The sequence below is a fragment of the Prionailurus viverrinus genome, chromosome A3 (assembly GCF_022837055.1).
Source record: "Prionailurus viverrinus isolate Anna chromosome A3, UM_Priviv_1.0, whole genome shotgun sequence".
Lineage (NCBI taxonomy): Eukaryota > Metazoa > Chordata > Mammalia > Carnivora > Felidae > Prionailurus > Prionailurus viverrinus.
The window spans coordinates 26954964-27014270 of record NC_062563.1 but is presented as its reverse complement, the minus strand read 5'-3'; the positions used below and the strand labels follow the sequence as shown (position 1 = coordinate 27014270).

General features: G+C 55.6%; 4 protein-coding genes across 8 annotated transcripts; 1 reads left to right on the top strand and 3 right to left on the bottom strand.

The window, feature by feature from the left end:
- The first annotated feature begins 12466 nt into the window (after positions 1-12466).
- MYLK2 (myosin light chain kinase 2) lies at positions 12467-25643 on the top strand. The gene is made up of 13 exons (XM_047853533.1): positions 12467-12518; positions 12989-13066; positions 13175-13517; positions 14437-14738; positions 16292-16397; positions 16987-17080; positions 19339-19448; positions 19533-19674; positions 22191-22261; positions 22402-22530; positions 23324-23476; positions 23669-23801; positions 24746-25643. Exons 1-13 carry the CDS (start codon positions 12467-12469, stop codon positions 24824-24826), a joined length of 1794 nt encoding a protein of 597 aa, XP_047709489.1. The 3' UTR covers positions 24827-25643.
- An 8812-nt stretch (positions 25644-34455) lies between these two features.
- Positions 34456-36681, bottom strand: FOXS1 (forkhead box S1). Its single transcript, XM_047852970.1, has one exon. The coding sequence runs from the start codon at positions 35711-35713 to the stop codon at positions 34721-34723; it is 993 nt and encodes a 330-aa protein (XP_047708926.1). The 5' UTR covers positions 35714-36681; the 3' UTR covers positions 34456-34720.
- An 863-nt stretch (positions 36682-37544) lies between these two features.
- LOC125162207 (interferon regulatory factor 4-like) lies at positions 37545-49956 on the bottom strand. Of its 5 annotated transcripts, none has more exons than XM_047852969.1 (8): positions 47343-49953; positions 42783-42972; positions 42369-42469; positions 41065-41170; positions 40881-40946; positions 39691-40059; positions 38975-39093; positions 37545-38490 (listed from the first exon to the last, which is right to left on the bottom strand). In XM_047852969.1, the coding sequence occupies exons 1-8, from the start codon at positions 47571-47573 to the stop codon at positions 38356-38358; spliced, it is 1317 nt and encodes a 438-aa protein (XP_047708925.1). In that variant the 5' UTR covers positions 47574-49953; the 3' UTR covers positions 37545-38355. The 5 variants fall into 5 exon arrangements, 4 of the variants coding, with proteins under 4 accessions (XP_047708925.1, XP_047708922.1, XP_047708921.1 ...); XR_007150931.1 differs by having other exon boundaries at positions 38354-38490; positions 38975-39073; positions 47343-49955; XM_047852966.1 differs by lacking the exons at positions 37545-38490; positions 38975-39093; positions 39691-40059; positions 40881-40946; positions 41065-41170 and adding an exon at positions 41199-41515 and having other exon boundaries at positions 41560-42469; positions 42783-46865; positions 47343-49956.
- Positions 49957-49980: 24 nt separating this feature from the next.
- DUSP15 (dual specificity phosphatase 15) lies at positions 49981-58760 on the bottom strand. Its single transcript, XM_047852971.1, has 7 exons — positions 58370-58760; positions 57613-57646; positions 55930-56012; positions 53545-53594; positions 52720-52794; positions 51404-51575; positions 49981-50545 (listed from the first exon to the last, which is right to left on the bottom strand). The coding sequence occupies exons 1-7, from the start codon at positions 58388-58390 to the stop codon at positions 50273-50275; spliced, it is 708 nt and encodes a 235-aa protein (XP_047708927.1). The 5' UTR covers positions 58391-58760; the 3' UTR covers positions 49981-50272.
- Positions 58761-59307: the final 547 nt, after the last annotated feature.

The window sequence follows — 59307 nt, the reverse complement described above, 5'->3', positions numbered from 1 at the left end:
CTCATTGACAACAGTTGCATATTCTTCTAGAATGTTTTTATGTACACACACAGATTTCTAGAGCATTTTTCTTTTTTTGTAACAAGAAGATTGTAGCATTCTGCATTTGTTTTTAGTTTTAATGTGTCCTTTGAAACATTATACGTTCACATGGTGCAAAATTCAAAAGCTACAAAGGTAAAGTTCTCCGTTTTTCTCCCAGCTGCTCGGTTCCCTCAGAGATCGTGCTGCCAGGTGTGCTCCTTTGCAGAGATCGCATCACCATATGCATATTTCTATCTCCTCTCTCCTTTTTATGCAAATAGCGTCCTGCTTTTCTACACTCTGTACCTTGCTCTCTTCATTTATGTTCTGGATTGAATGATGTGGTTCAGGTGCTAACGTGGGCATGTCTGCCTGGCTTCCTCTCAGACTGGAGTATGAAGCCTCTTAGGAGAATCTAATGACATGGAGGTTGACCTGTAGTGGGGTCTAGGTCCTCTGCATGATATCCTAGGCTAGTGACCTGAGGTCCCAAGGACCCAAAGAGAGGTCAGCAACACCTGGTCTTTTACTTCCTTCTGGCTTAGCTGAGCCTGGGGGTGCTTCTTGGCTTGAGTGTCTGGTTAAACCTGTGTATCCCCTTTGATAAATCTTGACATTGCTGCCTTTTCAGTTTCCTTCTGAGTTTTGTCTGCTGAGGAGGTTCCTCATTGCTGAGAGTAGCAGTTAAAAAAGCTGTTAGCCACGTGGCTGGGCTCCTATTTCTGCACAGGCAGAGGCTGAGTTACAGCGCGGTGGTGTGGATCCAGGTAGGAATCAGTCAACATTCTGAGTCCTGAGCTGCCATCTGCCTTGCAGCCTGCTGGGATGCTCAGTTTAGACAACATATAAAGTTTCCTGGATACGGGACAAACCCAGGCCTATGGAAAGAGCAGGAAGGTTAATGCGTGTGGTACTTTCAGTGGTGACGAAGGCGTAACCAGGGAGCTGACATGTTTGCACCAACGCCAAGAATTCCAGGACAATTTGTTATCCAGCTGAAGCCAGTGTGGTTGCTACCAAAAAGAAGCCTGGGGACAAAACATACTTTTCCCCTGTTTCCTTAGTCTTCTTGCATACCCGCTCTATTTTCTAGTGCTGTAGAGAAGGTCACTGACATTGAAAACGTTTCATGGTATTTGTCATTTTCTTTCTTGCAAGAGAGTAAGACATGGGGCTCAGGTCAAAGCAGGGCTCTTATGTGCTGAGGGTATCAGCTTCCTGAAAGGGTTTTGGCAGATGCTGACTTTTCACCCAGAGAAACCATAGTTGGAGGGGTAGGGAAAAAGCCTTAGAAAATACTGGGTTTTATCAGGAATATTTCACCAGCCCAACCTTGACCTGAAGGCATCCATTACCCTCTCCCTTTCCCTTAAAACTTTATTAGCCAGAAAGGAATAAAAACCTGGCCTGTCTGCTGTGCTGAGACCCATGCAGTTACGGGACTGGTATCCCAGAACATCCCCGGCGAGTATGTGAGTGTGCTAAGATTTGTGGCCAAGTGCCGTTGCTTGGTCTGTTTTGGCACCAAAGCTATTACCAGGTTTTCTTTCAGGAGCAGGGGTGGGAGATCTAGTTTTCAAGTGGGTCAAGGTGCAAAATAGAGTCAGTGGTCATAACTTGTAACATGAAAGCAGTTTGGGGCAGCATTGTTCAAGCTTGCTTCGTGGTAAGAAGAGTTGAAAAGTCTCTAGCCTGACACCGACATGCTCCCCCTCGGAGCACACACACACCAGTCAGTGTCCTAGAGATAACCTGCTAAGTGACTCCAAAGTGACTGAATTTGCTCTATGCAGAAAATCTTGAGTGGGTTTTATAATTATTTTTTCAGTTTTTAAGGTGGGGTTTATTATTAATTATATACCATTCAGAAAATACCTGGTAATAGGAGAAAAGAAAAAAAATCTATGACCCACCTTGAGCACTGGTGCTTCTTTGTATAATGTTTTTTTTTTTTTTCTTATATAAAACTTTAGTCTGTTTCTCTACATTGAAGGATATATACATATATATATATATATATATATATATATATATTCATTCTGTTTTTCACTTAGCATAGTAGTAACTCAAATGTATTTCCGTATTACTGCATACTTTGTAAATGCCAATTTTAACAGTCACTTATTGTTACATTGTTTTGAGTTTGCTTCTCCCCGTTGAAAATGCTTGTTTTGCAAAGGATTTTCCTAGAGTCTATTTATAGGACAGATTTGTTTGTGCTTCCAATGTATCATGTCTGGCTCTAAACTTGAAATGGCTGTTTCAAACCATTTTCAAGCTGTGTAATTAAAATATTAAAAGGAAATAACAAACCCCTCTCCAAAGCATACTTAATGGCATTATTCTGGCATACACATTTGCAAAATGGAAAGCTTTTTTTGGCCGAGGTGATGTCAATGTTACTGGCACTCATGCCCAGAGAAAAAGTTTACTGGCCTTTGGCAAAGCCTTTCTGGAGACAACTCTCATTATGTTATTTTAAAGTCTTAAAACTCTACATTTGCAGACAGACTTACAAAGTTAATTGGTATCTCCAAGCCTGTGAGATCAGATTTGAAAGGAGAATACCCTTTGTCTTTCGTGACTCTACCTGGGGCTGTGATGTGTCTTTTGGGAAGAGTAAGAGCGGGGAATATAATCTCACTTCTGTTGTTGACATGCTGGGTGATTTGTAATAAGTCACTCTCCTTTTCTGGACTTCAGTTTCCACATCTGTCAAAGGCGGAGATTGAACTGGAAAGATCAGTTAAGGCTCTTTCAGCTTGAGTATTTTCAGAATTTTTAACAGGCTGTCTGTTTTAACCACACCAGACCTACTTTCATATTCATATTTTTCTATAGCCACCTGCTCAACCACTGCAAAAGGGCACCTCTAGTGAGCTCTCCTGCCCCTGGATTGCCATTTGAACTTCAATGAAGTATGTTGGAGACCTGTGTGCTATCTTGTTGAGGACTTTCCAAGGGTTGTTCTGGAAGCGGAAATCTAGCCCAGATCACTCCAGGGGACTAATCCCTGAATAATGTCCTCTGACACACACACATATTTTCTGATGTTTCTCTTGACCTTGGAACTGGTTAAAGACTGCACAGAATGTTCACTGAATTCTTACAGACTACTGCGAGGAAGTCCCTCCCATCCTAGGCTTTTCCAAGATGTGAGGATAGCCAGTAGTGGTTTTTCTATTGAGGCAGTTTAAGGACATCACAGTGAAACCAATGATCTTGCCTTGCTGCTCTTCTGTTTCTCTCCACCATAATTCAGTTTTTACAGTGTTCGTGGTCAAGGGGATTTGGATTGTTTGGGGATAATTGTCACAGGCTTCAGGAAGAACACAAAATTATTTAGTGGAAAAAGTCCTAGATTAGGAATTGGGAGAGTGGCTTCTGGCTTTCTGACCTTGAGCATGTCATTTGAATTCTCTAGGCTCAATCTCCTCATCATAGAAGTTAGAATGATGTTTCTAGAAAGGACTTTCCTCCAGCTTTTCAGATGACAGTTTGCTCCCAGTTTTAACGTGACCCAAAGGCACTCTGAGCAGCAATGGTGACTGTCACATTGGGCACTTATTCATCCCTGTTGGCCAGTGTGACTCAGTGTGACCATGCAGGAGTCATATGCTCAGTATTAATTATCAGTGGGTATGTGTCACCAGGGGTTGCCAGAAGCCCCTGCTGTTTACCCAAAGCTAACAACCTGACAGGACAGGGCTAGCAGCTGCTGGTTAACAGCCAGCAAAGGGAGCAGGGAGACCTCTCAGGAGAGACTCCATGGGAGTTTGTGCAGGCAAGAAAGGAGAGGGGTTTGAGCTGAGCCTGTAGAAATCACCCTCACTGGCTGGAGGTTGATGTCTGCACTGTAGGCTCACTGATTCTCATTTGCCCATTAGCCTTTTTTCTCGTGGTGATTTGTTACTGCAGCGATAGAAAACCTGGCACAAGCGTCAGAAGGGGCTGCCGGTACCCACTGCCCTTCACTAAACAGCTTTGCCTTTTGTGCAGCTCCCTCCCTTGCAACATTCGCTGTACTGACAACTGGGTCTGAGCGTTTCTGCGTTTTCCTCACACACAGAACACTTCTATTACTCGGAGGCCTCATGAAAATGGGTAAGAATTAGGCCGGAAGCTCAGCAACTTGGGCTGGGGGACTTGTCCCCGGGATAGTGGTCCTCAGGGTGTGGTCTGTGGACCACAGACTGGCCTCATCAGGACTAGACGTGTGAATTCTCTAGCCGTTCTGCAGACGTCCTGAGTCAGACTCTGGATGTGGGGCCCCTCCGGGGGACTGAGGCACTCCCAGGCGGGAGGACAAGTGCCGGGAGAGAGACCTGTAGGTCCTGATAGACAACAGGTTTCCCAACTCAAAGGTCCCTATGGGCCAAGGAGCCAGTAGCAATTCTCTCCCGTGACCCTCAGTGCTGAGGCCAAACAAGAGGGGATCTGGAAGGCAAGAACACTCTTCCCCTCTGGATGCAACTTGGGGCGACACGTTTGTGAAATCCGTTCGTGTGACATAGGAGAGCTGCTGAGTTTGTTGAGTAGGTATTTATCTCCTTAGCCAAGGCTCCATTACCAGAATAAAGGAGAGCAGAAGGCTTGTCCACAGGGCCTTCCAACAAGTCATTTGACAGATGAGGAAACTGAGGCTCCAAGTTTAAGTTGGAGTGTCCCCAAAGTCACACTGCTAGTAGGTGGCAGTGTGGATCCGGGTCTGTCTGCCCCCGGGTGCTCTCTGCACCACCCCGGTTGCATCCCTTGAGTAGAGCCAGCTGCAGAGGATGGACATTCTCAGGAGCTCCTGGCTCTTTTTGGAACCGGGTGACACTTGACCAGACCCCCCTGGGTGAAGAAGAGATTGTGTCTGTCAACCTTCAGGGCCAGCAACTTCACTTAGGACCTGGGAGCAAGTGTCTTATGAAGGCTGCAGCTCGGGCCGGAGCCCTCACTCAGCTCTCGCACTTGACGCAGGAACCTCCAGCTAAGCATCCCAGAGGCCGGAGGCAGGCGCCCCCTCCTCGCTTTCACCCAGCAGGCATCTTCTCAGACCGTGCTGGATGCTTGGGTTCCCGTCAGGGAGGTGGCAGCTGCCAGTCAATTAAGTCACAAGCCTTAGCAGGACAGAATGGTGGCCAGGGTGGTCAAACTGCCAAGTGACCGCTGCCAGGAGGTGCTTTGCCCCGGCCCACTCCCCATCCTTCGTCTGGACCCCCCCTCACCATCCCAGGCAGGGCCCTCTTCTCACAGCGGTCGCTCAGAGCTTGCCAAGCACCCCCTGGATCTTATGGGAACCCAGTTTAGCAAATGGACCTCGAGTTTTATAAATAGCACAATGGTAGGCCGGGAAGCCATCCTGTGCAACGGGACAGAACATGCATTCCCCGCTTTTTGAGCCATTTCCTGGGATCATGTGGTGGGAGTGACTTCCCGTGCAAAATTGAATTACTTTCAACTCCCAGGTCTGTACTCCGTACTTGGGTCTCGCTTCTACTCTTTTATGTGTCTGCAATTGTCCCCCACCCCCACTGGCCCTGCCTTCCTGAAGTGGTGCTTCCAACTCTGCTCCTGGGACGTTTCCTGTTCTTGGAACAGCTGCACCAGCCTGGGGTACCCTCCTGCTACTTGATCCTATAGGGAGGTGTCCAGTGGCCCTGGGTAATTTTCAGATGACCTTGTTCCTCTGACGTCATTACATGGCTATTTTTGGCTTTGCTGTTTATTGCTGCAGAGTTGGGCTGAGATGGGGGAGAGCGAGAAAGTGAAGGTTTCCCATTGTCCCAGGGCCCCACCAAAGTGGGAACATTTACTCTTCAACACTTACCGAGCACCTACCGAATGTCAGGCCCTGGGCTACCAACCTGATGACATAGTCCAAACATTCTTCACTCACTCACTCACAAATTCTTTGTTCTGTGGGCATTTAGTGATACGGGTAGGAATTAAGCATGGGGGCCCTGGAGCCATATGGCTTGGGTTTAAATTTCAGCACCACTGGAACACTGTCTCCGATACCTTGGGCAAATTACTCTTCTGTGCCTCAAGTTTCCTCTTGGAAATGGGAGTGATAGTAGTATCTACTTCATAAAGTTGCTATGAAGATCAAAGGAATTAATACGGCACATGGTAAATATACAATAAATATTCGTGGCTATTACTATTAACAATGGCACCACTTTTTGTACCAGATCCTTGGGATACAAAGTTGACTGACCTGAGCTGGATCTGGATCCAGACCCCCAGAGCCCCAGTTACTGGGACAGGGGGCACCGTGCATACAAGTCAGAAGGGAACGCCTGCCGTGTGCGCCATTGTATCCGAAGCTGTGTGTCTTTTAAGTTTATTTATTTTGAGAGAAAGTGCACAAGAGCAGGGGAGGGGCAGAGACAAAAGGAGAGCGAGAGGGATTCCCAAGCAGGCTCCACACCTGGCACGGAGGAACCCAACACGGGGCTCGATCTCATGACCGTGAGATCATGACCTGAGCTGAAATCAAGAGTCGGATGCTCAACCAACTGAGCCACCCAGGTGCCCCTGTACCCTAACTTGTAACGGCATTTCAAGGAAACGAGGTGAAGTTCTTGTCCTGGGAGAGCCTCAAAGCAATGGTTCTTAACCCTGACTGCACATCAGAATATTCTGGGGAGATTTAAAAAAAATACCAACATTCTGGGCTGCACCTCCCCAATATTATGATTTAATTGACCTGAACTCAGGAGGGGCTCCGGCTTCGGGAGTTGTAAAAGCCCTCCAGATGCTTCCCACTTGCATCAGCGCTGAGAAGCATGGCCCAGCCTCTAGAGGCCTCTGAGAGCTCATCAGCTACACCAGTGGCGTTCTCTCAGGAGCGCCTCAAAGCGGGTCCTCTGACTTAGGGGTTCTCGGACTTGGGTGCGCAAGCTGGTTATAGAGACAGAGCCCCGGGGCTCCCTGCTAAGGTGGCTTCATCTAAAACCAACTCTGGAGCCTGGGTACTGAAAGCCTGTTGGAGCCAGGCCTTCAACTGACCATCAGTCCCAATCTGTGTTGTCTTTTTATCTCATATACAGCTCATACCCCTTTCTGTCTTGAATTGTAGAAACCCGTGTCCATATTGATATGTTTCAAATTATTTATTAAGCTGTTTAGAGTCACCAATGGTCACTTCGAAAAAAACTTGGAAAATCCCAAGAATGAAAACCATCTCTACTCCCATACCTATTAAATATGTATACTTACATCCCTCTAGACATTTTGCCATTTTATTTTTTTTTAATTTTTTTAATGTTTTATTTATTTTTGACAGAGAGAGAGAGAGAAAGAGACAGAGCATGAGCAGGGGAGAGGCAGAGAGAAAGGGAGACACAGAATCCAAAGCAGGCTCCAGGCTCCGAGCTGTCAGCACAGAGCCCGACGCGGGGCTCGAACCCACAGACCACGAGATCATGACCTGAGCCAAAGTCGGACGCTCAACCGACTGAGCCACCCAGGCGCCCCTGCCATTTTCTTAATAAATGTTTTTAACAACAAAAAAGGATCCTACTTCATGAATGACTTTGCAATCAGTTTTCACTAAAAATGTGCTATGTGGTGATTCTATAGCTACTCTTCAACATCTGTGTTCCCAAAGTGGCCACTTTGGTCTTTGCCACAGAGTAGAGCATTCAGTATGTAATCTTAGCAATGAAACTACGGTTTTGAGATGGATCAGTGTGTCATTGGAGCTTCCAGAGGGATCTCTGTTCAGTCTGCCACACAGAGTGGCCATAGATGCTGCTTATCAGCCTCAGAAGGAAGAACAGAGTCTGCTGTAAGGACAGCCTCACCCAGGCCTCTCCCAGAGGCCTGAGAGGTACTCTCAGAGTGCCAGGCTTAGGGGCCCGAGGTGGGAGAGGGCAGGAGAAAACCGCCCTGAGAGGCTCCCATGTCAGGACCACAGGAAAGTTGGAGGGGAATTGGCCGTTCTCTGTGGAGTCAGAAAGGTTACTCAACTCCCTGGATTTTCCATCACAGCCAGGCAGGGAGAGGGTCAGGCTGGGAAACGTCTTCTCTGAGCAGGGCCTTTTAAAGCCTCTTGGCTGGGTCAATTTCCTTCCAGGAGCCAGGGGAGCAGTGCCCGGGTGAAGTTAACCCCTCGACTCCCAAGCAATTCTCCCAGGGATGGGTGAGCCTCGGAGCCCAGGCTTCTGGAATGCAGAGCCATCCAGGGCAAGAGGCCTAAGGAGCCGTGAACTCTGGCTGGAGAAACCTTCCTTCTGGCCTTGTTAAATCCAACAGGCATAATTGCATCCTGCTGACCTTAATTCCCCTGGCGGGTTTAATTGGTCCTGGCATTGCCCCACTTCCTGCCCTGCCCCTGTAGAGGCAGAGAGGGCGGCAGCCCAGCTGGTGCAGGCCAGGAAAGCCCCTTCTTAAGGGTGGGCAGGGTCTCTGGCAGCCCCCCGCTGGGCTGGGAGGCTTCCCCGCACCCCTCCCCTGTGCCTGCAAGAGAGCAAATGAGAAGAAGCCCGGGGACTCCCAGGGCGCAGCTGGCGGAGCTGAGCTTAACCCTGGGCGAGCTGCAGGCAATCCCGCGGACCCGGAACCAGGCCAGCCTCTCATCCCAGCGGGGGAAGGACTGTGGAGGAGCCTGTGGAGGAGCCGCAGGGACAGCTGAGCCATCTACCTGGGGCGTCCACAACATTATCACGCTGCCAGCACTGTGCCAAGTGCTCTACATATACCGTGTGCTCCCTAAAGCTCCCAGCCACCCTGGGAGAGGCAATGGGGCAGAGGGGTGATGCTCTGAGCCTTGGCTTAGATGGTTCAAACCCAACTCTGTGAGTCTGCCCTGTGACTCAGTTTTCCTGTCACATCTGTGAAATGGGGATAGAAGAACTGACATTTATACAGCACTTAGAATGTCTCCTCCCCGTGTTCTCCAGGCTGTATATACCTCCCCCTATGAGGGAGGTGCTCAAACGCGACTGCCTTTGTCCAAGCCTCAGTGGCTGATCTCAGAGCTCCTAACCCTTGCCCTGGAGATGTGTTGTCACAAAGTTGCTTACCCAGGGGCCTCACCCTCTTACCAAGAGTTTAAGAGAGGCCAGTTATTTGGGAAGCGTAACAGTAACAAATGTAGCAAATAAGGCCGCTTATGTTGTCCCAGCTCGGATTTTGGTCTCAACAGGAGGTGGTGCTGGATTCAAATCTGAACAGTTTGCAGCTACTCAATGGCTGTGTGACTTTTGGGAAGAGTCCCTTACCTTCTCTCGGCATCAGCTTCTGCATCTTTTTTTTTTTTTTTTTTTTTTACGTTTATTTCGAGAGAGCCAGCGTGAGTGGGGGAGGGGCAGAGAGAGGGAGAGGGAGACAGAGAATCTTTATTTCGAGAGAGCCAGCGTGAGTGGGGGAGGGGCAGAGAGAGGGAGAGGGAGACAGAGAATCCCAAGCAGGTTCTCCGCGCTGTCAGCACAGAGCCCAGCGTGGGGCTCCAAACCACGAACCGTGAGATCGTGACCTGAGCGGAAACCAAGAGTCAGACGCTTAACCTACGGAGTCACCCAGGCGCCCCCCAGCTTTCGCACCTTTAAAATGGCCTGATCCTTGGCCCTGGAGTCCTTTGTGAGGATCCAGTGAGCTGCATAAAGCCCTTGGCAGAGTCAGGCCTGGCACTTAGTGTGCACCGACTCAGTAACTGATCAGTACCGACAACCAGTTAGTAACACGGGAATGTCAGCAAGGGCCATCATACTAGAGAGATCCCACAGACCCCGTCCAGAGCCCTGCTAGTCAGTCACTTACCAAACACTGACTTGGCAAGTACACTTTGTGCTGGGGACACACGTGAGCACCATAAAGCCCCTGCCCTCGGGGGGCTCCCAGAGACTGTCAATGGTGGGATCAGCCTGGAGCTGGAGGAGGCCAAAGCAGGAGCGTCCAGCGTTTCAAGCTAAACCAGAACATGTGGTGGGAACGACCGAGTAGGGTGCCAGGGGCTCCCAATAACACACATGGAGAGGAAGCATTTCGGGGGCGCCTGGGTGGCTCAGTCGGTGAAGCGTCTGACTTCAGCTCGGGTCACGATCTCACGGTTCGTGAGTTCGGGCCCCGCGTCGGGCTCTGTGCTGACAGCCCAGAGCCTGGAGCCTGCTTCGGATTCTGTGTCTCCCTCTCTCTCTGCCCCTTTTCCTCTCTCTCTCTCTCTCTCAAAAATAAATAAACATTAAAAAATATTAAAAGGAAGCATTTCAACCTTCAGGACGCCATCAGACCACAAAGGGGATACCTGGCAGGGAGAGGAGGGCAAGACACAGGCTGGGGAAGTTTTAGGGAAGAAAGAGGACTTTGGGCTTTAAGGAAGGACATTTCTGGCTCCACTCCTTGCAGAGTGACTTTGGGCAAGTTACTCTTTTGATCCCCGTCTTCTATTCTAAGAAATAGGATGGAAGTGCCCCACAGAGTGATTACGAAGATGAAGTTTTCAGACAACATGGAGACAGCTAACCGCAGGCCCTCAAAAAAAAAAAAAAAAAAAAAAAAAAAAGAGAGAGAGAGCTCCTTTCCTGGGTTCAGATCCTAATGCAGCCCCTGACAAGCCATATGGCTTTGGATAAGCGACTTCACTGCTCCGTGCCTCAGTTTCCCCATCTGAAGAGTACCTAGCTCATTGGGTTGTTCTGAATATCACACGAGTGGATCTTTATAAGAGCACTGGGAACAAGGCCGTGGGACACTGTTGAGTACTAGACAGGCGTTCGTGAGGATTTTTGCTTCCCAGAAGAGGCAGACTTTCACCTGGACCGCGAAGGAGGGAAACGGAGGACAGGTGGGCCAGGAAGGGCAAAAGTCACCAAGACTGGAGAAGGAACTCCAACTTCGGTCTTTATTAGTTTCTGCCAACAACCCCAACATTTGCTCGCTTAAAAAAAAAAAAAATCACTCATTTTGACTGGTATTCCGTTCACATACTTCACGGTCCAAATAGAAAAAGTGAAAGGGTGTGCAGTGATGTCTCCCTCCTACCTCTGATCCCCCGCTTCTTCCTTACGGCCCCAAAGACATTCTTACCTGAATACAGTGAAAGTTTGTGTGTTATCACAGAGATCACCCTCTTTTGCCCCGATGATAGCATATTCTGCACATGGCTTTAATCGCGCCCCCCACCCCCATTTTGGAGATGGCTTCGTATCATTTCGTTCACAGCATCCTCCATCTTTTTCACCGCTCCGTGATCTCCCCCTTGCTTAGACGTGCTGCTTGCTTCGGTCATTTCCGCCCCCTTCCCTCCAAGGGCAGGGGTGGTTTCCTCCACGTGGGAGAGCACGGGTGGAGGGACAGGATGGTCGCCACAGCGAGGACCTGAACCCAGACGCCCACTCCAGGGCTATTTCCGGGACACTCAGCTCAGCCAGTTCTCAAGGTCCCCCTCAGAGACAGGCTCTGGGCAGGCAGCCCCTGGATGATGGAAGGCTCTTTGGATACCTCTCCTCATCCCATCTCAGCTTGATTACCTCGGGCCTGAGTGGCCCCCAGGTCACCACCGCACTGGAGGACCCTTGCAAAAGGCTCTCCAGCAGCCTCCTCCTTCCAACCAGGCTTCGGGGGAGAACGAATCTGCTTGGTGGGGTGGCCCTGAGCACTGACCGTCTCCCACTGCTGCTTGGGGCAGCCTCTGTCTCCCGGAGAGCCCAAGAAAAACATATCTTCAAAAGAAAAGGCTTTTAGGCCCATGGGCATATTGAACAAATGTCCCCGAGACAATTTCTTACCCAAAGATGCCCCAAGTAGGTCTGGATGCCAGGGGCAGGGATCATGGGCGCAGAGCTGGGCAGGGGGGTCAGGGTGAATAGCCCCAGGCCTGCATGGCTCTAACCAGCTTCTGGGAAACCCCAGGAGACGTGGCACGCAGGTGGGCAGAGCCAGGGCCCGACCTGAGCATAGCCTTGTCCTCCAGCCCCGCCCGAGACCCCCTGGTGTGCCAGGCCCCCTTCCTGATCCTGTCCAAGCCGGTGACACCAGGCAAGGCCTGGGAAAAGGCTGCTCCCTCAGGGCCCCAGATGCCCCCCTCCCTTTTCTCTTCCTGCTTCTCCCAACACTACTCTCCCCCCAGTCGGTCTGTGGGAAGAATGCCGTGTCCTCTGAACGGGGGCCAAGAGTGACAGGTGGTGGCAGTCCGAGCTGCATGGCCCCTGGTGTAAGAGATCCTCTCCTCCGTCCCCGCCTCCCCTGCCCGCGCCCCTGCCTCCGCCTCTGCCCACCCAGCCCAATCCCTTACAACTGCCCCAGGACTGCTTCTGGGCAGCCGCTGCAAGTCAGACGGCCCTCAAGTTGCCCCTCTCAGCTCCAGGTACCTTTCTCCCCTCAGTCAGCTGGCCCTGGCTCCTCTCGGCCAGACAAGAGGAGGAATCTGACAGCCTGACACACCTCACTCTTCTTTCTGCAGCTAGAAAGACTTGAGTTAGACAAGCAGAAGCACACGCCTCCCTACCTCATGGCGACAGCAAACGGAGCAGTCGAGCTGGGAATCCAGAGCCCATCGACAGGTGCCAAGCTGGGGCAGGAGACAGAGGGAGGAGCCTGGGAAGGGGCGTTTGAATCCAGGGCTGGGCCCGTTCCTCAGTGGGAGTTCTGTGCCCCAGGCCTTTTTGTATGGCGTATGAAAGACCCAGAAATTACAACTATCTCTGGGTGATGTTGGGCTGGGTTGAGGGCCCGCATGAAGCCCTCCCTGGAAAGAACGGGAAAATGGGAAGCCCCCATGCATGGCATCTAAACATCCTGGGCAAGGGACGGTGGGGGCATCAAGGCGCATTAGAGGACCAGAAGCCTCCCAAAAGGGCCTCCCAGATCCTGGCAGCCCATCTCTAGAGCCCATCAGATGGCCCCAGAGGCTCAGTGGGACCAGTGTTTGCAAATCGCTGCCTAGGTAGGGACCTGGGCCCAGAGCTGGTCTCTGGCCAGCCTGGCTGGGGGTGGTGGGTGGATCCTGACTGGTGTCTCACTTCCTTTGCAGACAAGGCACCTAAAGGTACAGCAGGTGAGGGACCCCCGGCTACGGAGAAAGAGCCTGGTCCACCAGATCCAAAGAAAGGTCCTGGGCCTCCAGATGGGAAGAAAGAACCTGGCCCCTCAAACCCAAAGGAAGAAACCAGTCCCCCGGATGCAAAGAAAAAACCTGGGCCCCCAGACCCAAAGAAAGAACCTGTTCCACCCACCCTGAAGAAAGACGCCAAAGCCGATGCCCTAGAGAAAGGGGACGGGTCCCCGGCCCAACCCTCAACGAGCAGCCAGGGCCCCGAGGGAGAAGGCGACCTGGGTGGGGGCCCCGCGGAAGGCAGCGCTGGGCAGGCAGCAGCCCTGCCCCAGCAGACCGAGACAGCGGAGGCCAGTGTCAAGAAGCCCAAGGCCAAGCAGGAGACCTCAGGCAGCCAGGGCCCCGGAGAGCCCAAGGTACACAAGAAGGCAGCCGAGGGCCAAGCAGGGGCCAGGAGGGGCTCCCCCGCCTTTCTGCACAGCCCGAGCTGTCCTGCCATCATCTCCAGGTGAATGCCCCCTGTCTGGCAGTGGGGACGGGTCTGAGGCTCTGGCCCCAGAGGTCATGCGTAGCTCCTCTGTTTTGGGCTTTGTTGTCACCATGTTCAGCGCTAGATTGGGCGGTTCTGAGACAGTCTAGCATCTGTCCTGGGCATCGGCTCTACTACCTTGTGCCCCTGCAGAAACCAGGACGTGGTGAGCGTTCATAGACACCAGGAATGTCAACACAGAGAGGTCCTCAAAGACCTCTTCTCAAGCATCTGGAGTCCAGAGTTCCCCTTCCTCCATGAACTTGGTTCTAGCCAAGGGCAAGACTGAGATATCGGGGCGGGGGTGGGTGGGTGGGGAAGATAACTTACCTTCTTACTATACTGCGAAAAGATGACTAATAATCGGATTGATAGATCATTACTAATACTTTCATAAGCATGACATAGCACCAGTCTTAGGCAATCTCTGTTAGACTTACCTGAATGCTAACCACATGAATGATATTAGAGATGTATTGTAAACCACAGTAGTAACACCGTATCAGTCAGAATTATATATTAATATCAGTTAATACCTTGATATCATTGATATGTGATCTATTGAATTACCACGGTCTTTGTGAATCAAGAGCCACACACTGTCCCTAATTGTAGCCACATAACAATTAACCAAAACAACAATCCTATTAGTCGATATTAATGATCTGTTAGTGCATTGATAGTCAAGATAGTGACCACAGACATTTATGGTATTATTAATGTCCCTTGACTTCATTCAAAGTGAATTTGGATGCATCACCCCATGCATTTGAGGGAGCGGTGGGGGGTTGTATTAGCTCCAGATTGCAGAAGAGGCTCTGGAAGCATCGAGACCTCCCGGAGGCCAAAGCACAGCTCTGACTGCTAAAGGCATCATCTCTGCATCGTCATGTTCTAGGCCCGAGAAGCTGCCAGCTGAGAAACCCCCAAATGAGGCATCAGAGCTCATCTTTGAAGGGGTGCCTGTGACCCCCGGCCCCGCGGATCCCGGGCCAGCCACGGTGGCAGAAGGAGGGAAGGACATCCCGGCAGGCAGCCAGAAGGAAGCAGGAGAGAAGGCTCCAGGCCAGGATGGCCAGGCTAAGGTGCAAGGGGACACCTCAAGGGGGATCGAGTTCCAGGCTGTTCCCTCGGAGAAATCGGAGGTGGGGCAGGCCCTTGGTCCCACAGCCAAGGAAGAGGACTGCTTCCAGATTTTGGGTAGGCCAGGGGCAGGTTGGGGACTGGGGAGGGAGAGGGGCTCCCCAGATGGCCCCACGTCTCCCAGTTTGGAGCACTGAGTGTCGTATAACTCTAAGAAGTACAAGTTCCTGGTCCCTTCGGATGGAGAAACCGAGGCTTGGGGAAGGGGAAACGTAGCGAGTGCCCCAAATCCACAGCCAGGACAGGATCTGTGCCTGTCCAAACAGCCCCACTCCAGAGCTCACTTCTTGCACTCTCTTCTACTTTGTCTACAATGGGGTTGCGGGGCGGGGGGGGGGGGGGAATTAGGCAGGTTTTGGAGCAGCACCAACTCTCTGGACAGTGGAATTTAAAGTCAGTCTGTAGAAGAGCTCAAAGGCCAAGCTTTGGTAGTTCAACTGCATCCTGGAGGGGGTAGGGAGGGTCATGAGAGCCATAGAGGGTTCATGAACTGAGGAGCACAGGTGTATGTGCATGGGAGCAGTGACCAAGGAAGCTGGGCACGTGAGATGGGGCAGGACCGTGGAGTGGCCTTAACTGATGGTCAGACAAGGAGCTGGGGGGTTAGTGGTCTATTAAGGAGGAGACATAGAGCATGAGTGGGCTTGGGGATCAGCTGAGTAGGGAAAAGGCTTGGGCAGGGGTGCAGCAGGGGTGGGGGTGGGGTGAGATGGGGTCAGGAGAGCCCAGAGTGTCCTGACACCCCCCTCCTCCAGGCTGAGGTGCCATGGAAGCCCAGTCAGCCCGCCTGGTCAGCGGCACGGTGCCACCCAGACAGGGTGGGAGGGCCTGGCGGCTGGGCAGCGGCCAGGAGCACTGCCTCCTCCCCCAAGCAGCAGCAGAGCCTCTGCCCCGCCCCCTTCAGAAATCACATCCTCGGGGTGACGGGACCTGAACAACCTCCAAGGGCCGTCAAATGTATCACCAGCCCGGCTTCCCTGCTGCCTCTTGCTATTTATAAAGAGGTTTCCATTCCCGATGACTCAGCCTGTGGGCCGCCAGGGCCCGCTGTTCCCCGTCGTCACCGCTAGGTGGCAGCCTCTCCCTACCAAACACCGCCTTCCCTGTCTCCTCCCGCCCTCGCCCTGCCCTTGGGCGGTGCCCAGCTCGGGGCAGCTTGTGGTGTTATTAGAGGGGATGGTAGGCAGGTCCAATCACCTACCCCATCATTCAGACATAGTAACGCTGATCTGGCGCTCCGCCATTATCGTCCCCACCCCACCCCGCCTTTTTTTTTCTTTTCTTTAATGGAAATGCAGATAGCTTGGGATGGAGACTTCCTACTTTATAATGTGGGAGGGCCCAAGAAATCCAATCAGCTGTCCCCATTGTTGTGCCAGGAGAAGCTGAGCCCCCTCTGACAGAGTCCCAAGGCCATTTTGTGTGTTGGTGGCAGAGCTGAAACTGGAAACTGGGCCCCCTAGCCCCTATCCTGGAGCCAGCTGTCCCCCAGGTATCATCACTTGGTGAACTTTGCTGGATGGGGCCCAGGCCAGGCAGGAGGGGGTGGTGCGGGGGTACATCCTCAGCAGCTCCTGCCACCGACTGATGGCTCTGTTCTGCCTCCCCAGATGACTGTCCGCCACCCCCAGCCCCCTTTCCCCACCGCATCGTGGAGCTGAGGCCTGGGAACATCCACAGTCAATTCAGCCTGAACTCCAAGGAGGCGCTGGGCGGGTGAGAGCTGGGACCCGGAGCCCCTGGCCCACAGGCAGGAGCACATCGAGCACCCAGGGCCTCACGTCTTTCATGTACAAGGCCCCCACACACCCCGATTGGACATGATCTCTGTGGACACAATTACTTCTACGTGGTTAATAACCCCCATCGTACGCAAGCTGTCACATGCACTCACGCCCCCGTCTCTCACACAGATACACCATCGGCCATTCAGTGTTGCCCATAGGAGATGAATGGTATTTTCCTGGCTGTTTCAGTTTTAGGCACCACCCTGACCCCCGCAAGGTGCTTCATAAAAAACCCCGCAGGTGACTTGCCCAGGGCCCCAGGACCCATGCTTACCACAAGCCTGTGAGCTGTCACGCCAGGGGCCATCCTCTGGATGAGCCAAACTGTCCTGTGCCCGTGGTTTTTGTGGCTCAGCTACTGTCCCTGCAGTGGAGCTCATAGCTTCCGAACGGAGCCAGGCTGGCTGGGACAAGCGTACCGTCACAGAGGGGGATCCAGACGGGAACGGAACACAAGCCCCCTACCTCAGCCCTGTGTCCCCGGGAACCCCTTCACTCCCAACCTCTTCTCTCTTCAGCGGCAAGTTTGGAGCAGTCTGTACCTGCACGGAGAAAGCCACAGGCCTCAAGCTGGCAGCCAAGGTCATCAAGAAACAGACGCCCAAAGACAAGGTAGTCGGGGCTGGCTGCATGGGAGTGTGAGGGGGTCCTTGGAGTGGGGAGTGGGTACCTCTCACCTCCCTCTACCCGTATGTCTGCACCAGGGGTTTGCTGTGTGGACCTTGATGTTGCTGAAGGGGTCACTCAGATAGACAGATGGACAGGCAGACAACCCTGCCACAGGGCCTGAAGCCCCTACCCGTAAACAAGACGCCTCAGTTAGTGAACTTATCCTTGCGACTTCCCCTTCTAGGCACAGGACATTCAGGCCTTCTGTTTGGTTCAATTCAGCAAACACTCATGAGTGTGGGCTCTGGGCCAGGCCCTGTGCTGGGCCCTGGGGGTCCCCAAGGGAAGTGAATGTGGTTTCTGCCTTCAGGGAATGCCGAGGTAATCAGGCCCTGTCTAGAGCTGTGCCTCCACACCCAGCCCGGCCCGGTTCAGAGGAGGCCGAGGGCAGTGTTTATTTAAGGAATGAGTGAATGAGTGGATGAATGAATGAATGAATGAATGAGTGAATGTGGGCAGAGGCTCACGTGAAGTGAGGGAGGGAGTCAGGTGTGTGAGGAGGTGATGACCGTCTAGCAACCTGTTGTGGTGAGGGCTAGAACTCACGTAAGCTAGGGCGGGGGGTCAGGAAGGGGCTGTGGAGAAGGCTCCTGATTCAGCTGGCGGGTCTCTCTAGAACAAAGGCTTGAAGCAGAAGCTGAATCCGGTGGCAGGGCAGGGGAGAGAGTTTCAACCAGAGGGGAACCGTGAGGGGGAAGGCCTGAAGGCCAGAAAAGGCAGAGACCTGCTGGGGACCCTTGGGTTGAGGCAGGGGAGCCAAGAAGTGAGCTGGTGGGCATTCGAGGCAGAGACCCAGCACCTGCAGAGGCCTGGAGCCTGGGAAGAGCATGAGAAGGAGCCCCAGAGGCCTGCAGCCCTGCCCCTCTGTCACGGCTCTAGGCACGCTGGGAAGGCGTGTAGTTTCTCCCTGACTCTGCCTTTCTCCAACTCCCCTACTCGACTGCCGGGTCTCCAGGCCTCTGTCATAGACCCGGCTCGGCCTGGACGCTCAAGACACATGTGCTGTGGACATTAATTGGAGTCAGCTCTTGACTGCTTTCTTCCTGAGTGCTTTTTCTGTGCCATTCGCTGTGCCAGGTGCCAGGGACACAGTGGTGAAGTCCGTGGGTCCCTGTCCTCATGGGCTGACAAGCTAGAGAGGAGGAGCAGACAACTAAAAACAAGCACAAAGCATGGCGTCCGGCACTGAGACGCACTAGCGGGAAAAGTAAAGCGAGACAGGGTACAGGGAGTGGGGGGCCAAGGGGGCCATAAAGACAGGGTGGCGAGGTCAAGGCCTCTCTGGGGAAGTGACGAGCGCGGTGAGATACGAATGAAGGAGTAGAATCGCAAGGAAAATGGGAAAAATGTGGGCAGTGACGTGACGCTGGGGGGCAAGGGGGCGGGCAGGGGGAGAGGCTTGATTTGTGGCATCTGGCAATTTCCCTGGTGTCAATACTCCTACCATGGCTGATATCAGGCTACCGGTGTGACAGGTGGCTTTCAGCCTCTCTGAAAGTGACAGTTTAGCAGCCTCGACTAGGAAGGCAGTGATGGAGCAGGCGAGGAGGCACTGACTGGGTTTGTAATCCAAGAGGGTTTCCTGATGGCGGGTGTGAGGGAGTAAGAACGCGGGGAAATCTGAGATAGCCTCTAACTTTCTGTCCTGCGCACCTGGGCCAGGGGTCATGCCCTGTTGCTAACAGGCAAGCTGAGGGCAGCTCAGTTGTGGGGAGGGGGCCACATCGAGGGTTTCATTTGGACCTGAGAGACTCCGCATGTCACTTGGACATCCAAGGGGAATGGCAGTTAGGCATTTGCAGCTGTTGGTGCCTGGAGTTCAAGGGTGCAGTCAGAGGTGGAAGTACGTATTTGGGGATCAATTACATTTGGATAGAACGGCAGGTACTGGGGCTTGAGGAGGATGCCCAGGGAGAGTGGTGAGCGTAGGACTGGCCCTCAGGCACCCCCGTGTTCAGGCAGGAGGAGAAGGGGAAGATCTGGCAAAGGAATGGTGTCCCAGCAGGAATGACCAGGGTTAAGGACACAGTCTCGGGAGTGGGGAGAGATAGGAGGCAGGGAGGCCAGCAGGGAGGAGGCCGGGCAGTGGTCCGGACCTGACTGGTCCAGCCTGACAGGTCCAGCCAAGGGCAGAGGGGTGGAGGGTGGAGGACAGGGAGTGGTGACACTCAGGTGGGGCCCCTGGCTTCCCTGGTCCCCAGGAAATGGTGATGCTTGAGATCGAGGTTATGAACCAGCTGAATCACCGCAACCTGATCCAGCTCTACGCGGCCATTGAGACCTCGCACGAGATCGTCCTGTTCATGGAGTAGTGAGTGCTGGCAGTGGGGCAGGGGACCGGGTGGGGGTGCCAGCCGGCCCGGAAGCAAGCTTGTAGAGGGGTCTGTGCACACAGCATCGAGGGCGGCGAGCTCTTCGAGAGGATTGTGGATGAGGACTATCAGCTGACTGAGGTGGACACCATGGTGTTTGTCAGGCAGATCTGTGATGGGATCCTCTTCATGCACAAGATGCGGGTTCTGCACCTGGACCTCAAGGTACTGGAGCTGGGGCCTCCTGGGAGGGGTCAGGAGCAGCATCCGACCACCTGAAACCTGGTGGCAACCAGCTATCCCTCCGCCCCTCCCGTGGGTCCTTCTCTTCCTCCCTCCATCCTTGTATCTATACATCCCGAAGGGTTTATTGAGTCTTCACTAAGTACCAGGAGCCAGGGCTACAAGACAGAGTGAAAGAGACTTGGTCCTAGCTCTCAGGGCGTCTAGTCTAGTGCTAAGTACACATCTCTTACAGTCCTGGGAGCCCCAAGCGCACGGTCTCACGCAATGAACTTGCTAAGTGTTGCTAATGCGTCCGCCTCAGTGCTGGCCCCTTGTAGGCGCCGCGAGTGTTTATTGATTCATCCCACAAGTATTTGTGGAGGGCCTACTCTCTGCCAGGCAGTGTTCTAGGTGGTGGAGATCAGGAGTGAACAAAGCAGATAAAAACGCCTGCCCTCCGGGAACTTATGTTCCAGAAGGGGAGTCAGAAAAACAAATCAATTACATATAGCATCAGCGCAGCAACACACACGTGATAGGCACTAACAAAAACGTTCAGTGAGAGGATATTCACATCCCTCGTCTGACCCTGCTCAGTAACTTGCAGGTAGGGGGTCAGGGACAGAGCGAATCGGGTTTATGCATCACTCCAGCTGTGGTCAACTGGAGCTCGGCGATGCCGGCCGTGGTGCAGAGTAAGCAGGGGCAGCGTTAGTGCTGGGTGTCACGTTTGCAGGATAATCGGCAGGGCTGGTGGAGAATACGGAGCATGACCACTGCGGTGGGTTAGCACCCGCTGGCCTCGTGGATAGTCCTTTCGCTCATTCACTCGACCAATATGTATCGAGTACCTGTGCCGTGCTAGGCTGCTTCTGTGCTGCTGTGCACGGTGCTGGGCACGGGCGTTACCATAGGGATGGCAAAGGACACGTCCCTTTCCCCCCGGGAGCCTACAGGTTAGGGGGGAAACGGACCTTCCTCAAATAGATCATCTGAAACCGGAAAAGCGTTGTGAAAAGTACATGAGAGTAACGGGGAGACGTACGAGGTGAACTTGGAGGAGCATGCAAAGGCCAGAGCAGGCCCGGGGCTGGCCAGCACCTGTACCGCGGGCTCACTCGGGGTCAGAGCTGTTTGGGGAGTATGCGCCTTCCGACAGCCTGCGGGGCGGTGTGCTGTGAGCATCCGCCCTGACAAGTGAAGCCAGGAGAGTAAGGAGATGGGTTCCAACGAGCCAACGTGGCGGCAGGGAATCTGAAGGGTGGTTGTAATGACCAAGGGCCCAGAGGGTGGCGGCTGGGACCAGTGGCAGGGATGGAAGGTGGCCAGATGGTGGCTACATTCTGAAGCTAGAGCCAGTCTGATTTGCTGAGGGTTTGGATGTGGGAGGGGGCAGAGGGCAGGGAGAGGAAAGAGCAGGGTGACTCCTGAGTTTCTGGCCAGCACTGGTGCCTGCACGTGGCATTGGAGGCCTCCCGTTCCCCCCCGTGAAAGCCACTGCCTCTGGGGTAGAGCAGGGTCCCCAGTTAAAATGAAGTGCCCTGGGAAGAAGCTCATTCTGAAGCCTCTCTATCCTGAAATGTGTTTTTTCAGGAGAGCAGTAAGTTTCTCCTCGAAGAGGGGTTTCGTGGTCAAGTAAGCTGGGTGACCCATGGCCCGACGGCCCTTCCCAGGGCTCCTCGGGAACTCTCAGACCAGGAGGAGGTCTGAGTCTGTGTCACTTCCCCCAAAAGATCGCACCCTGGGAGCTTTCTTTTCTTTCTCTGTTTTGTTCGAACACCAGGTGAGCGGGTGTCATTAGTGTCCTGCTCTGAGCGGATGCCTCGGTTCAGAAAGCGCCTTCAGAAAGCATGCTGTCGGGGTGCTCTAGTCAAACGCCACAGAGCCCAGATGTGTAACAGGGGCCAGGCCAGGGCCGTGAAGGCCCCCGGGGAACCAGGGGACTGACTAGCACTCTTCGGGGATCACTGACAACTCACCCTGAGCGGTGTGTGGCCATGAGGCGAGGGCTTCTGTTGTTTCGGGAGGTGCAGAAGATCTGGAAAGCAGGGTTTTTGTGTGAAGTCTCCTGCCTTTGAACCATTGTTAACTACCAAAAATGTTTCTGCCTTGCAATCTCAGATTAGCCCCGTGTCCTCGGGTTACAGGAGGAGAAAATGGAGGCCCAGAGCAGGGAGGGACCGGTCTCACAGGAACTTCACTCACACACTCGCCTGTGCCGGGGCCACAGGATTCCCAGGAGCCTTGGCTGAGCACCCACCCGGTGCCTTAGTTAGACATTGGTGGGGGGAACAGGGAGGCAGGGAGGGGACAGTCCCTGCCCTGGGAAAGTCCCTCTCTGGGCTGCGGGATCCTCATCTGTGCCTGGAACAGGCAGGCCCGGGGGGTCACTGATCGGCCGCCCACACTGGCAGCCTGGGGCTCTGCTCCAGAGAGCCCGAGACATGGGTGGACCTGGGTGGGGACGAAGGGTGAGCCAGGTCAGAGGTCAATCCGGGCCACCCCCTTCTCCTCAGCCAGAGAACATCCTGTGTGTCAACACCACGGGCCATTTGGTGAAGATCATTGACTTTGGCCTGGCACGAAGGTACCACCTCAGTGGGGGCGCGGGGGGGAGAGGGGAAGGGCAGGGCAAGCCTCTGAGGTGGGTAGGGGGCAGGGGAGGAGCGGAGGGTGCCGGCACGCGGGCCGGGGTCTGCACTCTGAGCTCTTGCTCTCACCCCCAAGGTATAATCCCAACGAGAAGCTGAAGGTGAATTTTGGGACCCCAGAGTTTCTGTCACCTGAGGTGGTGAATTATGACCAAATCTCCGATAAGACAGACATGTGGAGTATGGGGGTCATCACCTATATGCTGTGAGTCCTGAGAGAATGTGGTGTCTGTGGGACTGGGCATGTGGGTGGGCAGCTGGGGCCAAAATTGGCCCTGGGGTCCTGGTGGGGTAGGTCCCATCTCTCCACTCCCTCAGGAAGGGGGTTGCTGGGGTTGGGAGTGCTAGGGAGAACCAAGAGAAGGGAACTTTGTACCCATTTTATAGATGGAGAAATGAAGGCCCCTAAAGGCATAGTGTCCTAGCCTAAGGCTCTGGACAGCAGACCTTTATGACTCAGGGTGGGGGCAGAGGGGCAGCAGACATTTTTTATGCACTCATCATTCCTCTTCTCCATTGTAACCTGGGAAGCTGGGATGATTGTGCCCATTTTACAGATGAGAAGAGTGAGGCTCAGAGAGGGGAAGTGACTTGCCCAAGGTCACCCAGCCAGTCAAACCCAGGTCTGTCCCACTCAAGAAGCTGGGGGTCGGGGCACCTGGGTGGCTCAGTCGGTTGAGTGTCCGACTTTGGCTCGGGTCATGATCTCACAGTTCGTGAGTTCGAGCCCCGCGTCGGGCTCTGTGCTGACAGCTCAGAGCCTGGAGCCTGTTTTGGATTCTGTGTCTCCCTCTCTCTCTGCTCCTCCCCTGCTCACATGCTGTTTCTCTCTCAAAAATAAATAAAGATTAAAAAAAATTTTTTTTTTTTAAAGAAGCTGGGAGTCTTTTCAGCTCATGGTGCTGCCTTCTAGGATCTGCCTCCATCCCCTGAGCCCCCAAAGGTGACTCAGGGTCCCCAATTTCATCTCCCTGCTCCCTGACATCCCCTCTCTCCAGGCTGAGTGGCCTCTCCCCCTTCCTGGGAGACGATGACACAGAGACCCTAAACAACGTTCTTTCTGCCAACTGGTACTTTGACGAGGAGACCTTTGAGGCCGTGTCTGATGAGGCCAAAGACTTTGTCTCCAACCTCATTGTCAAGGACCAGAGGTGAGGCTCACCCCAGGACACAAACCCCGTGTGTGCAAGCCCAGTGCGTGCGTGCCTGCATATGTGTGTGTGTGTGTGTGTGTGTGTGTGTGTGTGCGTGCACTGCAGGGCAGGAAGAGGGCCGGGCAGCGGCTGGGCTCTGGTGTTTCGCAGGCATTCCGCCCATCCTCACCGCACTGCCCCCTCCCATAGAGCCCGGATGAGCGCTGCCCAGTGCCTCGCCCACCCCTGGCTCAACAACCTGGCAGAGAAAGCCAAGCGCTGTAACCGCCGCCTCAAGTCCCAGATCTTGCTTAAGAAATACCTCATGAAGAGGCGCTGGAAGGTACCACTGGACACGGTGGGGAGGAGGGAGGGGCTGCAGGCGGGAAGAGCTCCTGGCACCAGATCCCAGGCCCCACCAGCCCTGCCTTGGCAGTTTCTATCGACCAGGCCTAGCCCTGTCTGGAAAACAGGGTTGGCTTTTCTCTCTCTGTCCCGGGCTGGTTCCTCTCCTGGAGTAGTGACCCTCCACCCACCCCCTAGATAGCGTCTATCACTTCTGGGCCTGGGGAACACAGCAGTGGACAAAAGAGACAAGGATTTTAATTTGTATGGACTTACTTTGGGTAGGCGGGGGGGGGGGGGGGGGGGGGGTGGGGTGGGGTGGATATTAAATGAGGTTAAGGAAGGGCTCTAGAAAAGAATGAGGATGCTCAGGAGTGCCAGGGGAGAGGTTGCATTTCCTAATAGGGTGGTCAGGAAAGGCCCACTGTGAGAGAGCATGTGAACAAAACACCTGAAAGCAGTGAGGAGTAAGCCATGCTGGTACTGGGGAGAAGAATGTTCCAGGAAGAGGGAATAGCTGGTGCAAAGGCCCTGAGGCAGAAGCGTGGTTGGCAAGTGTGAGGAACAGGTGGGGTGGGCAGTAAGGCTGGAGGGGAGTAGGCAAGGGGTTAGGGAGATGAAATCAGAGATGGATGGGAGGCAGGGGGTGGAGGGACTTGTTGGCCATAGCAAAGGGCTTATGTTTTACTTGGAGCAAAATAGGAGCCACTGAAGCATCTAGAACAGAGAGGTACTCAGGTTTGGCTGCCATACCTGTTGAATAAAGGACGGCGTCCTGGAAGATACGGTATCATGGCACCTCCTGTGGCCACTCTGGGTACTGCACCCTCCCTCCACCTGGCCTTTGGGGAATGAAGGAGACCTACTTAGGGGACGCTCTGCTGGACCACAGCTTCTCCTTTGCCCCGAGGCTGACTGGGACATTTCTCCCTCATCCCTCAGAAAAACTTCATTGCCGTCAGTGCTGCAAACCGCTTCAAGAAGATCAGCAGCTCGGGGGCACTCATGGCTCTGGGGGTCTGAGCCCCGGGAGCGCCTGAGGCCTGGACGCAGCTGCACAGTGGCCGGGGCTGAGGCCACACAGCCCAGAAGGCCAGAGAAGACGGGCCAGATCCCCAGGGTGGGCTGGCTAGGACAAGGCTGCGCCAGGCCGGGAGGCTCGGGGCTCCCCACGACCCCGCGCAGCGACTGCTTCCCCGACGTGAGCCGCCTCAGATGTGGCCTGAATCGATCCTGCTAACGCCTCCCCAGACAGGGCCCTCCCCGGCCCGTCTGTCACAGCCCAGATGCCACAGGCCCTGTTGTCCCCTCCCTGGCTCCCTCTCTTGGAATTGCTAGCCCGGTGACCCCTGCTTGGCCTCACCTGGGGCATCCCTGGCCGGGGCTTGCTCCTAGCTGGCACGGGAAGGCTGGGGGTCCCAGCACGTGGGGCTTCTGCGGTTGTGGATGGGAGGCCCTTGGTGGGGCAGGAAGGCAGCGAGGCCAATTCCTGAGGCCCAGCTGCCAGGGGAACAGAGCAGGCTTTGTGAAAGAGGACCTCCATGCCCCCGCCCGCCTCCCTGCTCCCAACAGATAAGGCCTAGTACACACCATCTGGCCCGGCCCGGCCCGGCCCCCGCCCACCTTCCTTACGACCACCAACACACAGGAACTCCGTGTGAGAGAAGGGCGCCCAGCCCAGGCCTGGCGGAGGGGGAGGGGAGAGGCCTGGGGGGCAGGGAGACCACCCCCAAGCGTGCCTGAGGGCCAGGCTGGCCCAACCCAGCCACTCTGGACCCTCATCCCAAGGGTCATCCACGGCTTCAGATGATGGGGTCAGCAGGCCCAGGAGGAGGGGGAAAGCCACTGGGCAGTCCCCAACCTGCTCTCAGCTTGTGCCTTGTAAATAAATGTACAGGTTGGATGTGGCTCCCTTCCCTGTGTGTGTGTGTCTGTGTGCCCGCACTCGGGTGAGGTCAGAGAGGACTATTGTCCATCGAACACTGCCACGTGCCGGGCGCTCTAGTGGCACTTGAGTGCATGGCGGGGTGGTCACCGGCGCAGCCCCAGGAGCCACACTGCCCAGCCCGCGATCGGGGCCAGTGGCTTCCCTACTTTGTGCCTCGGTTTGCTCATCTGTCACAGCACCATTATTGGATGCTTACTGTGTGCCAGGCTCCAGTCAAGTGCTTGTGTGGATGTTAACTCATTTCTCTCTCACTGTAAGCTTATGAGGTAGATATTCTTATTATTTCTTTAAAAAAAATTTTTTAATGTTTATTTTTGACAGAGAGAGAGAGAGACAGAGCATGAGTGGGGGAGGGGCAGAGAGCGAGGGAGACACAGAATGCGAAGCAGGCTCCAGGCTCTGAGATGTTAGCCCCGAGCCCAACGTGGGGCTCGAACTCACAGACCGCGAGATCACGACCCGAGCCGAAGTGGGGCTCTCAACCGACTGAGCCACCCAGGGGCCCCAATATTCTTATTATTTCTATTTTACAGAGGAGAAAACTGAGGCTTAGAGAGGGGAAGGAACTTGAAGGCTATTCAACAGGTCAGAAGCTGGAGCATGAAATGAACTCTTCTGTCCCCCAGAGCAAGGCTCTGCCCATGCGCACACCCTGCTTCTCGCCAGAACAAGGTGTGAGCAGAAAACAGAGGCTCCGGGTGGCATCAGAAGTTCGGGCAGGACTGTGGTGCCTTCGCTGGAGCTGCACGGACGGGGGTCTCCCCAGAGGCCTGCGGGGGGGGGGGGGGGGGGGGGGAGGATGAGGGGGAGGAGAGAGCTCTGTTCTCTACTCTTCCCCATGGGCCACAGCCTGCTCCTCCCCAGGCCTGCATACAATGCAGGGGAGGGGGCTCCATCTGCTGGAGAGGGCAGCCCAGGGGGCAAGAGAGCTTAACACTAATAGGGCATAGCCTTTCCGACTGTGAGGACAGCTGAGTCAGAGGTGGGACTGGCCTACGTGGGACAGTGGGTCTGCCTGCTTGGGGTGAACTGGTTCCAGCAGGAATGGTAGGGACAGCAGTTCGCACGCATTGAGCCCTGCTGGGTACCAGCCCTGGTCCAGCTCTATGTGTTCATGATCGCACTGATTACTCATGGTGAGCCCGCATGGCAAGCACTGTGTTGTGTCCATTTCTCAGATGGGGAAACCAAACCTCAGGGAGGTTAAGCCACTTTCTCAGGGTCACACAGCTCGTCGATGGCAGAGCCAGGATTTGTACCCGGACCATGGGGCCCAGAGCCCCTGCTCTTAACCGTTACACTGCCTACCTTTTGAGAAATCTTGGACTTGCCCACCTACCGAGACCTTGACAGTTCACCCCTACCTCCCCTGCCTCCGTGAATATTGGCCTGGAGGGCAAGGCCAGGGTTCTCACCCCCTACCCTGGCCCTGTACCAGCAGGTGAGTGCAGCTTCCACGGCAGCAGGTGCCACACGGGCGGGGTGTGGCAGACTTTGGGGACTAAGCCTGGGGGTCTTGCACTCAGGGTTTGAGAAGCCTGGGGAGCCTGGCTTGAGCTCTTGATGGGACTCGTGCTTATGGGCAAGGCCCCCAGGGCTGTAGATCCCTGCCGGCCTGCCTGCCTGCCTGCTCACCACCTGCCAGCTGGGCCAGGCCTGTGGTTTCCTCTGAGTTCTCTCAGTCGCTGGCCCCCACCCAGGCTGAGCCTCGGCCACACAGCGTGATGATGAGGGATGAGTCACAGCCGTGGGGCGGGGGGTGAGGAAATGAGGTCCGGCCACAGCAGAGATCCAGGGCCTGGATCCAGCTGGGGAAACCGAGGCCAAAACAAGGAAGGCCCCTCAGCAGAGAACCCAGGCCCCTGGACTCTGGGTGCAAGTCTCAGTTTCCTCCTCTACGGTATGCAAACGACAGCCTCAGCTCTGCTCCCCACTGCTACTCCTAGGGGTATTGTGACAGTCGCAAGATGGGATAGGGTGCCCATTTACCATATTTCACAGATGAGGAAACAGGTTCAGAGAGGGCAGGTGACTTGCCCAAGACCACACAGTAAATGAACATGTCCTAGGAAGGAAGCCCACCCAGAACCGTGGAACAGGGCTGATCACTGCTTCTGTCCCTATCACCTCCTAGGAGCGCATCTTGGAAAGCTCTTTCTGATTTATCAGGGGCCCTCCTTTGTGCCTCCCCTGGTCTCTGGAGGTAAAGGATATAGACTCAACAATATGGATGGGGAAATGAGGGTTCAGAGAGATTTTGTCCCCTCCAAGGGCCACAGGGCACACTCAGAAAAAAAGCTACGGTGGCAGCCTTCAGTGTGGGGCTGAGTTTCTGCCTCTGGGCAGGCCTGGGCCCCAGCCCCATTACCACCACTAGAACCCCCATCCCCAGCAGCCTCGCAGGAAAAAGCTTCTCACCCTAGGGGCCATCCTGGTGGAGAGAGTGAATCCATGGCTCTTTGGGGCCTGCCAGCTGGAGCCAGGGCCAGGGCCAAGGCTCTGGTCTGTGATTCTTCAAGTCCCGGGTGCCAGCTGTGAGTATCCCCTAGCTGGTTGTGCCCTACCGTAGTGCCTGGTTGTGGGTCGGTTTCTCAGGCACGGGGCCCGTTACAATGCTGACGCTGTGATCTTCCCTGCAAGGTGCTTCCTGGGGCCACAGGGCCATGAGCTTCCCCTCCCTGCTCGGGGTCCTGGGCACCCCCTTGTGGGCTAAGAAGGGTTAACACCCTCAATGGAACGGCTCCTCCTGGCTGATTCCAGCCCAGAAAGCGTTCCTCCAAGACTATTTCCTGCCTCTGGGCCTTGGCCAGGCCCACAGTGACCACCCCCATGGGTCTGAGGCCGCATCTGGTTTGGATTACACCAGGCCTGGTGACGCTGCCTCTTCCTGTCTGCGTCCAGTGGCCTTGAATTCCACTGGCCACCTTGGACCCAACGGGGCAGTGGTGGGAAAAGATTCAGCCAGTGACAGGGTTGCCCGAGGGTGTGAAGCGGCCAGCGTTGGCCTGAAGGAGGTGCCTACCTGCGCCGAGCTCCCATTCGTGCAGCTGCCCACACACCTGTTCCTTTCGGCACGTTAACGCTGCGATGTACTGAGCGCCAGGCACAGTACTGAGTGATTTCCATTTATGAACTCATTTCATTCTCACCCTGTGAGTGGGTATTTTCCTTAGGTATTTCATTCAGATGAGGCAGCTGAGGTTCAGGGAGTTTGTGGACAGGTCTCTGGGTTCCCAGCCAGTAAACAGTGGGGTCACGATGCAAAGCAGACAGTCCTACATCTGACACATCCAATCATGTCACAGCTGTTTGTTGAGTCCCTTCTCTGGGCCTGGCCCCAAGCTAGAACCCAGAGGTGAACTGTGGGCACGGTCCCCACCCTCAGGGGACCCACCCTCAGCTCACAATGTCTGGAACCCTACCAGGATGGTAGGTTGGGGGTCAGGGCGAAGCTGGAGGGCCTCAGAAGAAGACACTAACCCCCATTCTCTTCTTTTCAATGGCGGCGAGTGACATCCAAGCTGAGGGCAAATAAGGGGCAGGCCTTTTCCAGATGGCATGAGGTGGGTGTTCCAGGCAGAGGAGATCACATGTCCAAAGACCTGTAGCTAAGGGCAAGCTTGTCTTGGAGCATTCCAGTATGGCAATAGGGAGACATGGAGGGGTTTTGAGCAAAGGAGGCACAGGGCCAGATCTGTGGTTTACAAGGATCTCTGAAGCCAGGGAGGTTGGTGAGTGAGAGAGGGAGACTGGAGGCAGGGAAGCCAGAAGGAGGCTGGGCCAGGTCGGCTTGAGAGGTTAAAGAGAACTGTCGGGGACCGGAGGCAGACACAGGTCTCATGAGCCTCTAGGGAGACAGGCTGATGGCAGGGAGACTGCACTCGGGTCACACAGAATGGGGTTCAAATCTACTTATTTGCCCTCTCTGAGCCTCAGTTTCCTGTCTGTAAAATGGGGTAATAATAGCACCTGCCCCCCAGAGACAGTGCATTACATGGGGTGTGTGGATAGAGCAGGTGGCATAGGCTGCTGAGCTTACTTGTTCCACAACTATTTCTTCAGCCCCTACAGTGTTCCAGACAGTGTTCTAGGTCTGGAACAGCCAGGAGACACAAATCTCTGGCCTTGGGGAACTTTATTCTAGGTGGGAGAATTCTGACCGGCAGTAGTGAATTTGGAATGCGTTGATGGGGTGGGTGGGGGCAGTGTCTGGGAAGGCTTCTCTGAGGACATTTGAACACAGATCGAAGGGTATTCAGGGCATATTAGTGGAGACTGTTCCCAGCAGAAGGAAGAGCAGGTACAAAGGCTGTTTGGAGTGAGAACAGGGCTGGCAGGGGCAGAGCCAGACGGCACGGGCCCATGGGACATGGGCTTTTGCTCTGAATGGGTCAGGGAGCCCCTGGGGGCTCCTCTGAGATTTAATCCAGGGCGAATGGATGAATGGGCGGGTGGCCATGACTCCATTTCTCCACTCAGCAAACCTTTATTGAGGGCCTGCTGTGTGCTAGTCACCGGACTAGGGAAGTAGGTAAAATGAATAAGGCAGACCCAACCCCTCCTCCCTGAAGCTTACATTCTAAAGCAGAGACACAATAAAAAGTGAATACGCATAGAAATGCATAAATCCACGTTGCAACAGGTGCCTGGTGGAGGACACAAATAGGATGCAGAGATGGAGAATAATCTAGGGGCGTCTAATCAGGGGGGTGAGGGGAGGCTTCTCTGAGAAGGTGATATTTAACTTGGCCTCTGGATGTTGAGAGGTCAGCCCGTGGGGAGTGAGTGTGCCAGGTGGAGGGGACGGCCAGCGTAAGGGCCTAGAAGTGGAAACGACACTCACCAGTGAGTTGGCTGTCTTCAGGAGCAGGAGGGTCAGCCTCTCATTTGTATCCAAAACAGATCAGGGCTCCCTGAGGGCTGTGGTCAGGAGGAGGCAGCCTTTGGCTTTCCAGGGGCCACCACGCAGGATTCTGGCTGTGTGACTAAATGGCCTGTTTTTAGCCTGGAACCACTTCCTTTGGCCCCACCAGCTGCCTCCCTGTCACCACCCAGTTAACCAGTGGGGAGGGAGTAGGGATTAGGCACCTCCGGATGTCGGGGGACAGAAGTTTGCCCCCCCCCCCCCCCCGGCAAAGGAAGGGGCAGACAGACCGGGCTGAGGCCGCCAGGCCCTTCAGTGGGGCTGTCTTAACTTCTGATGTCATTCTTGTTGGCTGAATTGTAATCATGGTATATGTAAGATGAGGCTTTGCACATACCAGTCCTGGGGGCTGAAATCATTACCCCCAGGTTACGAATGAACAAAGTGGTTCTCAGAGAGGCAAGTCCACTTGCTTAAAGTTGCACAGCAAGGAAGTGACAGAGCTGGGATGTGAACCCAGCCAGTTGGGCTCCAGAGCTCCTGCTTTTAGCCTCTGGCAGCCTGGCCTTCGGGAGTGATGGGAGCCCGTGTTGGGACAGCCTGTTTTGGCTGAAGACTGGATCGCAAGGTTCCGTATACTCGCTGCAGGCAGACATGACAGGCAGGCCGGCCCAGCCTCCCCCTTTGTCCTCATCAATGTGGCAGCCTCAGAGTGGCCCGCCCTCATCAGGACAGGGTCTCCGGGCCCCTGGCTCAGGCACTGTCTGGGGTGTGGGGAGCGTTGAGCTCTGGACAGTGGAAAGCCATAAACCGGGGAAGGAAGCGGGTGGGCGAAAGAGCGGCGGGGAGATAAAATGTGGAGGGTGGAGGAGTCTGAGGAAGGCCCGGCCCTGCGGGTGGGGGTGGCGGGCTTCCCTGGGGGCAGGGAGAGCAGAGGCCGGAGGACCAGCAGGTGAAGAACTTCCTGAAAGCCCCTCAGAGCTGCCAGACTTGGGCGGGAAGGGGTGGCCTCTGAAGGCAGTGGGCTCCCCTTTCCTGGAACCCCACGTGACATGCACTTCTTGGTATAGAAGGGATTCAGAAATTGGGCAGGACACGCCCTTTCAGCACTGATATTCCAAGAATCTAAGCTGCTGTGATTAAAAGCTCTGGAATATTCTTAAATACCACTGATTCTACCATTTCAGAATTTGATTTAGCCTGCCTCTGCAAGGCAACTGGGCACCCTTCCCCACTCTGACCTGCTGGGGAAGAGGGGAAGGGGTCGGGATCCCCTTCTGGAGACAGACAAGCCTCCAGGAAGGAGGGTCCCTTAAGCAGAGTCACATGGGACGGCCCCTGTCAGCCAAGAGCTATACAGTTAGGGCAGCAGAGGGGTTACCTGCTCCTGCTTTGCTGCGTGGCCTTGGGCACATCACTTGCCTTCTCTGGCCTGGGTCTGGGCCATCTGTACTGAGGTGCTCTCTCTGGGTTGGCCCCCGCGTAGGCATTCTGGATCTCTGCTAAGCACTGTCCGCTCCTCCAGGTGGGGGTGGCCAGGCAGGAGCACAGGGCGTCTGTTGGTCATGGAAAGAATGTGAGGGCAGGAGGCCCAGTGGGTGGGGTCCTCCGGCTGGGCAGCAAGCAGAGGGCAACATGAGATCATGGTGTCTGGGCCTCCTGGTCCAACACCTCTGGAGATGGGATCCCTTCCAGCCAGTCTCCCATGTCGGACCCTCCCCTGGGACGCAGACTCAGAGTCAGGCTGCCCTTCCTCCAGCCCCCGCTGGGCAAAGGAAGTAAAATCAGGACCCAGAGCGATGGGCACGCTTCCAGAATCATAGAGGGAGTCCAAGGCAGGCACTGAGCCCCGGGTCCTGCTTGGGGATTGGAGCAGAGGGGCCTGTCTTCACTTCTTGACTATGTTGGGGGTCAGAGAGGGACGTGGAGAGAGGGCTCGTGACCCTAGCGGATTTGTGCACCAGGGTGTGGTTGAGCCTTTTTTGCATGTTCTCCCCAGGCACACCCCCCGCCCCCGACCCCAGTTCAGATGCTAACCTCCTCAGAGGATGGCTGGACCAGGATGCAGAGGCCGGGGCTCCCCGCCGTGGGGCCAGCCTCCCCATCTTCCTACTAGTTCAGGACACAAGCTGGGAAGGGACTGGGGTCACCAGGTCTCCACAGGAATGCACCACAGGGAACAGTGCCCGGCAGAGGCCTCTTTCCCTGACCCAACTGAAAAAGAACTCTTACCCCCCTGAATCTGTTTGTCCCTGTCTCTGTAACTGTTTGCACATTACACACACACACACACACACACACACACACACACCTCAGAACAAACCCACACAAGCGCCTCCTTCCCCTCTCCTCACCCATGCCTTGCACACCCAGGACTTCCCCCTACTCCTCACCCATGAGGCTGCCTAGACGTGACGAGACAGAACAAACCCTCTCTCCTTCTCCCCATTGCTAGATGGACTCCAGGCTGGGGTCCCGCGCATGTGGTGGGGAGGGCCTCCACAGCTGGCCAGGCATTTTCCCAACCCCTTCCGGTCACAGTGAGCCCCCACCCTGCAGGTCCCCCCTCCACCCTGGCGGCTCTGGAGTCTGTGGGAACCAGACAGTAGGGACTGTCCAGCCAGGCTCGCTTCCTCCCTGGCCCCAGGGGACCTGCTGAGGGAGGACGGAGCAGCAGAGACTGAAATCAGCATGGCCGCCTGCCCGAGTGAGGGCCTCTGGAGGCACTGTGCCGCCTGCCCGACCAAGGGGTCTCCAGACCCCTGGGTGTCACCTTGTGGGACAGAAGACCCTCAAAGCCCCTACAGCAAATGCCAGAAAGGGGGTTTCCCCAGTATCCCTGGCCTCTCTCTTTTCTCCCTATACCCAGGATCCAGATGGGGCATCGAGGCTCCACAAGGAAGCCCTGTGCCTCAGCAACGCTGGTATTGAAGGGTGTGGGGACACTGAGGTTTCAGGTCCCTGAGTCTGTTCCTCTGATAGGGGCCACGAATATACCCACGTCTTTTGCTTCTGCCGAGGGGGACGGCCAGAGGAGGCCAAAAGTCAGGAATCAGTCACTTCTGATCTGTATCCAGGACAGTCACACTTCCCCCATAAGAGAAATGCTTTCTTAAAGAGTCATCAGGGGGCCTTGGAGAGCTGGGGGCTCAGGGAGGTCCCCCATTCATGTGGAAAATGCAAAGGGACTGGGGTCTGCCTTTTTGAGCCTTGGGCTCCATGTCTGTGCAAAGGGGCAAGGGTGCCTTGTTGGCGTTGGCATTCCAGGATTCCAGAAAAGCCTCTCCCACCCTGGGGGTCACCACCAGCTCTCCTCCCATGTGCCACCCCTGCTTCCTCACTGCGGGTCAGGGGCTGGGGGCATAGCCACTTATTTGCCATCTGGGGTCGGAGCTAATGAGCCCTGAACTCTCTGAGCCTCAGTTTCCACCACTGGAAAATGGGGATAACATCCTGAATTGCATAAGGTCTGGGGAAAGGATATACACAAGCCCACGGCAGAATAAATGCCACAAATGGTCACAGTTATTATGACCACTGATAATGGGGGGGTGCTGAGTCACAGAGTTTGGGGCTGGAGAATCAGCCCCTCAGGCCAGCCCATCTTTACCCCCTGCCTGGTATCTCTTGGCCACACTCCTTTTCTCTCTCCCCTATTCCCTGCTCTCCCCCTTCCTCCACTTTCCTGGGAAACTCCCTGAGAAAGTCCCCAGCAAGAGAAAGCCTCATATGGGACGTTTCCACCCAGGATCCCCTGACTCTGCCCCGCAACCCCACAACCACAGCCACCGCACACAGAGCCAGGCGTCCCAGCCCTCAGTCCCCAACCATCCAGCAGGCTGACCATCATCATACTGCTTTTATTGGCCCTGAGAGCCACAGAGTAAATCCCACGGGGGCCCTGCCTCCCCTCTCCCTCAAGTCTGTCCAGAGGCCCTGGGGCCTGGCTGCGTGTTCGCTACTCCAATCTTGGCTTCCTGTCCCAGCTGTCGTTGGCTTGCCAGGCCCGGGTCCCTTGAGAGTGCCCCAGATCCTAGAGTCAGGCTCACCCTGGAGGGTGCAGTTGGCAGGGGCCCTGCAGGGACTGCCTGAGGCCGGGCTGGCTTCACTCAAAGAAGAACATTCCTGGTGTCCGGTATAGGCAGGGGGTCAGCCCCAATGGGTAGCTGGAACCTCCCTGGACAGAGAAGCTGCCTGCAACCCAAGGTTCCTTGGGGTCAGCTGGCAGGGGCAGCGGGGCCCGGACTGAGGCTGGAGGAGTGGGTGGTGCAGGAGAGGGGGCTGCTGAGGCCAAGAGGTGTTCAAGGCCTGGGTCAGTCCCCATGCAGAAATTCAGTGCCTGCAGCCGGCACTGGTAGCTGCTCCCAATGCCCGCCTCTGGGGTCAAGATGGGTGTAGGGGCCTTACTGAAACCCTCAGCCTCGGAGAAGACAGCAGGAAAGCCATATGCTGGGCACGGGGAAGACGAGGGGGCCACAGGGAGCTCCCCCGGGCCTGCAGGCTTAGGTGCGGGCATCTCTTTGGGCTCCATGGGTGGCCGAGGCCTGGCGTCAGTGGTTGCAGGGCACACGGTAGCTGGCAAGGCCCCCACCAGACCCCCGAAGCTTAGGCCCTTGGGCTCTGGCAGCTCCGGCAGGAACGGGCACTGCCTGCCAGTTGTGGCGTCGGGGACTCCCGGATCCTGGCTGGTCACTCTCAGGGGTCCACGGCGTGCCTTGGCAGGGCCCTTGGCTCCCTCGGCACCTGCTCGCCGGGTGAAGCGTCGGCGTCGGCGCAGGAAGCTGCCGTGCTCAAACATGTCGTGGCAGTCGGGGTCCAGCGTCCAATAGCTGCCCTTGCCTGGCTTGCGGTCATCACGGGGCACCTTGACAAAGCACTCATTGAGTGACAGGTTGTGGCGGATGCTGTTCTGCCAGCCGGGCCGGTTGTGGCGATAGAAGGCGAAGCGGCCCATGATGTAGCGGTAAATGCCGCTGAGTGTGGCCCGCTGTCCTGGGGAGCTCTGGATGGCCATGGCAATCAGAGCTATGTAGCTGTAGGGAGGCTTGGTCGGCTCAGCCGCAGGGGCCAAGGGCCCAGGCAGGGGCTGTTGCTGCATGCTGGCCGGGCTGGCGGCGGCCGGGACCACAGAGGGGCCAGGCACTGCGTCCAAGGCTGGTTAAAAGGCTCACTGGCCCAGCCTCCCAGCCTGGAAAGGCAAAAAGGGGTGGGCCCACCAGGCTGCCCTCCCTTCCTCCCTCACCCCGCTCCCCTAAGGCCCAAGAGGGGCGGGCAGGGAGGCCAGGACTGGGAAACTGCACAGCTGCCAGGGGTGAGGAGATAGGAGGGAAGGGACTGAGACCCTCAGCCCACATGTGCTGGGGGTGGGGGTGGCTGCAAGGGACAGGACATGCAAACCGAGCGAGAGACAGAAACAGAAAGAGACAGAGGCAGTTAAAAACAGAGAGAAAGACACAGAGAGGTAAAGACATAACAAGAGAAACAGTGACGCACACAGCGAGCCAGAGGCAGAGACATACCTAGAGAGACGAAGGTAAGACAGAGACAGAAAGAACAGACAGAGCCAGACACGCACGCGTGCACACACGCTATATGGAGACAGTTAGAGTCACCAAAAACAAATAAAGCTACAGAGACAGAGTGAAAGAGCAAGAGACAGAGACACAGGCACAGACACAAGATGTGTAGGGCAGAGAGACAGAGAGAGATGCACGCTGATGAGAGAGACAGGAGGCAGAATCAAAGGGGCTGATCTAGAGAACTGGGAGTCCTGTGAGAAAAGCCCCAGGGGCCCTCAAGTCCCCGCCTCCAGCTCCCCTTTTCTCCTCTCCTTCTCCTTCCGGGCCTGGGGTCTCCTTTCTCCCTGCCCCAGACCCGCCCCCCTCTCCCGGCAGTGCACAGCCCTTGAGGTCACAATACTGCTGCCCTCCTAGCTCCGGGGTGTGTGAGGGGCGCGGCCCCTCGGAGGCGAGGAGAACCGCCAAACCCAGTATTCTGAGCTCTGGCGCCCTCTAGTGACCGCTGTGGAGAGGACGGCCATCTAGGCAGAGACCTCCCCCCACCACCCCTGCCCACCTCCAAGAGGCATTTCAAGCAAGTCCCTGACCCTGGCTGAGCCTCAGTTTCTCATCTCTAAACTGGAGCTGGCGACTCTTCAGCTGTCCATACTGTGGTGAGGATGTAACACGCCCCCTTACACGGAATTCAGCAGCCTCCAGGAGTTTAGCCCAGAGTCAGGGTTTAGACCTAGCTCAGGAATGTCACTCTGAACTGAGGCTCCCCACCAGCTGCAGCCTTGCGCCAGCAAAGCCTAGAACAGTCAGGATCCAATCTTAAGGGTGCTCTCCATGCTTTCCCACCCATAAGTAACCAAGTCAGAGGATACCTACTGTGTGCCACTCTCCAAGTCAGCCTCCTGACAGCTCAACTTCCCTCTTCTGCATTTACCAACCTTGCTCCAAAGGCCTTTGTGGCTTCTTTTGAATAGATGGGGAATCTAGCTTCAGAAAAGTTAAGTGACTTGCCTGAGGTCACACAACTAGTGAATGACAAACCTGAGATCTGAATCCAGGTTTGAATCTAGGATTCTATAACTCCTTAACATGACCCCTTCTATAGAAGAGGAGCAGGGACAGAGGACAGTCACTGGACACCCCCCCCCCCCCGGAAAACAGGCTATGGACCCCAAGAGAGTAGGGACATGCTGTTTTGTCTAGTACTGGCCTGGAACAGAGTAGGTGCTCAACCAACATTTGTCCAATGAATAAAAACCAGTGATCCGGCTGATTTCTGTCCTTTGTCGAAGCATACAGTTCACTCCCTCCATAAAAGTGGCTTATTAATGTATCACTGAAAGAGATTTATTACATTGCCATCTGTAGGAGAATCCCTATAAAGTCAGAAATCAAAAAAGGAAAAAAGGTCTGATATCTGGGGCAGAAAGTGACTTTACTGACAAGGCAGGATCAATTGTCTTTATGGTTGATGGGGTTCCCTCCCAATTCTCAAGGACTGCCTACAAACTGCCATTTGCAAAAATCAGTGGGGCTTGGGGGAGGGACTGGACCCCTGCCTCCAACTTTGCCTTCTGCCTTACTGCTGTGTTTAGGGGTCTGGGTCAGTTTCCCCAAAGATGGTTATCTACTGGTGCCGGTGGTTCAGTCATCAGCCCCCCCATCCCCACCCCCGCCCCATTCAGGCCAAGTTTTCTGCTGTGGGACCCCTCCCCGGCCACATAAGAATACAGACCAATGGTAGGTGGGAGGAAGGTTCTGGAAACTCAGAACCTCTCAGAGGCCAGGCAGTTCTGTTACTGTCTGGCTTCATGCTAATCCCTAAGGATCTAACTGGTAATCCCAACTTGAAGCACACTTTCTAATGAGTCAGATGCAGGTAAAACGGGCACTCAAGCAGACCACTGCAGACCTCTTGTGCTCTCAACAAGAAATGAAGTCTTGTTTCTGCCCCGTAACTGCTGTTTCGAGAACCTCAAGGTCGAGTTTGGTTTCCTCCTGATTTCCCAGGCCCAGCTGCTTGCCGTCTGCCCACGCGCCGCGTTCCAGGGCTGCGTCTCTGCGGCGGGGAGGTTGAAGGGCAGGGATCTGCTTCCGCTGTCCCCACCGACCTGGGCGATGAGTGGGGGGCAGTCCCAAGTCCACTGGCTCTTTGGGCAGGTCTGGGATGGGGTCCGCTGGTGGGGAGGTGCTGACTTCGGAGGGGAGGAGGGGAGGAAGTGACCCCTTAGTGCTGACTCAGCTGTGGCAGCAGGTGAATGATACCATCGGAGATGCGGGGCTGGGGACCCGCCTTGGCTGTGGCACCGTGGTAGTGGCGCTTCCAGTGCAGGAAGAGCTCGCGGGCAAAGACGGGCTCCACCTGCAGGGGGCGTGGGGCGGGGGGGGGGGGGGTGGTGGCAATGAGCCAACTGTCTCCGTTAGCGCCCCCTACATTCCGGTGGGAAGTCACAGACCTAGTGTCAGTCCTGACCCCACCGGCATTTTATTATTTTTTTTAGTGTTTATTTTTGAGAGAGACAGGTAGAACGAGCGCGCAAGAGCAAGAGAGGGGCAGAGAGAGAGAGAGAGAAAGGGAGACAGAGGATCTGAAGCAGGCTCCACGCAGACAGCAGAGAGCCTGATGTGGGGCTCCAACTCATGAACTGTGAGATCTTGATCTGAGCTGAATTCTATCGCTTTAACCGACAGAGCCGACCTCCGGGCGCCCCACCCCACCGGCATTTTACATGCAGGGTCTTACAGATCAGAGGGTCATCAGGTCAGGAGCTGAGGACTGGAGGAAATCAGTAAGGGGCTGTTTGGAGGCGACTGGAGGGTGTGATTCTTCGCTGGAGGTGACTCACGTGGGCCATGATGAGTCGCTCCTCGGGCTGGTCTGGGGGCCCTGGGTACTCCTCGCCAAAGCACAGACGGATCTGGTACTCAGGTTCCTGGTGGCCATCCTGCAGGTGGGCGCGCAGTTCTACAGGGACCAAGACTGGAGGCTTGGGAATCCCACCTAGTGCCCACCTTGTGCTCATATCCCATGGCCATGTCCTATAAGGCCTCATTCCCATTGTGTGCCCATGCCCTGTGCCCACTTCCTCGTCCCTATACCCGCCTCACGTCCCACGTCTGTGCCCACTTCCAGTGCTCATGCCCTGTGCCTCGTGCTCCTGTGCTCACTGTCACACCTTTATGCCCACCCCATGCCCACTGCCAGTCACCTGTGCCTATCTTGTGCCCAGTGCCCAGCCTATGCTTTGCGCCCTATGCCAATACATGTGCCCAAGTCTTATGCTTATGCCCCACACCCAATGCCCCAAACCGCCCCGTGCCTACATTCCCCATAAGCCTATGTCCACATCTGTGCCCAAGTCCCCCCCCCCCCCCACCCCGCCTGTAATTCGTTCCCACTCCCAGTGCTTATGTGTCACATCCCTTGTTTCAATGCCCATCCCAAGCCCAGAATCCCATTCGCCTGCGCTCACATCCTGTGTGCCCACTCGCCGCTGTCCACGCCCCTTCTGCCCAGCCACTCTGTCCCAAGCTGCCCGCGGCCCCACCGTCGCGCTCTTACCCTCGAGGAAGCGGCGCGTGTCGAGCAGCTGGCAGGTGCGCTCGCGCTCCAGCTTGTTGGGCTGCGCGCGGTGCGGGGCGAGCGGGCCGCGCCAGTACACGCGGCCCCGGCACAGGCGCTTGGCGAACACGCCCTCGGGGGCCACCCACAGCAGCACTCCGCGTTCCAGGTGTCGCAGCAGGCGCTGCAGCACGAGGGCGCCGGGCGGCGGCTCCGGGAAGCCGACCTGCGCGACGCGCGGTGGCGGCCCCAGCAGGCGCTCGGCCGCGTTGACTGCCTCGGGGCTCAGGCGGCAGCCCTCGGCCGTGCGCGAGGTGGCCTCCCGCACCAGCTCCGCGCCGTAGAACAGCCGCACGTGCAGCCAGCAATCTGCGGGGCGGGCAGAGGGGGCGCGCCGGGGCGTTGGAGGCGCCCGGCACCGCACGCCCTACTCCCCTCCCCCTCCCCCGCGCCAACAGGGCAGGGGAGCCCCCCCCCCCCCCCCAGGCCCCTCCGGCCCACACCTGGGGAAGTTTTGGTGCTCCCTCCGGATAAATGATGATGATGATTCTAGTAGTAGCAGTAGTAGGACTGGCACCAGTTAAATGGCAGCAGCTTCCAGTATAAATGAACTGGTAGCTCGAGCTCCACGGTCAAAAGCATAGGGGCCATCTCCTGGGGTACAACTACACGGCCATCTACATGGTACACCTGGGGCAATGTACCAGGACACTGGGGCCTTTCCAGTCCTAACCGCTGGTAGTCTAGGAGCTTCTTCCCAGCAAACAGTTTAATGCTGATAGAAACAACAACAAATCAGCACCCTCCATACGAGGGGCCAGTGGGATGCTCAATGGTTAAGGCTGGGGGGTCTGCAGCCAGGCCTTTGCATTCTGATCCCCTCACTGTTACTTAGCAGCTGTGACCCCACAGTAACCTTCCCAGGACTCCTCACTGTCTGATTTGGGGCAAGGTTCTTAACCTTGGAGTGTGTTTCTGCATCTGTAGAGTGGGGACGATGGCAGTATCTATCTCACAGGCTGTGGGGAGAGCTTAGAAAGATGCCTGGCATAAACTGAGCCCTCAGCGAACATGAGCTGTTGTTGTTATCCGGGCTGGGTGCTTTGGGTGAAAGGGCCTAGTTGGCCTCACCCCTTGGCCCTCCCCACTTCTGGGCACCTGTCTGAGGGGAAGGCCTTCAGATTCCTTACCGGGGTTGCTGAAGTCCTCAGAGGGTGATGGGCTCCAGCGGTGTGTGGGGTCTTGCGCCTGGTACCCTAGGGAAGGAGGGGAAGCAGCCAGGCACAACTTGCCCTGGGTCCCTCGACCCCTGAATCAAGATCCTGGAGGAGGCCAGGGAGGAAGTAAGGGCAGGCGAGGAGATCCGGTCCTTACTGTGGTCAGCCAGAGGGCCTGGGACAGCTGGTGGCAGGGAGCCCTGCTGGGCCAGCCTGGGGGGGCCCTCCTTGTCCTTATCCTCTGTGGTTGATCTGGAGCCATCCTGGCCATTGGGAGAGAGGGTCATGAGGGTGGGAGAGGAGACTGTGGGTCACCGGAGTTCCCAGACTGTGCTCACTGGGGCAGAGGGAAGTCTGGGCAGACTGAGGCCAGTGGGGTTGATAGAGACTTTGAGGTTTCAGAGCTCAAGACCCTTTCCCTCATAGAAGTAAAGAGAGTCGATGGAGGTTATGGGGTCAGAGGTGAAGCTCACCGTGCTAGGGAGAGACATGTGAGGACAGAGTGAGCAGGTAGGGGACAGACGTGATAGAGATGGGGACAGAGGTGGCAGAGATGGGTACAGAAGGGATAGAGATGGGGATAGGCGATAGAGATGGGGACAGAGGTGGCAGAGATTAGAGGATAGACATGATAGAGATGGGGACAGAGGTGACAGAGATGGAGACAGAGGTGATAGACATGGGACAGAGGTGGCAGAGATGAGGGGACAGAGGTGACAGAGGTGGGGACAGACATGATGGAGATGGGGACAGAAGTGACAGACATGGAGACAGGTGGCAGAGATGAGGGGACAGAGGTGACAGAGATGGGGACAGACATGATAGAGATGGGGACAGAAGCGATAGAGATGGGGACAGAGGTGATAGAGATGGAAACAGAGGTGATAGACATGGGGACAGAGGTGGCAGAGATGAGGGGACAGAGGTGACAGAGGTGGGGACAGAGGTGATAGAGATGGGAAGAGAAGTGATAAAGATGAGGACAGAGGTGACAGACATGGGGATAGAGGTGGCAGAGATGAGGGGACAGAGGTGACAGAGGTGGGGACAGACATGATGGAGATGGGGACAGAAGTGACAGACATGGAGACAGAGGTGATAGGCATGGAGACAGGTGGCAGAGATGAGGGGACAGAGGTGACAGAGGTGGGGACAGAGGTGATGGAGATGGGGACAGAGGCGAGAGTGATGACAGGGGCAAGGGATGAATTTGGAGGAAACAGGGCGGATGCAGCTGGCGGTGGAGCCGCAGCCGTTGGAGGCGAAGGGAAGGGGCCGGTGGGGCTGAGGGTGGAAGTAGAGGTGGAGCAGAGGTAAGAAGAGGTCGAGCTGGCAGGAGAGACAGGGATGGTGACGAGGCAGCAGCTGGAGAAGAGGACAGGACAGACGACAGTGCCAGAGAGCACCGAGGGCAGAGGTGACTGAGCTGGCAAGGCTGCAGGGGCTGGCAGGACAACTGGCCTGGTCTGTCCCGTGGGCCACCAGCTCCGTCACATCTCCAGGGGGCTCCTGCCGGCTCCGGAGGATGTTCTTCTTCCCAGGCGGGGCGCACGTCCTGGCCACTGGATAGAGCAAGAACAGCCTGTTGTTTCCCGGGCCTCAAGGGGAGCCCCCAACAGAGGAGCTCCCACACAAGAGTACCCCAGCTCATGGCATGATCCCAGGCAGGGCCCACTTCTCTCCAGGCCTCAGTTTCCTCCTAATCCCTTCTAATGGAAAGATAAACCAAGAAGGTCTATGGGTCCTTCTGCGTTTACCAGCCCATGAGTTTAAGCTCCATAAGCCCACTGTTTCCCAGTTTACAGATGGGCAGGGTAGGGTCCTTATTGCCCAGAGAGCCATCCTTGGTCACTACCTCCAGGGGCAGGATCATACCTGGGCCATGGGCACTGCCGGACACAATCCGGTAGACCTTGTAGGGGTCGGAGATGTCCAGCTGGCTGCGCTCACGCACCTCACAGAAGTCAGCACTCTTGTTGAGGGCACAGCGGAGCCGGGTCTTCCATGTGGGGGGGTCCTCCTTGTCAATGCCCTCTAGGTGCCTGCCCTTGTGTATGGCCCAGGCCTGGGAACGAGCAGGGGCACGTGGGGAGGAGTAGCCTGGAAGAGGGGGCTGCTGCCGTGCGGATGAATGAGGGTGTACCGTGCCTCTCACCCTTCTCTCTCTCCCTCCAAGCCTCTGTCTCTCTGCCCCTTCATCCTTTTCACTGTTCTTCCCCCCCTCCCTCCAACACATATTCCTCGAGCTCCTACTGTGCGCCAGGCCTGAGCCAGGAGCTGGAGACCAAATGGGGAACCAGACTGACGTGGTCCCTGCTCTCCAGGAACTCAAGTCTAATGAGAGAAAACAGCTTCAGACAGCCAAGCAGGAATCATTATATTTCAAGTGATGGATTATGATCAATTTTTAAAAATAGGATGATGGGATACAACATAATGGCAGTGATGTGCTACCTGGAAAACCAGAAAACTAAATCCTTACCTCTTGCGACATACAGAGTGGACGCCAGATGGTTAGAAAACCAAAGGTTAGAGGAGAAACTGGGAGCTCGTGGAAGATAATGTGGGAGAAACTCTTGTAGGGGCAGAGAATAGCATCCTCAACAATTTCAAAGGCGGGGACCAGAAGGCAAAACATTTACAATGTCTGAAACCGGCAAGGGGCTAATTTTAGAATATACAAGGAACTTTGCAAACCAACAGGAAACAGAGAGCATCCCCTAAAGAAAAAGTTCTTATCAAAGGGCAAGCCCGGGTGGTTTAGGGAGGAGGAAACCAGAAGCCCGTGAGCATATGAGAATGTACTTAAACTCATTAGTGTCACAGAGATGCAAATAGAAATGTGAGCTATCACCCACAAGCCGACAAAATTTAGTGAGTTGGATAATGCCAGAAGGTGGTGGGGATACAGAAGGTGGTGGGCCTGGGATAGTGCAGAACTTCTGGATGGTAATCAGGCATGCCTAGTCAAATGAAGTCTAAATATACCCTGTGAGCAGAATTTCTGATTCCAAAGGAATGCTCACAGAGGCTCATGAGGAGACCCGGGCAAGGATATTCACGACAGCGTTGACTCTGGTCCTGGAAAGCAAACTCATATCCACCCTTGGGAAAGCGGGCTGGGGGTGTGTGTCATGGTACCCAACAGGGAGTCTGTGCAGCATCTAGAAGAATCTAGGAGCAATAAATTAGATGCACAGGGAACAAGAATAAGTCTTCAGCACATGATCCGGAGCAAAAAAAAAAAAAAAAAAAAGAGTAAGGCACAGAATGAGATCTATAGACCACATGAAGTGTATATGGTAAGAACACATACAAAACAGCAATGCCCACTCTGCAAGAAACCGTGCAGACCAAAGATATTCATTATACACATTAGAGTGAGTGACTCTTGTGGTGGAGGCATTAAATAAATAAATAAATAAATATATAAGGGGTTACTTTAGAAGGGTTGTCAGAAATGCCTCCAGAAGGAAGTAGCATTTGAGCTGAAGCCTGAGTGCAAAGGATGGAGTCCGACAAAGAACTGGGGGGAGGGTGGTCTGGGTAGAAGAACAGCAAGTGCAAAGGTCCTGAGGTGGGAAGAGGCTGACAGATGCAAGCAAGGCCGGTGTGGCTGGAGCAGAAGAGCCACAGGGGAGGGCAGTGGGAGATGTATTACTTGCCCTGGTCACATTCAGGGCTGGGGGGTTTTAACTGATGAATCCCGTTCACTCGTTACCCCCAGAGGTTCCAGGCCTGGTGGGGAAACGGACACCAAACAGAAAAGCCAGCGCGTGTGTTGGTGCCACTTGCCCGTGGGGAGAGCTTTCAGGCTTGATTTTGTTGTCGGCAAACGGTGCCCAGAATACCTAACCTCGTGTGGTTGTGAGGGGTATAGAATGAGTGGTCTACGTAAGGTGCTTTGCACGGTGCCTGGCACACAGTCCGTGCTTATTTATTGCAGTTTTGTTTTTCATTCTATTAAGGACATAACTGAAAGTTGGCCTGGGCACAGGGCACAGAGTGCTATCACCACGATGAAAGAGGGGCCTTTGTTGTGTTCGCTGTTGTGACCCCCCACACCTGGAGCGACCTTGTTCGGCCTCGGCTGGGAACGTGCGTGTCTGGGGGCTCAAATGTTTCACCATTCTGCACATGCCTGTGGGCCACAGAAGTGCCTTGAGTATTGATTTTGGCCTTGCCAATACATGTTAACGAATAAGCCAACTGGCAAATGCTGAATCCATGACTAATGAGGATCAACGGGCCCGTGGTGGGGAAAGGGGAAGAGGAACTAAGAAAGAAGAGACAGATTGAAGCTGGAGCACGGAGATTCTCAAAGGCCAAACTTTATCCCCTGCGCTTAGGGACACAGGAAGGTGTGAAGCCAGGGGATCCCTTGTGTGGGTCAGCGGTGGATTGAGGGAAGGGGAGGGCAGCCCTCAGAATCTCTCTCCTCTCCGGGGCCCCTGGGTGGCTCAGTTGGTTGAGCGACCAACTCTTGGTTTCGGCTCAGGTCACGATCTTGCGTTTCATGGGTTCGAGCCACACATGCATCAGCGGAGCCTGCTTGGGATTTCTCTCTCTCTCTCTCTGCCCCTCCCCCCGCTCTCTCTCTCTCTGTCTCTCTGAAAATGAATAAATAAACTTAAAAATTAAAAAAAAAAAGAATCTCCCTTCTCTCAACAGCCCATGTAACCACCTGTTCAACAGCTCTGTGGGCCAGTCACTGCACTCAGTGTCATTCCCCTTGAGTAGCTGGAGGCAGTCTGCTAGAGAAGACAGACTCATACAAGGCACTTATGATGCACAGGGAAAGTTCCTCCAGTGGAGGAAGCAGAAGGAATCAGAGATGGCTGGGGGAAACCATTGAGCTGGATAGATGCATTCAACAGACGAATGTATCAGGGAACGTTCTGGAGGGGATGTTTAAGCTGAGCACATGGGAGTTGGCCGGGAGTAGGGGGAGAGGAGAGGGTGTTCCAGGCAGGAGCAACAGCAAGTGCAAAGGTCTAATAGTGAGAGAGACATGAAGCATTTAGAAACTGAAAGAACTGTCAGGCCAGGCCTAAAGCTGGGGAGGGCGGGGTGGGGAGAGATGAGGTCAGGGAGGAGCAGTTCATGCGGTGCTTTGAAGCCTCCGTAAGGAGTTGGGACTTTATCACAAGAGCAATGGGGAGCTATGGCAGGATTCTGAGTAGGGGAGTGTCAAGGCAAGATTTACATTTAGGAAGATCTCTCTGGATGGCTGAGGGGAGAGCTGAGAGGCAGGGGGAAGCAGGGAGCTCTGTGAGGTCACCCCACAATGGTCCTGCTGAGAGACGGTGGGAATGGGTCCAAGCAGACAATTGCAGAGAAGCTTTTGTAGGAAGATCCAGCAGACCTGGTGATGGAGTGCAATGAGATTGGAAGAAAGGGGAAAGGCCAGGGTCAGGTGCCTGGTTCTGGGGTCTGGGTGACAATCGGGGCCATCTTCCACTTGGGGAAACACCGAAGTTTGTCGAGGCGAGCTGACAAGTGTGGTACTGAGGATACGCTGAGTTTGAGAGTTCTGGGGGCCATTAGACCAGCACACCCGGGGCTTGGAGGGGAGGCTGGAAACTGTAGGGCTTGTGCTAAGGCTGTGTGGAGGGGGAGAGGGGGATGAGCAGGGAGGTCCTGGAGCCAGCGCTGAGAGCACCAAAAGATGAGGGGGTGGGTGGATGCTGAGGAAGGGGAGTGGCAAGGTCGGAGGAGGAAAATGGAGCAGGGGGTTGATGGGGGCAGATTCTGGAAACCAAGTGCCACCGTTTCAAGGAAGAAGGGTCCACCAGGCCCAAACTCACCCAGGCATCAAAGATGACGGTGATGGCATCCTTGGATTTGGCAACTAGTGACGTTAGCAAGGGTGGGGGGGAGCCAGACGAGGTGGGGGGAGGATGGGGAGCTATGAGTGAGGGAGTTGATGACCAGGAACTTCTTTCCAGGCCCTTCATCCTATGAAAGGGGAGGGGAGGCCTGAGAATTGGGAGCTGCAGGTGGCTGTGGGGGTTGGGGTGGCGGCAGCTCTTGCTTATTGCTCAGGAGAGAGATCCCAGAGTTGAAATGTTGATAGGAAGGAGGCAGTTTGGAGGAAGTTAATGATGACTGAAGCAAGTGAGGGAGGGCATCCCTGGAGGAGGTCACTGGGGTGGGGAAGCACAGAAAATGTCCTCAGGCTGCTGGGATTGGTTTGGGGGGGGGGGGGGAGTTGGAATCCCCTTGGGTGGCATCTAACTTCCCCCTGGAGAGGGAGGAGAGCTCTCCCTGGGGGAGGTGGGGACGGGGCAGGTCTTGCAGCTCTGGCTGATTCTGTTTTAAGAGGGCGTCAGAGGGTCTCTCGTATATGCTGAACTCTACCGCAACCTAGAAACCGCTGCGCATAAGGGGAGCGAGTGGCTCCAGGTCGGCGTCCCGCGGTTCCCGCCCCCTTACCCTGAAGAGCGCCGCGTCCTGCTGCGCCTGGTAGCCTTGCTGGGCCGCGTGTTTCCAGGGGATGCGGAAGAGGGTCTTGCCTGCGTCCTCCCAGCGCAACCCCGCATAGCGCCCGCTCTCGATCTGCGCCACCAGCCAGTCGCGGAGGCGCTGGGGACCCCCGGCCCCCGCCATCGGTCGCCTGCCGTCGGGGACCTGCCTCTCCTCCCTCCGCCAGGGGTCGCCGGCCATCCGAGCCGCGTGCGCCGGAGGGGCCAGGTCCCGGGCAGAGCGGGACCCCAGCGCGACAGTGGATCGCGAAGCCACCTGGGTGGCGCGCGGAGGCGGCGAAAGTGAAAGTTCTGGAAAGACGAGTTTCGCTTTCCTTTCTGCCCCCCTCACCCGGGAAGCCTTATCCTTTCGCCCCTCCCTGTGGTAGCCTGGCGGCGCCGAGGGGGCAGAGGCACGGTGAGACGCCAAGATCCATTGGAAGGTAGGGGGTGGGTAGCCTGGGATATGTCCGTCCCCAGAGTGGACGGGGACCCAGAGGCGTCCCTTGCCCCGCCCGTGCACCTGTTTTCTGTTCTTCCCAGCCTACAGGACCTAGATTGTAGAGGTTGTAAAGCCATAGTGCTTCTTAGACAAACTCCAATCAGAATTGAGAGGCAGAGACTGGTTTGCAATGTACACTCTTGCCTCCATCCCAGACCCGCAGAATCAGACTTTCTGGGCAAGAAGCCCAGTAATCTGCATTTAACGAGTTCTCCCAGGGGATTCTGATCCAGGTGGTCCAAGGGTCACCCTTGGAGAAATAGCTCCTTGAATATTGGAAGTCCTCATCTGCTGATGCCTCCCTACAGTGTTGGCCAGGCTAAAGCCTTTCCTGCAGGGTCTCAGTTGGTTCTCACAATGGCATGGTGAGGTGATAATTACGCATTTTATGATTAAGAAGAATAAGGCTCAGAGAGGTGAAAGCCCTCTGGGTTCTATAACAGGGTCTTAGAACTAGTATGCGGGGGCAGTCAGGATCTGAACCTGTGTCTCTGTGTTCCCAGAGCCCAGGAACCTAAACAGTTCCCCACACTGCCTTCCAACAGCTTACGCCTGGGGTTTATGGACACCCCCACCCAGCCCCGCAAAAAATGTATGCAAATTTTTTCATGCCTATGCATTTTCCAGGGCTTGTGTCTTTCATTCAATTGCCAAAGGGGGGTTGTGATTTGAAAGAGGTCAGGCAGTGCAGCCTTTGCTGTGCACATGGGGAAACTCAACCCCGAGGGAGCACAGAGCTGGATGCCCAGTCAGCATTGACCAGAGGCTGGTAGCACTGTCCTTCATGGGCGCCTTGAGGGTCAGGGGGGCCTTCTTTATGCTCCTCACCCCTTTGTTCTCACATGCCAACAGCCACTCAGTTCTGACACCTCTATGGGTGTGGCCAGGATTCAGACTCACTGTAGGGCTCCAGTGGGGGCCCAAAGCATTTCATAGGATTGAGTCCAAGGGTAATGACGACATCTAAGTGTGAAGCTGAAGTGTGTCAGACAGTCTCTTCATATTTCTGGGTGGCAGAATCATAGTAACTAGGAGAATGGCGTGCCCTCAACTTCCCAGCCTGACTGCTTGGATTCAAATCCCAGCCCCACCACTTGCTAGCTGGTGACCTTGGACACCAACCTGTTTCCTGAGGAGCAGGTTGGGCAGCAGGTGAGGATTATTTCATCCATCCTCGAACTCCCAGTACTGGCATCTGGGCCTCCCCCACAGCTCTGAACACAGTCTTGGTGCATAGTCTCTGAACAGTGCTTGGTGCATAACAGGAACCCCATACAAGTGGCTATTAGGTCAGGGTTTTTTCAGACCCCTCTCAACCCCAGTTGAAAGTAACCTTTAGGTTAGGAAAACTCAGCTCGGATGACCTCTGTGTACCCTTGGGGTCAGTTTGCTGCTTTCTTGGGCTGCCCTGAAGCCTTCTCTCCTCAGTGGCTGCCCTGGGGCTTTCAGCTCTAGGTGGGCAGGCTCTTAGTGGGAGAAGGTATTTGCAAATGATCTATCCAAAAAGGAGTTAATATCCGAAATATATAAAGAACATATTCAAGTTACCACCCAAAAGCCCCAAATAATCCAAATAAAATGGGCACTAAGGAACTGCTTCTTAACAACCACCACAGGGCACAGACTGCCCAGGTTCAAATCCAGCCTCCCCTACTCTAGCTGTCCTCAGGCAAGCTGCCTACCCTTTCTGAGCCTCAGTTTCCTCCCGAGGATTAAGTGCACTCATGCATGTAAATAGGCAGGCATGAAAAAGGCACTCCCCTATGGCTTACTAGCTAGGATCTGTAAATAGGGAAGAGGAGGGAGCTGGTGAGGAAGAGAAGGGCTCAGAAGAAGAAAGAGGTTCAGGGAGAAGGAGGGGTTCAGGGGCCTTTTCAGGAGGCCAGGGCTCCGGGGACGGGTGGGGGTGGGGGGTCAGGGCAGCGCATGGAGTCTCGGAGTTCAGCCCTGCCCACTGCAACTTATGCGAGGTGGCAGGCTCCAGCCCCCGGCAGAGTTCTGCACCCCCGCCCTTGCGGAATGATTAGGAGGAGCTCAGACAGACAGCTTCTGTGTCTCTTTAATATCCTCCAGGCCCACCTAACCCCCACCCACCCACCCACTCCCACTCCCGCTGCCTTTAAGGGTGGAGGCCCGGGTGCCCCCTCCCCCCGGCCCAAGGACTAAGGCACCAGGCGGCTGCAGCAGGCCGGCCCAGACACAGAGACAGACGCGCAGAGTTGGAGGACACACAGACTGCGGACGCGGACGAGCAGGGCGGGCATGGGGGCGGGGCTCAGGCCGCCGCGGGGGCTCCCACAGGCTCTGGGCCCGTCCTGGAGGCCGTGGGCGGCCCAGACAGCCCCGAAGGGGACCAGTCGAGTCGGGAGGAAGAGGGGCGCGACGGCGGGCCGGGATCCTCACTTGCCGCCCTTGCGGGACAGACACCGCGGGAGGCAAGAGAAAGTCTGCTTGACGCGCGCCAGCAGCGGCAGCGGCCGGTGGGCCTCCCGGGGCGGCCGCGGCACCAGGCGCTGCAGGGTTCCCTCGGAGGCCGCCGCGTGCGGTGCGGGGGACGCGGCCGCGGGCGCAGAGCCCTGCCGGCAGCGCTTGCACAGCGGCAGCAGCGCGCGCACCTCCTCCTCGTCGCGGAAAGGGCTTTCTCCGAAGCGCTCCTCCAGCTGCCGGCGGAGCTGGGGGAAGGGAGGGGGGTGGGGACGAGACGGGGATCGGTGCCAGGCCGCCGGCGGGTCCCCGCACCCCAGCCCTCGTCGCTTCCGCCGGCCGGAGAGCTCCCCACCCCTCTCTGGGCCCCTCCCCTTCCTGAGCATCCTCCCATCTCGCCCTAGACGAGCCTCCTCCTCCCTATCTTCTCCGGACCCCCCCCCCCTTCCCCTTTGCCACCCCGTCTTCCGACCCGCTAAAGCGACGCCCACCCGCCCCCAGCGCAGGGGAGACCCTCTTCTCTGCGCATCAACTCCACCCACGCCGGCCTCTTCTTTGCCCGCCTCTTTCCTAACGCGGCCTTGCACATCAGCCTCTGAGAACCAGCCTGCCACCCCGGAGAGAGCCTTCCTGCGGCTGCTTCTCTTGTGTCTCTCATCCCTTGTTCCGAGGGAGGCCTCGGGGGTTCCTGCCATCCCCGTGTGCCCTCTGCCCAGTGGGCCTAAGAGAAGGAACTGATTTGGCCTCACCAGGGACCCAGGGGTGGAGTAGGGAAATGGCATTTCTCCCCAAAGGGGTCAAACATTCAAATGCCTTCAGGTTCCAGGCAGGTAGAGCAGGCAGTGCTGGGACCTGGTAAAATTGAAGGGTCCATAGTCTGGCCCAAAGGCAACCCAATTCTAAACTAAAAAAGACAAGGGAACATCTGGCTGACGGAACAAAATACACCTAGGGGCTAGATTAGCTCAAGGGTCATGAGTTCAAGACCCGAGCAAAATCTCCTGCCAGGTCTGAAGCACAGGCTAAATTCTTTGCAGTCGGTGCTCAACTCAAGCAGGAAGAGTCTCCTAGCCCTGCCCAGCTCCTGCTTCTGCCCGAGCCCCTACCTTCCGGGAACTGCCCCAGCCAAACTCTTCAAGCTGCTGCCTAAAGCCTGGGTTGGGGTTGGCGATGGGCCGGGTGGCCTTGATGGCTTCAAGCACGTCCCGCCAGCCAAGCCCCGTCACAGTCATCACATATGCCGTCACGATGGTGGTGCTGCGGGAGATGCCTGCAAAGCTGGGAGACCCCCCACCCACCCACCCACCAGGCTTCAGGGAAGGTCCGATCTCCTCCATGCCCTACCCCCAGGCACCTGGTCTCCACCTCAGCTCTCCCACCCTCTCCTCCTGAGCTCCCATCACAAAGAACCCACTAGGACCTGTTTTCCTATTTCCTTTGCCCGTGCTGTTCCTTCTGCCTGGAGTATCCCCCTGGCACTCTCCCACATCAAAGGTCCGAGTGAAACATCACTTCATCCATTCAACACACATTTCCTGACCATCTGTTATTTTTCAGGAACTGGGGACATGGCGGGGAATTAATAGACATTGTCTCTGCCATCCTAGGGCTTACAGTATGGTTGGGGGAGACAGACGCTAACCAGGGAAACAATTCAAGGGTGATAACTGCTCTGAAGATGAGTCCAGGAGCTAGGAGATCCTATAGGAAAAGGTATTAATCTAGTTAATGGAGAGGGATTAGGGAAGGTAGTGCCAGCAAGCTGAGTCCTGAAAGATGGGTAAGCGTCAGTCAAGAACATTCTGGGCAGTGTATGAAGCCCATGAGGTGGGAGCTGGTGGATTTGAAGTGTGGGGAGTTGGCCAAGGCGGCTGGAGTGCGGGAAAGGGGGACAGAGGGTGACAGGTTGGAGGAGCTGCTCCTATGATTTGGGCTCTGGCAGGGCTGCCTTGAGTCCAGTGTAGGGTAGGTGCTCAGTGGGAAGTTAAGGGATGAATGACATCAACTGATCCAGGGGCCATGGGAGGACTCAGGGGTCCTGTCTCCCAGCCCAGGGTTCCTGCTCTGCCCTATTTCCTCAAAAACCTCGAGGGGAGGAGAGGGAGCCAGAACTGTTGGAGAGTGTCGAGCTACCTTCCTATCCCTCCTGGTAGCCCAGCAGGTCAACATTCTTTTCCCTATTTTACAGATGAGGAAATGGAGCCTCGGGGAGAAACTGCTCTTTGGCCTTGGCCACACAGCTGGTAAGGCACAGAGCCCTGGTTGGAGCCCCTGATCAGCCTCCATGAGAGGACTGATGGACTGTCATATATGGCAACAGGCTGGAGAAGGTGCCTCCCAGGTTCCCCATTCCCCATAGGGCGAGTGTGTGTTTGGGAGGGCAGTTCCCCTACTTCCTGCCCTCATTCCTCTCTTAACTCACCAATGCACAAGGCAGTTCCCCCCATTGAGGCGGCAACAGTGGATGAAGTTGATACATTCTTTGAAGTGCTTTTTGCTAGAGAAGAAAGCAATAGGGTAGGGAGTACTGGGGGGCAGGTCTCCTGGGAGTTGTCTCCCTCCCCACTGATCGATGTCAAGAGCCCTGGGTCCTCAGGTCAGCCAGCCCATGCAGCGAATAAGGGCCAGGACTATAGTACAAGTGGAGGTGTGTGTGAAGCAACAATGGTGGCATTTTAGCCAATGAAAGAGGCCAATAATGAGAAATCCTACCACAGAGGCAGGAGCACCTCTCCAGTGGGTCCCACGGATCCTATTGTCATAGAGGGTTTATCTTGATCTTTCAAGGCAACGAGTGGGAGGAGACAGAGGAGTCCCACTCCTCTGGGGTCTGCAATCTGATCTTTGATCCCTCTCAGAGAGGGAAAGCAATTCGTGCAAGGTTACACAGCTAGTAAATGGCAAAGCCTGTCTGGAGCCCAGACATCTTAACTCCAGGGCCAGGAACTGGCTGAGCCTTCAGATTTGCTGGGGCATCTGGTCCTGAGACAGGACAGTCTCTCCATTTCTTCAGCTGAAGACACCGGGTTCTGGGAGATTAAAAGTCTTGGCCAGGGGCATTGGCCAGGGCATGGCTGAGACAGACATAGGTCTGAGTGACCACTGGTGCGAGGGTCCCCAGGACAGCTTTCTGATGTGAGTCCTCTCTGTCCTCCCCCAGACCCCCTCCCCCCCCCCCCCCCCCCCCCCCGGCATCACCACAGACGGCAGCTGTCTGTCCATCTGTTGGTGTATCCAGAGAACTTACATGGGTACCTCAGGGGTGTCTGCCACAGGGATGCGAAGGTAGGTTATGTCCTGCAAGTACAAAACACACATGGGCAGTGGGGGGCCCTTGGCTGCAGCCCTGACCCTGGCCTGGGCTGCCCAAGCACCTCATGATCCCGGGCCAGTTCCCACCCCTCTCCGAGCCACTGTTGTCCTCTCTATCTGAAGAGGGTAGATAGCATGCGTGAGTGCCTCCCAGCTCTATCCAGAACCTTCTGAGAAGATGGTATCCTAAACTCATAAGGTGACTTGGGCATGAGGACTTGATAAAAAGGATCCAGGGACCTTTAAGAGGTGGGAAAGTGCCACAGCAGTAACTCTCCTCCAAATGAGGATTACAAAACTATAGCATAAAAAGGGAAAAACAGGGGGTGCCTGGCTGGCTCAGTCAGTAGAGCATGCAACTCTTGATCTCAGGGTTGTGAGTTTGAGCCCCATGTTGAGCACAGAGATTACTTTTTTAAAAAGAGCATGGGCGCCTGGGTGGCTCAGTCAGTTGAGCATCTTGATTTCAGCTCAGGTCATGATCCCAGGGTTGTGAAATCAAGCCTCATGAAATCAAGCCTCACCTGCGCTGAGTGTGGAGCCTGCTTGGGATTCTCTCTCCCTCTCCCTCTCTCTCTCTCTCTCTCTCGCTCTCTCTCTCTCCCTCTGCCCTTCTCCCCCCGTGTGTGCTCTCTCTCTAAAAAAATTTGAAGAATATAATAAAAAATAAAATTTAAAAAAGGGCAAAACATTTTATTACCTTGAAAAGAAACAAAGCCATGAAAATAAGTTTATATGGCTCATTAGTTATGGTTATCAAACTATGTGCTAATTATTAAAATAATCAAGGAATGCATTGCCGGTAATTTCTCCAACAAACTTGCTATAATATCCTCTACTTCATGCTTAACCTTCACACAAGATCATAAAGATGATTTGTGCTCAAGAATCACTTTTCTCAAGGACCTCTTTTAATTCTTTGATATTCAAATGACTCTTTTCAAGTGCCTGGCCCACCCTCAGCCACAAGCTAAGGGACCCCAAGCCAGATCCTCATTTGTTAATGGCCTTGGGTGAGATTCCAGCCCTTCTCTGACTCACTTTTCCCAAGGTCACACCATCCTGCATCTTTTGCAAGGTTTGCAATTTCACTTTGCAACACATTTGGCCTTGGGATTGCTTGCCATTATCAAACCCTGGCTGGTAAATAGACGGGGAGGCAGGGCTGCCTGTGGGAAGAGGGGAAGGCGGTTGGAGTGGGGACTCGTTTGGCAAGCAGTCACTTCATTAGTCAATCTATTCACGACTTGACAACCTTCCCTGTGCAATCTAGTGACTGCATACTCCAAATACTCCAAAACAAGCCTGCCCTATAAAGCAAAGTCAGACTCCATTGACCTGGAAATTTCTTGTTTGAATGACACTGAGCACCACAGATTATTGGAAGTTGCTCTTAGAGACCGTCAAATCTGACACAGGGGGAAACTCAGGCCCAGAGACTGAGAGGAACCTGTCCAAGATCACACAGCAAATCTGTGAACCTGGTTTAGAGCTCAGATCTCCAGAGCCCTTTTCTGCCCACTGTTCTTCCCCTTTAGTGGGTGACACAGACTCTAACAGATTAGGAGGAGCGGGCTGTCTTTATGAGATAAGAATATGACTAGCTTTGTTATATCACCTGTAAGTTGTTGGCTGTTTTGCGGCTGTTAACAACTCAGTGAGGTAGGTGCAACTGAGGCTTAGAGAGATGAAGTCCTGTGCCCAAGATTACAGAATAAGTGGTCTGGATTTCCTACTTTTCTCTTCTGGTTTATAACACCCATGCCCCCTCTTTTCCAGGACTCCAGAAAACCGGTACCAACCCTTCCGGTGGGGGCCGTGCTTTACAATGTGCAAAGCATCTTCACCGTCCTGCAGCCCCTTTGCCTCCTCACAACAGCCTCTCTGGGGGCAGACAGGACTGAGGGATCAGAGGCCCAGAGAGGTGAAGTCACAGCTCAATATTACATGGCAAGACACAGAACCCAGAATCATCCATTTGTAGCCATCCATTCAGCTGGGCAACGGGAAGCCCATGTAGGGTCCTCTTTAAGATTCAGGGTGAGGCCTCTGGGGTCAGATGGTCAAATCTTAGCTCCTCAGCTTCCTCAATGTGTGACCTCAGGCAAGTTACTTGACCTCTCTGGGCCCTAGTGGCCAAATAGGGATCAAATAGGGTTGCTAATGTAAAACAAATCAGTTTTTAATGGAATGACCTAGTATAGGTCAGGAAGACAGTATAGGACCTGGCGCATGGTAAGTCCTTGATAAATGGGTGCCACTGGGGGTCGGAAGCCCCCTTCCCACCTACACACAGCCCAAAGATGGGGGTAGAGAGTACCTGCAGCAGAGGCTGGGGTGACTCGTGGATGGAGATGATGTGTGTGATCTTATTCCGGCCCAGCTGGTCCGGGTCTTTGGCATCTGAAAAGAGACAGGATGCCTGAGCCAATCTGGTGGGTGCAGCTTACGTGTCCCTGTTGGCCACCAAGGGTGGGAGCTCATTGCCCATCTCCCCTCCCCACCTCTCCCTCTCCACTCTGGCCCACCCTCTGCCAGCTCCCTGCTCCTTGGCCACTTCCTGTCACGCTCCTGCCGTGACAGGTTCTACCACACCCAACGCTTCAGTCTTGTCGCGGGGGCACCCATAAGTAACAGCCCAGCCTCTTCCTGGTCTTGCCCAGGCTGTTCCCTTCCATGGCAAACACCCTTCCCTGGCATATCCTTGATCCAGCAACTCTTATTTCCAGGAATCCTGTCTATAGAGGGGTTTGCTCACACAGAAAGCTGGGTGTAGAGGATGAAGTTCTCTGCGGTTCTGCTTATAACAGCAGACACACCAGAAATAGTTAAAAAATGGGGGCAACCTACACGTCCGCCGTAAGAGAACTGGATAAATAAGTATAGTCATCCTTGAATACTGTGCTGCCCATTGAAAAGACCTCTATATGCTGATGAGCCAGCGTGTCCACAATATATTATTAAATAGGAAACAGGTTGCAGGAAAGGTTCCCATTTGTATTTTACATATTATATCTGTATCTACAAAGATCTATGTAAACTGACCCAGGGATGAACCTCATGCTTCCATCAGTGGCTATTTCTAGGAGCTGGAATCCCAGTGTGTGCAGATTTTTTATCATTAGAATAAATAACACTCCTCCCCTCCTTCTCCAAATGTCTACTTCATTCAACACATTTACTGAGTGCTTACTAGGTGCAGCCTTGGCTGGGTATGAGGGTGTGGGGGCAGTTTCGTGGCCCCTACCCTCATGGGGCTACGGACTTAAAAAGGATTCAGAGCTTACTTAGCCTAATACTCCGAAATCAAGTGGCATGAACTGCCGAGGGGCCTTCCAGGGAGGAGATCAGATTTATGAGTGGAGCATCTAAGCCGGTCGGGTGGGAGAGGCGCAGGCGTGGTGGGGAAAACCCTGCCCCTCGCACAGATGCCCCTCCCTCTCTGAAGTTTTCTCTGACTGCACATGGAAATGTGTGGACTCTCAGGCTCAGCCTGTCTCTTAGCACAGGCCTGGGACAGATAGAGTGCCATGGCCTTGGGAAAGAGGGGACAGTGCTCACTACCAAGTTTCTGAGGTAGAGTCTAGTCTCCAGAGACCGCCCCTCTGTGTAGAAGGTTGTGGTGGGGTGGGGAAGGCTCCCAGTTTCCCAGCTAGAAGCAGCACCCCCAAACAGACCTCAACTCAGAACCTCAGGGCTGTAAGAGCCCTTAGAGGTGAGTGGACCTTGTGCTGAGGGAGAGGCTGGGGCTCAGAGCAGGTGCAGACTTGCCTGGCATCTGGCAGAAAGGGCGGTTCTGAGCCCTCTGCACTGAGGACATTCCCCGCCCACATAGCCCTTAGTCCTCATGAGCTCCCCTCTCCCTCCCAGCCTGGCATTGCTTCCCTGCCCCCGGCCCCATTCCTGAGCGCTTCCAAGGTGCGTGGGCTGGAGCATGAATGGTGGACACAGGCCTGGGACAGGCAGAGTGCCACAGCCTTGGGACAGTGTGGGCAGTGCTCACCAATGAAGTTTCCGAGGTAGAGTCCAGGAAGTACCTACAGGAGAGACAGGCTGTGGTCAGTGGGGTAGGGGTGCACGCCCTGCCCACCTGGCAGCTGGAGGGCCCACAGCCCATGTCTGTCCCATGTGAGGTGTCTGGACCTCAGGACTGAGGGAGCCATCTCCTCTCCCTCTTGGGCCTGGACTGTGAGAGGGGCCGGGGATGGCAGGAGAGGGGCACCAGGGAAAGCTAGCTTGGGCAGGGATGAGAAGAGAGGGGAGGAGGATCACAGAGGAGTGGGGCAAGGGGAGAGGTGGACTTACCAGGTGCTGGGGGGGGGGGGTCTGAAGAGGGAGGTGGGTAGGCAGGGACAGGTGGAGGGTCAAGCAGAGGCAGAGGGGGAAGGATGAAGAAACAGAGTCCAAGGAGTCAGAGACAAGGGACACAGAGACACCTGGAGACAGGGAAAGGGACCCAGAGAGATAGAGTGTGGGAGTGATAGCCACAGAAAGACCCAGCAAGAAATAGAGTCACAGAAACAGGCAGAGAGACAGAGGCACAGGGAGAACAGACCAGAGAGACACAGGAAGACAGAGACGTAAGCAGAAGACACAGGGACGCAGGGTCAGAGAGTCACCGGGAGATAGAGATCTGGACACACAGAGCGTCAGAGAGAGGGCCAGAAGGTCAGAGGCGGGCACAGCGACCGGGGCAGAGCCTGCGCCGCGGCGACACTGGGGGCGGCCAGGTGCGAGCTGCGCGATCCCCGACCCCCTACCTTGGTCATGCCATTCCCCATGATCACGGGGACGGGGGTCCGGGCGCACCCCCAGCTCGCCGCCCGGAGAGCGCTCGGGTCACAGCTGCCCTGCTGGCCCACGCCCGGCGCCTGCAGCCTGGCGGGGAACAGGGGCCCCTGCCCGGCCGCCGCCGCCGCCGCCGCCGCCACCACCGCCCGCCGACCCCCGGCCAGGGAGGGAAATGGTGGTGGAGCCGCCGCCGCCGCCGCCGCCACCGCCGCCGCAGGCTCCTCCTACCCCCTCGGTCATGTGGGGCCCCCCCCACCGTGGGTCGCGGCGGGGGGCTGGACAAAGCCCCAGTGTGCCGGGCCCAGGGCCCGCGGGACAACGGCAGCTTGTTGGGCCGCGTGGGGCCGCCACCTCCGGAGGTGGGGGCGGGGGCTCCCCCCCCCCCCACCTGGCACCGTCTGGCGCGGGCGGGGTGGGCGCGGGGGCGGGAAGAGCCCCCGGCCGGTGGCGCAGCCGCTCAGATCACAGCTCGGGCTCTGCCCGGACCTCCCTGCGGGCCCTGGGGCAGCACGCCCAGCTCCCTGGGCCTGGCCGCGCGGTTTCCTAGCAGAAACGTGACGGGGGCCTGAACTTGGATCGCTGTGGGTCCCCCCATATTCAGACACTGTGTGGGTAATTCCTACTTTCGGTCCATCCCCACTCCTGCCCCGCCCCCATGCGGGCCTCCTACCAGCCAGCCATCCTCGTCTCCAATTCATGCAGCCATCTGCCCTCCATCCTCCAGTCCACCCATTCATCCCTCCCTCGGTCCGTCCATTCATCCATCCATCCATCCATCCATCCATCCAGTCTCCCTTTCTCTCATCCTTTCCTCCCTTCTGCTTTGGGTCAGCATCTGCTGAGACCAGGCATAACCATCCTTAGAGGCTTCAAGAAATCAGAGCTAAAATGTGAGGAGAGGGAGGTG

Excerpts from the sequence above, each read along its gene's own strand:
- MYLK2 (XM_047853533.1), top strand. The coding sequence starts at position 12,467 with ATGGCGACAGCAAACGGAGCAGTCGAGCTGGGAATCCAGAGCCCATCG. Across the intron at positions 19,675-22,190 it reads TTCTGCACCTGGACCTCAAG|CCAGAGAACATCCTGTGTGT; the intron begins GTACTGGAGCTG and ends CCTTCTCCTCAG. Across the intron at positions 23,802-24,745 it reads TCATGAAGAGGCGCTGGAAG|AAAAACTTCATTGCCGTCAG; the intron begins GTACCACTGGAC and ends CTCATCCCTCAG.
- FOXS1 (XM_047852970.1), bottom strand. The coding sequence starts at position 35,713 with ATGCAGCAACAGCCCCTGCCTGGGCCCTTGGCCCCTGCGGCTGAGCCG.
- LOC125162207 (XM_047852965.1), bottom strand. The coding sequence starts at position 47,573 with ATGGCCGGCGACCCCTGGCGGAGGGAGGAGAGGCAGGTCCCCGACGGC. Across the intron at positions 42,973-47,342 it reads AGGACGCGGCGCTCTTCAGG|GCCTGGGCCATACACAAGGG; the intron begins GTAAGGGGGCGG and ends GCTCGTTCCCAG. Across the intron at positions 42,470-42,782 it reads CGGCAGTGCCCATGGCCCAG|TGGCCAGGACGTGCGCCCCG; the intron begins GTATGATCCTGC and ends TGCTCTATCCAG.
- DUSP15 (XM_047852971.1), bottom strand. The coding sequence starts at position 58,390 with ATGGGGAATGGCATGACCAAG. Across the intron at positions 53,595-55,929 it reads CACCCCAGCCTCTGCTGCAG|GACATAACCTACCTTCGCAT; the intron begins GTACTCTCTACC and ends TTGTACTTGCAG. Across the intron at positions 51,576-52,719 it reads GGGAACTGCCTTGTGCATTG|CTTTGCAGGCATCTCCCGCA; the intron begins GTGAGTTAAGAG and ends GGGGTCTCCCAG.